Source organism: Momordica charantia (genome assembly GCF_013281855.1).
Source record: "Momordica charantia cultivar OHB3-1 chromosome 11 unlocalized genomic scaffold, Mcharantia_2.0 BLBB01000011.1, whole genome shotgun sequence".
NCBI classification, from domain to species: domain Eukaryota; kingdom Viridiplantae; phylum Streptophyta; class Magnoliopsida; order Cucurbitales; family Cucurbitaceae; genus Momordica; species Momordica charantia.
In genome coordinates this window covers 17,933,730-17,998,394 of record NW_028275159.1, presented here as the reverse complement: position 1 = coordinate 17,998,394, position 64,665 = coordinate 17,933,730, and the positions used below count along the sequence as shown (strand labels likewise).

General features: G+C 36.3%; 4 protein-coding genes across 11 annotated transcripts; 2 read left to right on the top strand and 2 right to left on the bottom strand.

Annotated features, from left to right (window-relative positions):
* Nucleotides 1–7,692: 7,692 nt before the first annotated feature.
* LOC111019646 (polypyrimidine tract-binding protein homolog 3) lies at nt 7,693–29,119 on the top strand. Its single transcript, XM_022296044.2, has 15 exons — nt 7,693–7,842; nt 8,366–8,428; nt 10,870–10,941; nt 11,039–11,115; nt 23,965–24,046; nt 25,862–25,985; nt 26,245–26,309; nt 26,420–26,469; nt 26,555–26,596; nt 26,685–26,736; nt 26,825–26,882; nt 27,020–27,033; nt 27,356–27,463; nt 27,550–27,693; nt 28,245–29,119. Exons 2-15 carry the CDS (start codon nt 8,372–8,374, stop codon nt 28,632–28,634), a joined length of 1,335 nt encoding a protein of 444 aa, XP_022151736.1. The 5' UTR covers nt 7,693–7,842; nt 8,366–8,371; the 3' UTR covers nt 28,635–29,119.
* Nucleotides 29,120–30,314: 1,195 nt separating this feature from the next.
* Nucleotides 30,315–39,833, bottom strand: WDR55 (transducin family protein / WD-40 repeat family protein). 3 transcript variants are annotated; one of them, XR_015788925.1, is made up of 16 exons: nt 39,397–39,833; nt 39,288–39,320; nt 39,125–39,189; nt 38,951–39,038; nt 38,790–38,862; nt 34,562–34,668; nt 34,099–34,141; nt 33,802–33,858; nt 33,049–33,125; nt 32,843–32,891; nt 32,719–32,765; nt 32,565–32,638; nt 32,265–32,320; nt 31,706–31,800; nt 30,924–31,201; nt 30,315–30,748 (listed from the first exon to the last, which is right to left on the bottom strand). XR_015788925.1 is itself a non-coding variant. In XM_022296018.2 (15 exons), exons 1-15 carry the CDS (start codon nt 39,489–39,491, stop codon nt 31,195–31,197), a joined length of 966 nt encoding a protein of 321 aa, XP_022151710.1. In that variant the 5' UTR covers nt 39,492–39,833; the 3' UTR covers nt 30,780–31,194. The 3 variants fall into 3 exon arrangements, 1 of the variants encoding a protein (XP_022151710.1); XR_015788924.1 differs by having other exon boundaries at nt 30,315–30,730; XM_022296018.2 differs by lacking the exon at nt 30,315–30,748 and having other exon boundaries at nt 30,780–31,201.
* Nucleotides 39,834–51,752: 11,919 nt separating this feature from the next.
* Nucleotides 51,753–54,604, top strand: LOC111019638 (small nuclear ribonucleoprotein SmD3b). Of its 4 annotated transcripts, none has more exons than XM_022296039.2 (6): nt 51,753–51,999; nt 52,431–52,598; nt 53,279–53,331; nt 53,447–53,513; nt 53,608–53,664; nt 54,271–54,604. In XM_022296039.2, the coding sequence occupies exons 2-6, from the start codon at nt 52,440–52,442 to the stop codon at nt 54,331–54,333; spliced, it is 399 nt and encodes a 132-aa protein (XP_022151731.1). In that variant the 5' UTR covers nt 51,753–51,999; nt 52,431–52,439; the 3' UTR covers nt 54,334–54,604. The 4 variants fall into 4 exon arrangements, with proteins under 4 accessions (XP_022151731.1, XP_087975676.1, XP_022151729.1 ...); XM_088119550.1 differs by having other exon boundaries at nt 51,754–51,999; nt 52,379–52,598; XM_022296037.2 differs by having other exon boundaries at nt 51,755–51,988.
* A 295-nt stretch (nt 54,605–54,899) lies between these two features.
* LOC111019636 (BTB/POZ domain-containing protein) lies at nt 54,900–62,893 on the bottom strand. Of its 3 annotated transcripts, none has more exons than XM_022296032.2 (15): nt 62,658–62,893; nt 62,522–62,562; nt 61,493–61,561; nt 60,335–61,223; nt 59,648–59,977; nt 58,878–59,108; nt 58,375–58,536; nt 57,488–57,700; nt 57,352–57,399; nt 57,172–57,236; nt 55,987–56,119; nt 55,818–55,892; nt 55,657–55,737; nt 55,391–55,459; nt 54,900–55,301 (listed from the first exon to the last, which is right to left on the bottom strand). In XM_022296032.2, the coding sequence occupies exons 4-15, from the start codon at nt 61,121–61,123 to the stop codon at nt 55,083–55,085; spliced, it is 2,415 nt and encodes an 804-aa protein (XP_022151724.1). In that variant the 5' UTR covers nt 61,124–61,223; nt 61,493–61,561; nt 62,522–62,562; nt 62,658–62,893; the 3' UTR covers nt 54,900–55,082. The 3 variants fall into 3 exon arrangements, with proteins under 3 accessions (XP_022151724.1, XP_022151723.1, XP_087975675.1); XM_022296031.2 differs by having other exon boundaries at nt 61,493–61,552; XM_088119549.1 differs by lacking the exon at nt 62,522–62,562 and having other exon boundaries at nt 61,493–61,552.
* Nucleotides 62,894–64,665: the final 1,772 nt, after the last annotated feature.

The following is a 64,665-nucleotide window of genomic DNA, read 5'->3' as shown; positions in this document are numbered from 1 at the left end:
GTGTGCTGAATTGCTAAGATATCTTGTAAAAGTATTGTTCATCTTGACGTTGTTACTAGATGGAACTCTATATATATAATGCTTGATGCAGCTACAAAGTTTGAAATTTTTTTGATAAACTAGATGATGGAGAACCTGCTTATGTGAGTGAATTACGATTTAGTAAGGAGGATTGAGTGAATGCTAGGATGATGGTTAGGTTTTTAAAAGTCTTTTATAATGTCACTTTGAAAATTTATGGATCTTAGTATACTACATCAAATTTTGCTTTATCATGAGATTAGCACATTTCAAATTTGTATACATCTTAATTAAATGAATCGAGGAAATTCAATTCTTTGTAGTATGGCTACGAGCATGTAGGCTAAATTTTATAAGTATTGGAGAAATAGTGAAAAGACCAATGTTCTGTTGTATGTTGCTATTGTGCTTGAACCACGGTATAAATTGAAATTTTTGTCATATTGTTTCAACAAGTTATGACCATAAATGGCTAAAATCAAAACAGATAATATGAAATACGTTTTCAAGCATCTCTTTGTTGCATATAGTTTGTCTTATAGTAGTGGAAGTAGTATTTATTGGTAATACATCAATTGTTGCTCCATGTTCCAATACTACTAGTATGGACTTGGATATAGATTTTGACGAGGGTTATGATTTGGGGTCTGATTTCTCAATCAAAGAGACTACAACTCTTAATAACGAGTTGGAGATCGATGTGTACTTGTTAGAATCTCTTGCTACAAATGATAGTAATTTTGAGATACTTCATTAGTGAAAGCTGAATGGTTGTCAATTTGAGATTCTTAGCCAAATTAGTAGAGATATTTTGGCAATTTCGATCTCGACTGCAGCATCTGAGTCGGCTTTCAGTACTTGAGGACGTGAGTTAAATTTTCACGTTGTTTATTGGCAACAAAAATAGTTGAAGCTCTTATATGTTCTCAAAATTGATTAAATTATTTCGTGCCGGTAGATGTTGATTTTCACAAATACTTAGATGAAGATTCAATCCTTTAAGAAGGACGTATTGATTCTACTTTTTTTTTCTAAATATTTTTTCTATTCAATCCTAACATTGTTGTCTATTTTTATTTCATCTAACTTTATAGAACTCAAGGTCATTATGGATGAGGAAAGTAATATTGAAGACGTTGAAAATCTTGCAAAGGTTTTGATGTAATAGTTTGTGGAAGACTAAGATTTTAAGCTGTGTAATACTTTTGTTAGTATTTCCATTTTTTAAGTTTGGATTTTGAAATTTTAGTAGTATTAGAACTTGAACTTTGTACTCTGTTTTGAATTTGAATATGGACTTGGACCATTATTGTTTTGAATTTTGATTAGAACTATTTTTTATTTTGTATGGATTTTTTCATTGGAATAGAAATTCAATTAGATTCTATTCTTTATTGGAATTATTTTGAAATTGGACTATTATGAATGTTGAATTTTTTGGATTAAAATTATTTTTGATTTTGTATGAATTTTGCATTGGATAAGAAATTGAACTGGATTATATTTTTTTTTTGTTAAAACTTTAAGTAGGAAAGGATTGAACAAAAAAGGTATATAAAAAAACAAAACACAAAAACTGTAAAAATAAAATAATAGCAAAAAAAATAAAAAATAAAATAAAAGTCGGTTTGTCGAAACCGACCATTTGGTCAGTCGGTTATATATATTATATAAGCAATCAATCGGTTTTCATAACTGATCACATGTCAGTCGACGGCTTTTGGCCTAAAAATCGACCCAACCGAATGATTTACACCCCTAGTAATTATAATGAATGAATATACATAATAGTTGTGTATAAGATAAATAATTTATGCTAGAGATGTATTTATAATATAAATTAATCATCAGGTTTAATTACGTGTATTAAAATTATTGAAAAATTTGAATCCATATTAAATCTAATTATTCGAATACAAGATAAATCACATTAAATTCATTGTAAACCACATTAAATTAATTGGTATCAGTTGACGGCAATTTGGAGAACAAACAATAAAATGTAAATCTAGAAATCTAGATTTGTAAATATTTAAAATAATAGACATTTATGAAATGTTACGTATTTTTTACTCATTATAGACAACTTCTGCAACTTTTACCATTTTTTTCATATCTATTAATGACTTTTTAGAAAACTTTGATTCAACACAAACTTCACATTTGTGTCTATTATCAATGTTAAAATTAGGCAATAGTCTTAAACTTACCATTCTTTATAAATAATGATAATTGACATGTCCCAACCTAGAGTATCATACATCACACAACTCAACAATATAAGCAGAAGAGTTATTATTATTATTATTATTATTATTATTATTATTATTATTATTATTATTATTATTATTATTATTCTTTTTCAGTACATTTAATTTTAACTATGTCATCATTCAGATAGCCATTAGTTAGAATAAACTTATCTGACTTAAATACAAGTTTGAACCCATTTTTATTAAGTAGTGTTCCTGACACAAGATTCTTTCGAATCTCTGGCACATGTCACACATCAGTGAGGGCAAGTATCTTTCTAGAAGTTCATTTCAGCGGGACTTTTCCTCTACCTTCCATTATTGTTGAAGCATTTCCCATGTACAGTTTATGACTTTCATCTAGCTTCTCATAAGTGGTGAACAATAATTTGTCCCCACAAACGTGCTTAGTAGCACCGGTATCAATCCACTAGCCTTTGGTGTCAGGGACCATATTTATCTCATAGATGACAGCAATTAGATTGTCATCTTCCACAATGTTGGCCCGGTTGTTGGAGCATTGTTGTAACGCCCCGCGTTACTCAGGTTAGCTTGCCTCGAGTTCCGGGAAATTTTTATAACAAAATAGATTATTTATTTATTTATTTCATTTTATTTTATTTGATTCATCAGTTATCTTTATTTAATTTAAGTGTGGCATCTCGGTTATTGTGTATTGCTACAGAATTAGTGGTGAGTTAGTCGCGTGTAGTTATTTATTAAATTATGGTTTAGTACGGATTCCGTTATGTGACACTTGTTTTGGGCCATTGAGCCAATTACTAAATTATATTATTGGCTTGTTTTAACAAGGAGGGGTTGGGTAAGTGGGCCTTAAACAAAAGGAAAAGAACCCAAGCCCAAAGGAGTTAAAAGTTTAAAACAAATAATCCTAGCCCTTGTTCTTTTTCCTCTTCTTCTTCCTCCCTTTCCCTCTCTTGTTGAAGCCGCCGGCCACCCCCCACTCGGATTCTTCTTCTCCGGCGAGCAGCTCCGTTCAGGCGACGCGACGAACAGCGACGGCATCGGAGCAGCAGGTGCGGCGTCGGGACAGCAGCAGCGTCGGGCCCTGGCAGCAGCAGGCGGCGGCGCGTGGTCTCGGGCAGCAGTAGGTGCGGCGGCGGCGCGTGGTGGCTGTTCGCGGTGTTTTCCCTCGATCCGACAAACTCCAACGACTTGAATAGCTTAGATCCGGGAAGCCCAGTAATTTTCTTTGACCCACCTTTGTTCGGAGTTAGATTTGGATTACCCACACCTAAACGAAATCGATTTGGAATACCCACACCGCCGTTGGAGGTCGTTTTGGGAGTTTTTCGCTGCTGTAAAAAAACGTGGACAACAGTGTTTTGGGTGGTGTCCGGCGATCATCTTCATCCGTTCGAAGCCCGATTTACGCTACCCATCCCTTTGCAAGCTAGATCTAATTTACCCACACCTACACAAAGTCGTTGTGCGGTAATGAGACCCTTTGAACCCTCTTAGAGTTGTTTTCGAAGGCTGAACAGTATATTTATATTGCTGTATTTTTCCTTTTTTTGTGCTTAGGTGTGAGTTCGACGCAAACTTAAGGACTTGGTTGAGTTGAGTAGGTAGCACCAAGGGGCGAGTGCGTGCGTTATTTAACGTTAACGGAATGGTTTTAATGCTGATTTTTAGTTAAAATAATTTAATTGTGCATGTAGGGATTGTTAGTTTTGATTTGTGAACTTCTAGTGATTTTGTTGCCGTCTTTCTATTATTGAACACTTATGAGGAAACATGCTTTCTATTCTTATTGTTGGAGGTGACTAGTAGATTCTGAATTGTTGTGGTTAAAAGTAACTGGCTCATGACGTTTTGCAAACATGTTGTAAATGAAATGCTCGCGTTGTTAAACTGATAAATAGTTTATATTGTTTTAGTTGTGAGCTGTTGGGTGGTGACTTGTTTATTACAAAGAAAAGCATGCTTGTGAACTGTGCAGTGAATTGGAATGTGTGAAATATACTTGTAGGTGGTCTTGGGAGGGCTAGTGGGAGTGGTGAAGGGTGAAGGGTGAAGGGACGGGTTGGCAGTCCGTTAAACTATGGGTGGTCTGAACTGAAAATGCATATAAATCGCTTGGAGGTTCAAAGCCTTGAGTAGTTGCCTTGGGAATAAATGACAAGGTCGAACGTCCAATTTCTGTAAATGAGTATTGGGATCTTGGGGATAAATGTCAAGGACCAATACGCTGGGAAGTCATCGGTACCTTGGGGATAAACGGCAAGGACCAGTGCACAGTTCAAGCCTTGGGAATAAATGGCAAGGCCGAACATCAAGTTTCTGTAGAGGAGTATTGAGGCCTTAGGGATAAATGTCAAGGGCCAATGCGACTCGAGGAGTTAGGCTTGAAGGACTAAAGTAGAGTGGTGCTTGCGAAGTAGTGGTGCTAGGCCTTGGGAATAAATGGCAAGGTCGAACATCAAGTACTGTAAAAGGAGGGGGGCGGTATCTTGGGAATAAATGTCAAGAGCCGTCATGCCTCGACAAGTTAAACGGGGAGTATCACAGGGGGGTGTAGAGGGAGGTTTAGTACTGTGGGACAAGGGCTAGTGAATCATATGGTTGTAGTCTTGGTAGTTCCGACGCATGATTGTTGTATGTAAATGTCAAGTTATTGTTTTTTTTTAAAGGAATGTAGGTTAATTGTATAAGATACAATTAATATAATGTATATAGATACATTATACTATAAAGTTAATTATGAATGACATTTTCATAATTAAACTATATATTATGACAGTTATATTTGAATAAGATTCAAATAATGATTAATATGAATTAGATTCATATTAATTAAACTATAGATTAAAATTAATGTGAATGAGATTCACATTAAAACTTAGTTTTAAAGAAATATACATTTGAATATAATTCAAATAAAGCTTTAATTAAATATATGATATTTAATTATTATTAATTAATGAGTTAGTTTAATAATTAATTAATGAAATTAAAGTTAAATTGGATAATAACACACTTCTCAATTTATAGAGTGGGAAGATGGTGGGTGGAGAGGTTGCTCCCTCCTTACTCCTCTCCCTCTCTATAAATTGAGAGGTGTGTTATTATTCAATGGTTGAACAATCTATTTCGAAAAGCTCTCTCTCAAAAACTCTCTCACTTTCAAAAGACAGTTCCCACAAATCGTTCCTTGCCAAGAGAATAGAGGGGAAGACTTTTTGGTCGCATTGGTGCGCTCGTTGAAGAACGGTCTTCAAAGGTAGGTTTATCTACTTCTCTCGTTCTTTGCATTGCTTTATTTTCTTAGTAGTTTTTTCTAAAACAAAATTGAATCACAAGCGTTTATGCACTTCCGTTGCAAGATTCGATCTCTTCAGTTATTTGTCTTAGAATGTTGCTTATTGGGATGACGCCTTGAAGCTTCAGCAATGTAAGCATTAGCTTCAAATTTTTGTGGCTCTTTGTCTCCCATCTTGTTGTCCTCTTCAATGCAGAGTCTCACAGTAATATTCTGCATGGACAACTCATTTCACTTGTGTTTGAGATAACATTTGAATTCTCTCCAAGCAGGAGGTAATTTCTCAATCATAGCAACAACTTGGAATGGTTCATTAATGACCAATCATTCACTTTATTAATGACTAATGATAATTTGCAATTCTTCCAACTAGTTGACTACCAACTTGGTATCAACCATTTTATAATCTAAGAATTTTCCAACAAAGAATTTATTAGTTTTAGCTTGTACTTCTTGTCTAATGCCTCCCACAATTGCCTTGAAGTATCAAAAGCATTGTAATAGATATTATATAAGATATCCTCTAGGCAACTCAAAATGTAGTTGCGACAAATAAAATATGAATGTATCATGCTTGTTTGGCAGCTTCAGTTTCAGGAGTAATTGCTTCTAGCGGAGTAGTTGGACATACCTTATTTAGAATGTGAACAAGATTCAAGGTGGTGAGGTAGAAGATCATCTTCTATTGCCATCTTTTGAAGTTTCCTCCCTTGAACTTCTCTAGTTTTTCAGCATGAGATTTGAAAATGGTCGACCTCATCATCGAAGAAGCATTGGTAGAAGTGTTTGCAGCAATCCTTAATTGTCTTCAGATTGTTGGGTAAATATATGATGTATATATAAACTGTGTAATACTGACAAATAGATTACAACGTAACTGGCTACAAACAATACAGATTATGACAACTTTATGAAAACACAAAAACTTGATAAATATAGTCGAGACATGCTTCAATAGCGCTAACTTGAAGACAATTATTTGCTTTGCACAAGTTGCTAGCAGATTACAGCGATCGTCTCAACATAATACAACGACTAACTCAAGTAGAACAACGACTTCGAACTACTCGAATTTGACAGAACTTTTAGATACTTGCTCTCAACACAGATAAGAACAACACCCCAAAAGAAGAGATGATTCTTGTGAGAGGAGGAGGAACTCAAATGAGAAAGTTTGATTTCTCAAATGAGAAAAATTACAACTATATATAGTTGTCCAAACATGTAACATCTCACAAGTAACTTAAACACATATGTTACATGAGTAACTTTAACACAAATGAAGTTGCAAATGTGTAACTTTGTAACTTTAACAAAATACAAAAACAATAACTTAAAATTTAATAAAATAAAGAAACAAAACTACTAAAATAATAAATAAATAATAATATTGACAATGTATATGTGAATAATTTCTTTTAAATTTCACATTCTCTCACATCTTAAAATCCAACCGTAGCCAACATCTCTAATGTGGATTTGGCTGAAAGCCTTGCTGTTGTTGAAGGATTAAATTTGGCTTTGGAGGAAGACATTCACCAGATTCTGTTGGAAACCGACTCTATTCGTATCTTTCACCTACTGAGTAAAGTCATTGACAATAAATAAGAAGTTGGAGCCCTCATTTCTAACTTCAAGCACACCATGGTCAGCCATAAGTCTGGGATAACCTACAGTTCCATCAATAGAAAGGGGAATTTTGTAGCTCACTCGCTCGTGCGACTGGCAATTAATCAAGATCTTCACCGGATTTGGTTAACCACCACTTTGCTGTGTTAAACCTAAAAGATATTCTATTCAATTTATATATATATACCTTTGTTGTCCTTTCGATCTAATTATTGCACGTAATTCCAAGACTTATTTTTATTTTTAATTTGTAAGTTCCAATTATATATTAATAATATCAACTTCATAGTTGGATACATGTGCTTTAACCTACTAAACTATATTCTAGTTGGCAAACTATTTTATTTTCATAAATCATACTTTTTAAAGGTTAGGAACTCACGCACCTATCTTTAATCAAAAAGTTTGTGGGATCGAATCTCACCGCACAAAATTTTTGTTTTTAAATATCCAAGTGTCAGTTATACGTGTTGATGTGGATGTATTAAGGTGGGTCCCAGAGGAAGAAGAAAGTAGGGTGAGGGTGTACGAGAAATCCCGTGGGGATGCGAAGCATAGGGCAGCCGTAGCAGCCGATCTCAGTCTCTGATTCCCTCTTCCATTTTCGCGTAGCTTTGTTTCTCTCTCCTCCCCTTCCCCTTCTCTTCTCTCTCTAAGGTAAAGCTTCTCTCTGATTTTTATCATTTTTCTTCCTACTTTCAACATACTCTCAGCAGAGCAACCAAACCAACTGTTTGTTTTCATCCAATTCCACTTTTTTCTTCTCCTTCTCCGAGCAGATACTCAGTCTAGGGTTTTTTCACCTTTTTCTTGCTTGGTTTTTCATGGAAATTCGCTTTTTTTATTTGTCGAATTATGAGCTCTTGTGGTACTCTAATTTGGAGCTTTAATTTGGATGTTTTGGGCCTCTGGTCTTCGATTGTTCAATTTTTGATATTTTAAGCGTGCATTGCGGCAGAATACGCACTCTTTTTGCTTCAGTTCAATCTCAGTTAAATATTTTCTTTGAAAAATTGGGAATGCCGATCCTCGTTGTCATTCAAGCTTAAATTCTATGGGTTTTTTTTTTCTCCTTGCATTTAGAATGGCAAGAAGTTTTGGACGAGTTGCTCTTTTAAGCCTCTGGAAATGTTGACTTGAATTTTATATATATTTATTTGGTTTATTTTGCTGCAAGCAGTGTAGAATGACAGAACCATCAAAAGTTATCCACGTCCGAAATGTTGGCCATGAAATATCGGAGGTCCATTCTGTCTCTCTCTCAAGCTGAAATTCAATTGATAACTTCGTAACTCAGAATAAACTCTGAAAATGTATATTGGTAGCTGAGCTATTGCCACGAACATGTTATTCTATATGGTTTAAGAATATTTATTTGCATTTTAGTGGGTGAGAGAGTAGTGATAACAAAGGAAATAGCTGGTCCATGCTTCACCTAAAGTTAAGCTACCTTTACCATGTGACAAAATTATGCTGTTGATGTAATTAACATCCATTTTGCCGAGGGACTCAGATTATTAGTCTCCATTTTGTCCAACTATCACCGTATCAACTATTTGATCATTGATAAAAAGACTAACAAATATGTATGATTTGGCTTTCCCTCCATAAGCTCCAAAGAAAAGCTCTGATTAGTTGTACTGAAAAGATTTCTCCCTCCTCCTTAAAAGGGTGCCCCCAGCAACAGAGAATGAAGAAATAAGTTGGGGCTAGTGTGAAGTGGGGTTTGCCAACCAAAAGTTGAGAGAGCCTTGTTCCAAAAACTAGTAGCATATTTGCAGGAGATGAAAGGATGTCCTTGAGTTTCAGCTTCCTTTAAATGAAGATGGTAGCAGCTAGGGGAAAGAGCAATGTGAGGAAGCTTTCTTTGCACCCAGTCTTATGTTAATGGCATCATGACTGAGATCCTAGCAAATTTTTTTTTTTATCTTTTTAGGATATTTATCCTTCCAGATTCTGTCATCTTATCAGTTCTCTCTAACCCCCCAACATACTAGTTATCCATCTTTCATCTCTCGGGGAAGGCAGCCAAAAGAATCGAAAAGATGCTTCTCGACTTTCTCTGGGAAGGCCCAAGCGCAAGAGGTAAGTAGCACCTTGTCATAAGCTTCCCATTCTCGAAGAGGGTCTCGGTATTGGAAATATTTAGAAAAAAATTATGCTTCATTATCCAAGTGGATTTGTAAGTGATTGACCTTAATGGAGCCGTACCTCGAAGAGTAGCCAATGATGAGGCTTTTGTTTTTCCTTGTAAAACCGATGTAGGACATCGGCGATCATGATGAAAAGAAAAGAAAAGTTGTTTAATAGATTTATGGAGGCCAACCTCCTTATCAACTTGCCTATTGTAAATGGTAGGTTTACTTGATCTAACCGAGCAATTTGTTGCAAATTGGACATTCTTACGCTCCAAGGGTTGGGTGGAGTCGTTTGGGAATGTCAGACAATCCCTAGGCCCTAGGATAACTTTGGATCACTAGCTCATTTCTCTAGACTCTGGCCCTGTGAAATGGGGCCCATTTCTGGTCGAACAAGGCAGTTGGATGGGCTAGAGGAGGAGGGGACTCCGAGTGAGGTGTTGAGGGAGGAACATTTTAAGCTGAAAGGGGATTTTGAGGAGCTCATTAGAAGAGAAGACACATGTTGGAGACAAAAACACAAGGTTAAGTCGGTTAAGGAGGGGGACTGTAATACCTCCTTTTCCATAAGGTTGCAAGTGGGAGAAGAAGTAGAAACGTGATAGAGTTTCTTGAGACTGAAAGTGGGAGATTGTGGAAGGAGACAAAGAGGTTGTGGAAGAGATCTTATCCTTCTACTCTTTGTATTCCCCAGTGGTTACAAGGAGACCCACCCTTTTCAAAAGGTGTTGATTGGTGTCCCATTTTGGAGAGGTATAGAAGGGAGATGGAAGCTCCATTCTCTCTTAAAGAAATTAGAGGGGTGGTCTTTGGTTTGGAGAGGGATAAAGCACATGGTCCATATGGTTTCTCTATGGAATATATATATTAATATTTATATTATACTAAACATAAAGAAATAGTTGTTTAGTATATATATATTATATTTATTGTGAGAAACTAGGTTTTGTTAAGAAAGATGAAAGAATACAAAAAGGGCATACAAAAACAACCCAATAAAAGGAGCAAAAAAAAAAGCACTAACTAGCTAACAAAAAGGACCCCAATCAGAATCAAATCTAAAGGATAGTTTCAAAATTCTTTAAAAACAGAGATTTAGCTCCGTCGCTTCAATCGTCCTATATATATATATAATTTATTTTAACAAAGTATCCATTGGAGTATTGGTATGGTTAAAATAGTACCGATACACTTTTGCCGAACACAAATGGCACAAACCCAATTATTCATGGGAAGCTAATGGGAAACTGCTATCTACATTTATCAGCAATGTAGTATTGTTACGACTTAGGATGATTCAAGAATATTTTGTCATTCTTACAAAACAAATGTTCCCTCATTTTTTTTTTTTTGCATCTTTAATTCTTTGACTAGATGGAGTATTTCAACAAATGATATTTATTGGAGGCTGACTTTCTTTTGTGATGTTTGCAGTTCAAGTATTCGACTTTTATTTGTATTATCAACTAGTTAGTTTTTATCTTTGCACGTTCTCTCATCTCCCCTAATTTTTTATAATCTGTATACTTCTTTTACATTATTGCAGAATGATTTGCTTCAGCTATTCCAGCCATTTGGTGTCATAACTAAGCTTGTGATGCTTCGTGCTAAAAATCAGGTTCAATTTTACTATGATACAGTGACTTGTTTAAGGTTGTCCTATACTCGAGCTAAAGTGGAATCTTCACTGTTTTGTCTTTGTATCATGAATTCAGGCTCTTATCCAAATGCAAGATGTTCCCTCAGCAGTTAATGCTTTGCAGTTCTTTGCAAATGTTCAGCCAAGCATTAGGTAATATTATGCTATTAATATTTATCCTTGCATATCTGATTGGTCTTCTTTTTGTAATAGTATCGTAACTTGTAGTGGTATGAAATAATGAAAGTATATAATAGGAAGAGTGGAGGGTGCATCTGTCAACTAGTTTGGATGCTGAAATATGTGTAGCCCATTGTACTTGACAGTGCTCAAGTAATAGTGTGATCTCAATTAGTACTTGGGGAGGGAGACTATAGGAGGGAGAGGAGTTACTAACTTGCAATTACATTCCCTAAATAGGATTTGTTCTATAGGTTGTACTATGGTGTCCTTGAGTTTCAACTTCTAAAGGAGTCAGAGGAGTTGCTTAGCTCGTGAGTTAGGAGAGTGGGGGTGAATCTTTGCTTGGTCGTGCATCTTTCTTGCTTTGGTAAATAATGGAAGTTCGATATTGTGGTAATAGAGTTTACAAGCCCAGGGAATTGCTGTAGTTAATAAATAGAAGCAAGATTAGATGCACTAGAGGAAAAGATAGGAGGTGTACAAGAATCGATGGAAAAGAAGTTTGTGCATGTTTGAGGAATGAATAAGTTGTTTAAAACAAAGAGGTGTTGGCTCATTGTAGGAACAGCGACAGGGTAATAGGGGAAGGCACTTATGTAATTGAAGAGGTGTTGCACTTATGTAGTCTTTCAATTTCATTTTTTCCTCGATGAAAGTTGGGTTTTTCATTAAAATAAGGGGCATGCACTATTTGAAGTTGTGCAAACGAAAATGGTGTACGTGGAATTACCATAATTTTGTTGCCAAATTATGTGCAATTGAAGAAACTTGAGGTGCTTATATTTAAAAGGAATATCTTTAGTATTTGGCTACTCATGAGAATCGAACCAAGGACCTGGAGGCTGGATAGGGCTTACAAGTGCGCCTACACCAACAGAGCTATAAGGATCCATCCATTCTTTGGTAGTTCCATGATGAGAGGGATAGTCTTTAGTAATAAGGAAAGCTCTTGGGAAGTGGTTTGAGACTTGGCTAAGTTCAATGCGTCCCTTTAAGCTTCGACTAAGAAGCACAGACACGGATACGACATGACATGGACACGACGACACGCCAATTTCCAAAAAAGTAGGACACGACACGCTGAGGCACGTTAATTTTTTAATATAAAAAATATATGTGTGTGCATATTCAGTGTTTTAAAAAGCGCTCCTGAGCTTTTCTCTTCCTGCCATGCATCTTTTCTTCTTTTCCTTCAGTTTTTTCTTCTTTTAATGCTCCTATAAATTAGTCTTTTCTACTTCCTCACCTCATCTTTTTCTTCTCCTTTTTATTCCATCTTTTCTTCTTCCCATCTAACTCTTAATGCTTCTACAAAAGATAAGATTTTGTCTTCAGTTTATAATTTTATTCTTATTTCTTCTTTTTATTCTTCTTCTCTGTCAACCATCATGGGTGGCTCATTGGTCCAAAGGAGCTAGGGTAAATAGGAGGGAATGGGTTCAAACCCCATGATGGCCACATGTTGTAGGGTCAGATTGCCCGTGAGATTAGTTGATGTGTGTGTAAGCTGGCCCGGACACTCACGGATAATAATAAAAAAAAATCTTCTTTGTCTTTTATTCTTCTTCAATATTTTTTCTTTTCATCTTCATTTTTCAACTCTCCTTATTCTATTTCATTTATGACTGTTCATCTCCCATCAGACTCTTCCTTGTCCTCCATTTCTTCAATTGATACCTATGGAGGGCTTGACGCCTTGGAGCTCATGAAATTTTTTTATTTTTCTTAATTGCTGTGTCCCCACCGTGTCCCAAACGTGTTCGGTAAATAAAAATAATAATGAAAAATAGGACACTCTAATTAGCGTGTCGGACACGTGTCTGAGCGTGTCGGTGTCCGACACTGACACTTCAAGAATTTTTACATGTCTGTGCTAGCACAGAGCTTCGATCACCCAGTTTCAAACCAAAATTTGCATTTTACACTCTAATAATGGAATTAAGTATTTAAATAAAAATTTTGGTGATTTTTTGATAGAAAAAGTATTATTCATCAGTCTACTTATTGAGATACTCCTCAATATAATGAGATGGCTGAAAGAAAAAAATAGGCATTTACTTGAAATATCACGTGCTATGATGTTTTAGTTAGGATCCCAAATACAAGAACCTAACGAGAACACTATATTGCAAGATCAAAGAGAAATTACAATACCAGTAGCCTTTCGAGAGGGCTATCTCTCCCCCAAAGAACTCTCTCAAGTTCCTCACCAAAATACTATTCTCCAAGATATCCTTCCCCTCACCCTACTACCCTTATTTATAACAACTCACCCTGACTAATTACCATACTACCCATTCATACTAACAAACTAATATTCCCCTGTACTTCCATGCATGTTATGAAATATTTATGGGAGAAAGTCATTCTCATAGCTATGTACCTAATAAATAGGATGCCTAGTAATGTTTTAAATTTCAAAACTCCCCTTGAGTGCTTTATATTTTGATTTAACTCCCAAAGTTGTTAGGTGTACCACATTTTTTTAATATTCGTGAATGTCCAGACTAGTTTGTGCACACATTGACTAATCTCACGGGCAATAACCTGACCCTACTACATTTGGTTGCTAAGGAATATCGTAAGATATTAAATCTTAGGTAAGTGGCCACCATGGTCTAAACCCATTCCCTCTAAACTCTTTGCTATTTACATTGGCCCTTATTGACTATTAGGTCAATCCATGATGGTTTGTTGAATGTACCACATATGTTCACATAACTAGTCAATTTCGGTCCAAACTTCATTTTAGAGTTGTTAAATGTATATTATTAGGTTAGTCTTCAAGTCAAAAGGGTTATAAATGTGTTTTGATCCTTGGACCAAAAACTTTTTGTGAGTATGAATGTGTCTTTTTTAGATAATCAGAGCCATATTTGACCAAAAATTCCATTCAAGGGGAGAAACTAAATTTGAAAGATAATTTTTAGAGATTCATCATGAGGCCGTGATCTGGCCATCCATGTGTGGGGTTGTTCCTCCACCAATTTCAAGGAAGGGATTGAAAGCGTGGTGAGACAAGCCACATGTTTTCGAATTTGAATGGGGTGGGTCCATTTGCTTTTACCAAAATGCAGCAGGGAAGTGGTCTGATGTGGTTCGCTCAAGCCTTTTAGCCAAGGGGTGCCAGAATTTGGTGATGCAGTCGTTGGTGAGGAGGAATCTATCAATGAGAGAGTAAGATCTGTTGTTGGACGAAGTGTGCTTCCCATTACTCAAGGGAATATAGATCAGGGCTGATTCCATAATGAAGCCATTGAAGAGACACATACTTTTTGTGGATGGTCTTCCTTGAGATTTCTCCCAAGACCATCTGGATACATTGTAGTCACGAGCCAAGATCCACTGATTGTTACACAAGTATGATAGATCACAAATGGATTTGGCCTCTTGATGCTGCAAAAAGCTTCTCTACAAAGTCTGTTTTCAGACTTTTGACCTCTCTCAAGAACCATCGCTCATCCACTCTCTACTACAAATTTTGGCGTGGAAAGCTCCCCAAGAAGGTCTAAATTATTTGTTTGGAGCTTAGCCACGATGCTATCAACACACACGACAGAGTCAAAGACGATTAGCTCACATAACTCTCTCCCTCAGTTGCTGCCACCTTTGTCACAAGGCTTCAGAAACATTAGGGCATCTTTTCATTTCATGTGATTTTGCATCCAGATTCTGGGCAAGAATTCTCACAGCTTTTGGGTGCCAGACCGCTCTGCATACTTGCCCAGCTATCTTCCTTGACTACCTTTTGACCAACCACCCTTTTAAGAAAGAAGGCACAAGCTTATGGGCTCAATTCATCCAAGCTTTTCTTTGGAAATTATGGCTAGAAAGGAACAACAGGATGTTCAATGACACATCCCTCCCTTTTGAGATCTTTTTTGATAGAGTTATTGCTCTAGCTCTTGGTTGGTGTAAATGTTTCTACCGATCCTTCAGTAGTTATAGCCTAAACGACCTTGTTTCTAGTTGGAAGGCTTTCTTGTAATTTGCTCTTGCAGCCTTTTTTATATTTCTTACCATTAATGAAATATCGGGTTTCACATCAAGATAAAAAAAAAAGAGAATTTTTAGGATATTTATGTTCCTCTTCCTAGTCCTATTTGTCTTGATTTTACTAGTCCTTTGATGCCCAATGTAGAAACTTCTCATTCAGGGGGAGAAGCACTACATAATGATTATTAGCAGGCACACGCCTTAACCACTTGGCCAAAGTGACATAATGATTCTACCAATCAACTTTCTAAGTTTAAGTTTTACATATACAAGGAAATTCGATCAATGACACGAAGACTAAGATAGTTGATCCTTCACAAGGCTAAATGGGTAGCTAAAGGCTTCACTCAAAACTTATGGGATTGATATTAGGAAAAATTTGCTCCTTGCTAAAATGAACTCTATTGGAGCTATTTTGTCTCATGTAGTTAATTTAGATGGGTCTCTCCATTAGCTTGATGTGAAAAATGCATTTCTTAATGGCAATCTTGAGGAAGATGTTTTTATAAACTTACTACTGGATTTTGAAGAGGAGCTCGGATGGAAAAACAATCTCCAAGAGCTTGGTTTGAGCCATTTGGAAAAATCTATCTAGCTATAGATTTCTTAGAGGCAAGCTAACCATACTGCATTTTATACACAGAGAACAAAAAAATGTCAATTTTTGATTGAGATAATATTATTCTCACTAGTGATTATGAAGCATGTCTAACAGATCTCAAGAAAAGTCTTGCAAGTGAGTTTCTAATTAAGGACTTGGAAACATTGAAATATTTCCTAGTAACGGAATTTGCAAGATCGAAGAAAGGGATCTTTGGTAATCAAAGAAACTATGTTCTTGACTTATTTAGAGAAACAAGACTACTTGGTTGCAGAAACTCCCACCGAACCTTACCTGAAATTACAAGCAGCAAATGCAGAAGAAATAAAAGACGAAACGATACTAGAGACGTGGGAAGATTAATGTAACTATCTCATACATGACCTGAAATTGCAGTTTCTCAAAGTATGGTAAGTCAATTTATGCATGCACTAGGATCAACTCATTTAGAAGCTGATGTAACTACCTAGCATATTTATTATTTAGCTAGCTAGTAGTTGCCAATTAGTTAAAACCCGTAGGCTCCTTCTGACCATGTGTTGGATAGCAAATCCGTGGCGCCCCTTCCCTCCATTCCCTATAAATACCCAACTTGTATTTCTCTTGGTTCATTATTGAAATATATTCTCTCTTCCCATTTCGGTTCCATCAAGATTTGTATCACAGCAACCAAAATCCTTGGGCTCTTGTTATCATGGCAAGCAAGAAAACTTCTTCTCAAGTAGTAGGAGATTCTTCTCTTGCTGGAAAAGAGGTGGAGCAAACCACCGTCCTTTCACCTCATACTACAACTCGACGCTTGCTGTTGAGATACAACAAATGTTGAGTTCGATTACCGAGCAACTTAAAGCTTTGAGTTTACAACAAAACCAACTAAGATTCGGCCAAGGAGAATGAAGAAAGGAGCAAGGAATCAAGATAGGTCAAAATCAGCAAGGACAACAGAATTTTCAATCAAGAATGCTGCAAGAACTAGGTATGTTCAACAAGAACTAAACTGTGAACCTCTAGATCAACATTTTGGCCAACCAAGAATGTTGCAAGAACTAAGGTATGTCCATCAAGAACCAAATCATAACCCACTATTCCAAAGAAGAATTGATTTGCATTCATCTAGTGAGGAAGATGAGATTCCTATGTTGATGGAGGATAGACTTATGGTTAGATATCCTCGACAAATCCGTGAAACAAGTGAGTATAAGATAAAAATCGATTTACCAAATTTAAATGGGAAAATGGGTATTGAATCCTTTCTTGATCGGGAGAAACATGTTGAGAACTTTTTTGGTTACATGAATACTCCTGACCACAAGAAAGTGAAATTAGTTGCTCTTAAACTTAAAAGTGGAGCTCCGGTGGGATCAATTAAAGGTCAATCAACGCGTCATGGGAAACATCCTATATGGATGTGGGAAAAAATGAAAAACCTTATACGTGAAAGATTCCTCCTTGTTAACTATGAACAAATCCTATATGATCAATACTATACTTGTCGACAAGGCTCTCGATCTATCTCGGATTAGGCTATCTAAATGAGGCCATATCAACTGCCCACCACTATAGAAGAACAACAAGAACCTATGATGTAGCCGTATATGGCCTTTGGGATAGCTTGTTAAATCTTAAAAGTTTAGCTTTATAGTTGTATTTCTTTTAAAACTCTTTTACTGTGTAGTAACTACAAGTTACTATTAGTTGCTAGTTTGTTAGTTAGGATCTCTCTATAAATAGAGATCCTTTTCCCATAATAATCAGATTTGAGATATTCTTTCTTTCATTGAGATTACTCTCCACCAAATTGGTATCAGAGCACCGGAAAAAAAAAAATTATGGGCGTTCAAATGGCGGGAAAGAAACCTATCATAGGAGACATTTCTTCCATGACCAACAAAGAAGCGGAGCAATCGGCCGCTCTCTCACCACGAGCATTGACCACACGCTTGCAGTTGGTCGAAGGGGATATCAAGAGTATACATAATGATGTGGATGAGATCAAACAGATCTTGGGTATTATACATCAGCAACTGGAAAATCTGAATCTAAATCACAGTCCAACGGAAGTTCCTCAACAAAATCCATCAAGACTTGATCAAGAAACTAGAAGGGAGAACCATCAGGGAATCCGGATCCAAGAAAGACCAGCAGCCCCTCCAAGAAGACATCAAGAAAGGGGGCAAGAATTCAATCTGGGACCAAGATTTCACCAAGTTCGTCGTCAGCACCTTCAAGATTTCAATGACAACCCCCTATTTCAAAGGCGACAGGATCTTTTTATGGATTATTCCAGCGATGAAGAGGAAGACCTCGAGATGGAAGGTAATAGGCACGGGTATCAAGCTCGTCCAAACAGACAGCAAGATACAAGTGAATACAAACTCAAAATTGACATCCCTACCTTCAGCGGAAAGATGGACATAGAAGGGTTCTTGGATTGGGTACGGAATGTTGAAAATTTCTTTTCATACATGAACACGCCAGAGCATAAAAAGGTACGTTTAGTGGCTTTCAAACTTAAGGGGGGTGCTTCGGCATGGTGGGATCAACTAGAAATTAACCGGCAAAGGTATGGGAAGCAACCAATCCGTCGATGGGAACGTATGAAAAAGCTTATGCGTGAGCGATTCCTACCTGTCAATTTTGAACAGATTTTATATAATCAGTATCAAAATTGCTGACAAGGAACGCGCACGATTGCTGATTACACAGAGGAATTCCATAGACTAGGGGCACGGACAAATCTTGGAGAACATCAACAATATTTGGTGGCCCGGTACATTAGTGGGCTGCGTTCGGATATAAAGGAACAGATAGCATTACAGCCTATTGGGTACTTAAATGAAGCTATATCCACTGCTACAACAATTGAAGAACAAGTGAACAATCGTTACAAGAAGACCTATGTTCGACGAACAACTTGGGATCAAGGTGGCCCTTCCAAAAAAAATTTTGCACCATCAGACAAGTCATCTGTCCCAACAATTGGCAGTTCACCCAAAGGCAAACACGTCGGCAAAGATAATCTTCTTGAAAATAAAACCATGGATGCAACTGTAGGAAAAAAGGTAGCTAACACTTATAACCGTCCAACTTTGGGCAAGTGCTTTCGTTGTGGACAGGTGGGACATCTCTCAAATGAATGCCCTCAAAGAAAGGCCATTACCTTTGTGGAAGATGAGGAGCAACAAGACTACAACGAAGAAGAGCAGCAAGAAAATGAGGTCGAATATCTCAGTCCTGATGAAGGTGATCCTGTCACTTGTGTTATTCAACGCCTTCTTCTCACTCCAAAAGTTGAGCCTGCCTACCAACGGCACGCTTTATTCAAGTCACGATGCACTATTGAGGGTAAGGTTTGTAGTATAATAATTGATAGTGGCAGTACCGAAAACATTGTAGCTAGTAAGCTTGTGACAGCCCTTCGTTTAACACTGCATCCACACCCAAATCCCTATAAAGTTTCGTGGATAAAGAAGGGTGGGGAAGCTCAAGTCACACACACATGTACAGTACCATTGTCTATTGGGGCTAGTTACAAGGATCAAATAGTATGTGATGTGTTGGATATGGATGTGTGCCACATCCTATTAGGGAGACCATGGCAATATGATACACAAGCTGTTCATAAGGGGCGAGAGAACACATGAATTCAGTTGGATGGGGAAAAAGGTTGTTTTACTTCCCATTCCTCCACCAAAGCTTGTACCCTCAAATGATGGTACAACAAAAACAGGTGCTCTATTCACAATGTCGTCGGGAAAACAGCTCCTATTTCATAAGGATATGCCTATTCTTGGGCTGGTGATTAAAAGTTTTGAAACTTTGGAACAATCACAGGTTCTTCCACCGGAAGTGGAACAATTGTTACATGAGTTTCAAACTATTATTGAACCTCCTGCCGGGTTACCTCCTTTACGAGACATTCAACATAATATTGAGTTTTTTCCGGGGGCAACCCTACCGAATCTTGCTCATTATCGGATGAACCCATCCGAATACAAAATCTTACATGATCAAGTCCAAGAATTACTTGACAAAGGGCACATACAACCTAGTTTAAGCCCATGCGCTGTTCCCGCCTTATTAACACCCAAAAAGGATGGAACTTGGCGCATGTGTGTGGACAGCCGAGCAATAAACAAGATTACTATCAAATATCGGTTCCCCATTCCTCGTATTAATGATCTGTTAGATCAATTAGGGGGAGCTACTCTATTTTCTAAGATAGACCTTAAGAGTGGATACCATCAAATACGCATAAGGCCGGGAGATGAATGGAAAACGGCGTTCAAAACAAATGAGGGCTTATTTGAGTGGCTCGTTATGCCCTTTGGGTTGTCCAACGCTCCAAGCACATTCATGAGGCTTATGAATCAGGTATTGCTTCCTTTTATTAATAAATTTGTAGTAGTCTATTTTGATGATATCCTTATCTATAGCCACTGCATGTCTGACCATTTAAATCACCTTCATAAAGTCTTTTCGGTTTTGGCTACTAATCAATTAGTCATTAATATCAAAAAATATCTTTTTACAACTACTGAAATCTCTTTCCTTGGGTTTATAATAGGACATAAAGTATACATGGATCCTATGAAAATAAAAGCTATAGTAGAATGGCCAGAACCTAAAACACTAAAAGATATCCAAAGCTTTCTAGGTCTTGCTTCCTTTTACAGAAAATTCATTAGAAATTTTAGTTCCTTAGTTGCCCCTTTAATAAGTTGTCTAAAAAAGGGACCTTTCGTGTGGGGACAACATCAAACCGAGAGCTTTAGAATCATAAAATCCAAACTAAGCACTAGTCCAGTCCTAGCACTCCCAAACTTTGAACAACCATTCGAAGTCTCTGTAGATGCATCGGGTATTGGGGTGGGGGCTGTCCTTTCTCAAAACAATCACCCAATTGAGTATTTTAGTGAAAAACTAAGTACATCACGGCAAAAATGGAGCACATACGAACAGGAACTTTATGCTCTAGTTAGGGCTTTAAAACAGTGGGAACACTACCTCCTAGGCAAAGAATTTATCCTTCTAACAGACCATTTCTCCTTAAAATTTTTGCATACTCAAAAAACGATAAGTCGCATGCACGCACGTTGGTTATCTTTTTTACAAAGATTTGATTTTGTAATCAAACATACTTCGGGAATAAGTAATAAGGCAGCTGATGCTTTGAGTTGGAAACACAGCCTCCTCACACTACTTAAAGGGGAAATTATAGCTTTTGATCATCTACCCGATACTTATGCTTCAGACGTAGACTTTCGAGTTATTTGGGAACAATGTATGACTCATCTATATACACATGATTACCATATAGTGAATGGCTACTTATTTAAAGGACATGCCCTGTGCATTCCTCATACATCTCTTCGAGAAGCCATTATTAAAGATGTTCATGCAGGCGGGTTGGCTGCTCATTTAGGCCGAGACAAGACGCTTACAATTGTTAACACCCGTTTTTTTTGGCCGCAACTAAAAAAGGATGTTGCCAGTTTTGTTCAAAAATGCTATATTTGCCAGTCCTACAAGGGGACATCACAAAATACAGGGTTATATACACCCTTACCTATACCTAAGGGCATTTGGGAAGACCTTTCGATGGACTTTATACTCGGTCTTCCTAAAACCCAAAGAGGCTTTGACTCCGTGATGGTTGTGGTGGATAGATTCAGTAAGATGGCTCATTTTGTGGCATGTAGGAAAACATCCGATGCTGTTTCTATTGCTACATCGTTTTTTAGGGAGATCATTCGCCTACATGGTATCCCAAAATCAATTGTATCTGATCGTGATGTAAAGTTTCTTAGTCACTTTTGGCGTACTTTATGGAAGAAATTTGACACTACATTAAAGTTTAGCACCACAAGCCATCCGCAAACGGATGGACAAACAGAAGTTACAAATCGTTCGTTGGGAAATCTACTTCGATGTATCAGTGGTGCTCACCCCAGCAATGGGATATGGCTCTTGCCCAAGCCGAATTTGCGTTCAACCACATGAGGAACAAAACAACAGGGAAGTCCCCATTTGAGATTGTATATACTCCGCTCCCTCGGTTAACAATAGATCTTACTAATCTTCCTCATTCTATTGATCTTAGTAGGGAGGCAGAAGAAATGGCAACTAGAATTACTCAGCTACATGATGAAGTTCGTAAACATCTAGAGGAATCCAATGCCAAATACAAGACAGTGGCAGATAAGAAACGGCGATTCAAGGAATTCCAGTTAGGAGACCTTATCATGATTCATTTACGAAAGAGCCGATTCCCAGTTGGAACGTATAACAAACTGAAGAGAAAACTTGGTCCTTTTGCTATACTTGCTCGTTACGGAGAGAATGCCTACAAGATTGACCTCCCAGCCGAGTATAATATCAGTCCCGTCTTCAATATAGCGGACATATATTGATGTCCTGATCAGTTTTTGTTGGCTGACTAACTCGAGGACGAGTTGTTTTTTTGGGAAGGGGAAATTGATGTAGCCGTATATGGCCTTTGGGATAGCTTGTTAAATCTTAAAAGTTTAGCTTTATAGTTGTATTTCTTTTAAAACTCTTTTACTGTGTAGTAACTACAAGTTACTATTAGTTGCTAGTTTGTTAGTTAGGATCTCTCTATAAATAGAGATCCTTTTCCCATAATAATCAGATTTGAGATATTCTTTCCTTCATTGAGATTACTCTCCACCAACCTAGGTACAAGAAACAGTATGCAAGAAGAACTACAGGGGATGGCCAAGCAAGAACCAGCTGCAAAGGAACCTCTTTTTTTGAGAAACAAAGTATGGCCAAAAATCCAGCACCAGCCGCTAAAGGTAAACAATTGGATCAAGATTCATCCAAAGAATTCAAGAAATCGGACACTCCAGATCGCAAGAAGGCTATCAATGCTTATAATCGTCCAACTCTTGGTAAGTGCTTTCGTTGCAGTCAACAAGGACATTTTTCTAATGAATGTCCTCAATGAAAGGCTATTGCAATGGTGGATGAAGATATTCAAAAGGACCTTGAGTCTGATGTTGAATTAGATGATAAACCAATATAACTCGAGGTCAAGTTCTTTTTATAAAGGGAGGGAAACTGATGTAACTACCTAGCATATCTATTATTTAGCTAGTTAATTGGTAGTTGGCCAATTAGTTAAAACCTGTACGCCCCTTCTGTCCGCGTGTTGGATAACAAATCCGCGCCTGCACCTTCCCACCATTCCCTATAAATACCCTACTTATATTCCTCTTAGTTCATTATTGAAATATATTCTCTCTTCCCATTTGGGTTCCATCAGAAGCTGCCTATAGAATCTTGAGATATTTGAAAGGAACTCCTATAGAATCTTGAGATATTTGAAAGGAACTCCTGGAAAAGATATTCTATTTAAAAGGAATAATGACTTCCAAGTAGAAGTTTATATTGATCCAAACTGGGTTGGAAGTGCTACCAATAGAAGATCTATTCTGGTTACTGTTTTTTTTTTTTGTTGGAGGAAATTTGGTTACACGGTGAAGAAAAAACAAAATGTGGTGGCTAAGAGTGGTGAGGTAGAGTTTAGAGTCTTGACTCATGAAATTAAATTTGTGAAGGCATATGGATCAAAAGTATACTTGAAGAATTGAAGTTTCCTCAAGCATCACATATATGGATTTATTGCGACAACAAGGTTGTCATATCTATAGCTCATGACTTAGTTCTACATGTTGGAAGAAAACATATTGAGATTGACAAATATTTTATTAAAGAGAGATTTATACCAGTGCAATATGTATTTCTTATCTTCTAACGACAGAACAAGTTGGTGATATACTAAGGGACTTCGAAAGAAGCAATTCGACAAACTTTTCGATGAGCCTGCTATGAAAGACATCTTTAAACCAACTTGAGAGGAGTGTTGGAATTTTCAATATTTATAAATATTCATTTAAATATTAGTTTTCAATATTTTGTCTTTTTGGTATTTATTTCTTTCTTTATTGTAGTAGATCTTTCTCCTATATTAGAAGACTTAAAGTTGCACATATTTCAGCATATCAAAATAATCTCTCAAAATTAAGACAAACTTTTATCTTCACAATAAGGTGGCTATTTAGGGCAGGATAGTGATAGGCCCTGATTGTGGAAGTACACAGTAGGGGAAGAGGGAAGGGGTGCATCTATTAAGTAGTTAAGGTGCTGACGTATGGGAAGGGGTGCATCAGTTGAATGCTTTTCTGTTTTATCTTTAGGGGAAGGAATGTTTATGTCCAGTTTTCATCACATCAAGAGCTAACTACAGCTGATCAGAATGCCCAAGGACGAGGAGACGAGGTTTGTAACTTTTTACCCGACACAACTGAGGCAGAAATGGACCTCTATAAATATGTAATGAGTAGAATAGTTTTTGTATTGAATGACTTGCACATGCACTGCCATATAAGTTCTGCAGATTTGTTAAAGCATAACGGATTTAAATTTTTCATCCTTCTATCATGCAGAAGAACCTCCCTTGCTTCTGATAGTATGGCATGCTGAATCTATATTAGGACAATGCTTTTGCCTTTTTTCCCTTCCCTACTGTAATTGCATGTTAACGTGTAAGATATGGTGAAGATTTTGTTTAGATGAATGAATTGAGATTTGACTTGCAACACAGCCACTATTTTCTATCATGATCTGAAATATGTGATATTCTAGTGCATTGTTCCTTTTTTTTTTTTTTTTTTGAGACAAACTTTTCATTGTTAGATGAAGAGATGGGAAAATGTTCAAGATACAAGTTCCTAATTAGAGTGAAAACAATCAACCTAATAAATAAAGAAAAGATCTCCAAAAATTACGATAGCTAAAAGATAAATATAACATTTAAGAATCCGAAGGAAATATCTTGCATCTCTGAGAAGAACAACTTGAAAATCCAGCTAGCTAAAACAACAAAAACCACTTCCGCCAAGCACCAAATATTGCTCCAAGCTGACAGCTGAAAAGGAGATCAACTAGAAAACTGCCAAACATGGAACTCCTTTGCAGAACAAGCCATTGGCTTTCCAACCAAAAGCTCTTCAAACACACGCAAGTAGTAGCACACTTCTAAATTAATGCCTCAACCAAACACACAATCATATATGAAGGAACAACCAAACACTCTCCAAACTTTTTGATGAATGAACCTAAGAAAGCTTGGAAATCCCAGTTTATGGACTAAACTGGAATAAGCAGTTCTTGACTGATAATATTTTGCTTGGAACTCCCAGACCTCTTGACATCCATGAGAAGACCTTCATGACTATACACACCAGCCCACCTCAGACTATTAAGATGAAGTGTTCAAGGCATAAGATTCCTTGATTCCTCCTTTGGATTTAATTTCAATTAATTTCAGCTTCTTCGGAAAAATGAAGAGATGCTCCTTTCCATAAAGATTCATAAAAGTGGCCTTTTCTTTGCTGTTATGTGGTATACTTAAAGCTTGACCTTTTGAAGGGATGATGAATTGATTTTCTTTAATAAGAATACGATCATCAATGGCTCCCATGAACTGTTTCTTGCAAGTTCGGTATATTTTTTTATTGTTTAGTTAGTAAGATATTTATGTGCTTATTTTAGGAATAAATGTCAATATGCTTGTTAAAAACTCACTTTTTTCCACTCGATTCTTTTATTGTAAACATCTTTTAGAAGAAAACAAAAAAAAACTTTGAATTAGGAATATCAATTGTTTACCATTGAAATAATGTAAATGATTTTAATTAATCCTAATCAAATATGGTAATAGGGATGAGTGTGTTCTAATTTCAATCTTATGCAGTATTATCTCCTCCTCCCCATGTGAAAATTAATTGTCGACATGTTATGCTAGTTAATGAGCCCTCGTGTGGAATTAGTGGAATAAAGGAATGAATTGATTAAGTTAATTTTAGTTAAACAGCTACAGCTTTTGGTACTAGTGGTAATGTATTTGCTATTACTACTAATCAGTAATCATTACCCAACACCTAGAAGCTCTTCATCTTAGTAAGATTGCTGATAATCTATAATTATAGAAAAACATATATATATAATATTTTTGGATTTTTCTTCTCAATTTATTTCCTTCTCTCTCACCCTTCTCCATGTGCATACACTCTTGGTCACTCTCTGGAGCAGCCAAATCGAATACTCTTAGTCACAATCCATCACATGCTATATCCCATAACAGTGGAAGTGCTGCATCAAGTATTTTTTCCACATGGATTTGTGGAGAAGATCGTCACATTTCAGAAGTCAGCTGGTTAGATTAAGTTCTCTCTTCTTCCCCCTCTCATATCTCTCTTAATGCATGGATTTATTAAAATTCTATTCTATTGGAATTGTTCTTTCTTTCCTTTTCCCCTTAGGTGTTTTTTCGCACAAGCAGGAGTGGGTCCTCAAATAAAAATTGAGCCTTTCATCTAGAACTTGTTGCTAAATCTGTTGTTTTCTACTGGTATTTTTGCTTTTTAAATGAATCTTCAGAGTTGTGCATGAACATATTAATTGCATGTTTGTAGGGTTTCAGGCTCTCATTCAGTATCAATCACGCCAGTGTGCTGTTTCTGCTAGGACTGCACTACAAGTAATACCAGTTTTTTGTTGGACCCGTCATTTCGACTTTGATCCTTTCTTTAAGAGGTTTTCATCTTGGTCTATTTACATAAAGGATGGACACTTCTGCCACTCTTGTAGGGACGCAATATATATGATGGTTGCTGTCAACTAGACATTCAGTTCTCCAAGTAGGTTTCATAACTAATCATGAAATGCTTGTGATTTTTCCATCTTGACTTGATGAATTACAGATTTATCGGTTTTATTGTGCAGTCTTGACGAGTTACAGGTGAACTACAATAACGAACGTTCAAGGTTTGTTGAATAACTTATCCTCACTTAATTTACTTATTTGCATCATGTATTGTATCAATATGGATATTTCCTCTCGATACTGTTTCAGGGATTTCACAAATCCTAGCCTGCCTTCTGAACCAAAAGGCCGGTCGTCCCAAGTATGTACCACCACATTTTAAATTTCTTATAACATTTGTCACTTTCCTTCTGAAATCCCCCTTTTTTTTTGGTCTCGATGTGCAACAGCCTGGCTATGGGGATGCAGGAGGCATGTATGCACTTCAAGCATCTGGTGCAAGACCAGGTGTGGTGGTTTCTATCATATAATGAATATATTTGTTACTTCATACATTGATGCTCAATCAGCATATTCTTAATTTCTTTTCTCCTAAAAAAATCCTATACTTACGATTGTCTTTTTCTTTTTATTTTTGGTTCCAGTTGCATTTCCACAGGTGTGTATTGCTCCTGTCAAATCATGGTTGAGATGAGTGAAGAATATTAGCAACTATTAGATCATTCATTAATTATGAGGGGTTTTTCTTCCCTTTTAGAATAATATTTTAGTCCTACTCTATAATGATTGTACTTCACGTGCAATCCTTTAGCTTTGAGATCTGTGATATTCTTTGAAAGATAAGTTTTACAGGATTTTCATAAGATGAATATGGTTGACCACATCAGGAACTCTGGAATAATTTAAGATCTAAAATTGTGTACAAAATTGGTTGTTACTGTTGATGTCCATTAATGTGTCTTTTTTTACATGATGTTTAGATGGCCAATGCAGCTGCTGTTGCTGCTGCATTTGGTGGAGGTCTGCCACCTGGTGTCAGTGGGACAAACGACAGGTGTACAGTCCTTGTTTCCAATCTGGATCCTGATGTGAGTTATATTTTATTCTTCTTCGTTAGAGTCCTCCTGCTCAAGCTTTTGTTTTGCTGGTTGACACCACCGTTAATTTGTTACAGAGAATAGATGAAGACAAGCTTTTTAACCTTTTCTCCATCTACGGTAACATTGTAAGAATTAAGCTTCTCCGAAATAAACCCGATCATGCACTAGTTCAGATGGGAGATGGATTCCAGGCAGAATTAGCTGTGCACTTTTTGAAGGTTTGTTGATTTAAATTTCTTTCTCATGCATGGGGTTTTATTTTCTACCAGTTGTACGAGTTGTTTAACAAAAATAATTATAACAATGTTTAAATTCTTATATTCAGTTATGATTTCTTTTGCAAAAAGTATTTGGATTAAGAGAAACAAATGTGTCTTTGAAGGTGTTGAGAGGCATTAGGAGAAGGTTAGGTCTTTTATCAGGTTTAATGTCTCTCTTTGGGAATTTCGTTGGAATTTTGTAATTACCCTCTGGACTTTGTTTTTTTTTTTTTAATGAAGAAATAAAGGTTAGTATGTATATTCAGTGATGAGGCCTTTAGCTTAATTGACAAGCGGAAATAGGTGTTGGAATTGCATTTTTATTATTGTATTGTTAAATTTTCAACTTCCTGACGGAAGATATTTCTGGCTCCAGATTTCCATTAAAATCTCATTATTTGTCTAAAAGGCCTAACTTCATGTATTGAAGTCTATTGAAGCTTTAACTTTGTTAAAAGTTTCGGTTTCATGGGTATCGATGCCTCACATTACTTTTGAATTTTGTATAGGGAGCGATGTTGTTTGGCAAGAGATTGGAGGTCAACTTCTCAAAGCATCCTAATATTACACAAGGGGCTGATACTCATGAATATGCTAACTCAAATCTTAATCGTTTTAACCGAAATGCTGCAAAAAACTACCGCTACTGCTGCTCCCCGACAAAAATGATCCACATTTCATCTCTATCCCAGGAAGTAACTGAAGAAGAAATTGCAACTGTCCTAGAGGAACATGGGCCAATTGTCAACACCAAGCTCTTTGAGATGAACGGGAAGAAGCAAGCACTCGTCATGTTTGACACCGAGGAGCAGGCCACCGAAGCTCTTGTTTGCAAGCATGCTAGTTCGCTTGGTGGGTCGATCATTCGAATTTCGTTTTCCCAGTTGCAGACAATATGAAGTTAACAAGGGCGTTAAACAAGTAAGAAGTGATGGATTCTTAATGCTTGATTGGGGTTGAGGATTCATATTTTACAAGGATTTTTAAAAATGGAGATGATGGCGCATACTGTCCTAATTCTTGTAACAATTATTTCTCTCTTTGGATTTCTCTCGTGGGATTGTACTTCTGCTTAGTGTTGTCTCAAATCTTCTCGTCTTCTCTTCTCGTATCTTCTCTTCTCTTCTCTTCTCTTATATTTTCTCCTCTTCGTGCTTATCGAAATCATTCGCAAGACTTGTCGACTGAGTTAGATTTTCTTTCATGTTATCAGTTTTGAAGAATAGGAAGAAAGAAGAAAAGCTAACTTTTTTCTTTTCTTTTTTGAGGGTCTCTTTGTTAGGTAGTTTGTACATGTCTTGTAATTTGAAGCTAATGGGCCATTGGCTGTTGTAATTTCAGTTCATAATGCTCAACTCTCTTCTACCTCATTTATTGATGAACATATCTTTTGGCAAAATTTCTCCTTAGCCTCCACAGATGAAAGAATAGCTGTTAAATTTATGCATTCTCTCTCTCCTCTCTCTCTCCTTAGCCTTGACAAAGGAAAGAATAGCTGTTAAATGTATGTACTCTCTCTCTCCTTAGCCTTGACAAATGAAAGATTAGCTGTTAAATGTATGTTCTCTCCCTCCCTCCATGTACTCTCTCCTCTCTCTGCTTATCCTTCCTCTACCTCATCATCTTCCTCTCTCCTGCTTTTCCTTTGTAGCTCTCTTTCTTCCTGTATATGATATGCTAATATGTTTAAGGATTGAACTATATAAATTTGGTCTGAGTCGAGGTTTTAACTTCGAAAATTTTCAATTACTTTTTCGTGTATTACCTAAACTTAGTATCGTGATCTTGCGTGGTTTGCTATTAAATGATGATATGGAAGATCAAGATCTCTTGGACGAATATTGATTAGTTTGTCGCAATGACAGTATGGCGATAGAGAGTGGGAAATTCATGCTTAGTACTTTCAAAACAATGTAAATTTTTATTGGACTCTTATTTTGACAAGTTTTCTACTTTACTATTAGGATTTATTCAGCTAAATCGAAAGCTAAAAAGAACCAAACAATTCAACTTTAAACCTTAGGTTAGACGAATTTTTGGTTTTCAAGAATCAAATCAAGAATCAAAATTTCAATTCGGTTCTCAGGTTAGTTTAACAAAACTGAAATAATATAGAAATAAAAATGTTTTTTGATACTATTATCGTAATAATGGGAAGTATTTTAATGTAGCCAATTCATTTTCTTATGGTTCAAAAGAAGAAAAATCTTCAATGATTATAGTATTCATAGACTTTTCGGACACCACGCCTATGCATTGCCTCAAATCTCAAAATTAGAGTTGGATAAAGGAATCCATCAACTTTGCTATAGTCATCAATTTGCAGTGAGAGCTCTCCACATTTTGAGCAGGATCTTGGTCTGTTGCTATGTAGATGTCAGAGCTTGCATGAGCACCGAAACCGGTCTATAGCTCCAGCACCATCGCTGCCACGCTCGTCTTCAACACCACCTTCATCACCTCGCACCAGTTTCTTTTTGGAGCAGTAATTTTATGCCACGATACATTTCTTTTCAAAATAGCAAGTTGACTTCTTGTTATTGTTTAGTTTTCAAGTCCTTTTTCAAAAAGGAAAAAAGTGAAGAATTCCCGCTTTCATAAGAATGTGTTTCTGTATTTACATTTGTGGTAATTACTGCACTAATACTTATTTATTACATAGCTTTGATAGGTAGAAGTCCAGTAAATGAGTCTATTTTGAATAAACAAACTTAAGCCCATTACGTGAAACGATGAGAACAAAGTTACGCTTCCCATTCTTTAAATTACGCACATATTAGTTTATGCATATATAGCTATATATATTTTACTCCTCCGTGCCCAAGGCACCTACACCCGCCCCCAGGCCAGAACCTAAGACACATCAATGATTCAGATTCGAACTTGAGATCTAAAGTCCTTGCCACCCAAGCTGACCAATAGGCAATTTATGCCTATATTATTCATATTGGTCCATTTCACAAAGAAAAAGTCAACTTAGCCCACAACTCCATCCCTGAATCCAAGGAACAATCTGACGTCACACATAAGAAAGAATAAGAAAATGAAAAACCAAGCACATTCAAAATTTAAATTCTGAATCAACAGTTTCAATCCAACATATGAATATGAATATCCAATATCTAAGTACAACAAAAAATAAAGCAAAAATAAAATAATAAAAAAGATATTGGTCGAAGCAAACACACCTAACCTTCCTACTACTCTCTTCAACAGGTACTTGGAGAAAATCAGCAATAACTCATTGGCACCACAGCAAAAAATGCAGCATCGAAATAAATCATATGCACTTTCAGATCATATAAATACTTGTTCCTAAATCAGAATCTAGCAGAAACTTGTAATGAAAACTCGAGAGTTCAACCTGTGAAGGGGGTAGAGCCAACATCATCCTATGTATAGTATACGTTCAAAAATTGTTCAAACTATTTGTTTGGTCCTTTGCTAGTGTTCTCTCTTCTAGTCCCTGCAAAGAACAAAAGATAGTAGTTAAAACATACATGGTTATCACACTCACACGGCCTAATATGATTCCCGAGACGTTTAGCAAAATGGCACAAAATGTTAAGGATATGTATAGCACTTGAAAACATAAACCAAAAAGAAAATAAATATGACGGGAAAACTAAGTCATCACATACTAATCTTCTAATCTTTAGGATAACTCCTAGAAGATCATTTTAGATGCAACAAAATCACCCGAATTTTACATCTCATCTTTTAGTTGTGGTGTGGAGTGGATCCCACTTTGTTGCTTCACCGTGTCTTTAATTATGTCACCCACTTTAAACCAGCAGTGGACAAACAATACAGCAGTATATTCATTAATAGTATAATGTTAACAATTCATTTCTTGGAAAAGAAACTATAACCTCTTTTGCTACTAAAATCACTGAAAATTGCAGAAAGAGTGTGGAGCTAGGATGACACCTCTCCGACATCCAGAACAAAGAGAGATAGTGGGGCTTACATGAAAGTAAATAGATTGTCACTGACAGGGGCATCTACCGTAGTCTGACCATTTGAACTGTTTCCAGAACTTTGCAATAAATCCATATCCCATAACTGTACATACAATAGTAGTCGTCTTGAGAATTCATAAACATTAATGAGAAAAACAAAGAGGAACAGAACAGTTACATTAAAGGCTTGGCATGTAAAACCACGTGTGGACAACAAAAATATGGAATAAGCATTCCAACATATTCCTTAGGCCTAAATCGATTGAAATGACAAAAAGATACTGTTTCTGAACTTCTATTCACCAGGCAGAGATTTTAACCAAGACAAACAAAAACCTATTATAATTTGAACGAGAAAATTTTCTTTAAAAATTCAACCACTTGACTTAGTACAATATTTGGCATTTCATAGAAATATAGAAGTCAACCTCAGATAATATGTTACATGCAAGTCCAAGAATATAGAATAAAAAATTGGGTAAAATACATAGAAACTTGTTGAATTGACAAACGATTAAAAGTTGGTTTTCTATCAAATATATATCAAAGAGAGAGAGAGACGCTTACCTTCAACATATAATCATGTGAAATACTGCCAAGAAACTTTCTGTCATGGGAGAAAGCTACAAGACAAGACAAAACTGTTAAAATGCTATACTAAGAATTCCTCTATATTTAAGTAATAATACGATTGAGTGCAAAAAGATGAAAAGAGAAACAAACAAAGCACATTATTGAGTGTTGCCAGACCAGACCACAAAACATAAATCATATGTGAGTTGACAGTCAAGAAACTCAAGTTAATTAATCCGTTCCCAAAATGAATATGGGTTACTTAATATCAGCCAAAACAGAAGAATATCTTACCAAGCCGCTCCACAGGATAGTCAGAGTGTTCTGCAATTGGTTGGATTACTCTGTTGGGTAAAATGCCTACCAGACTAATGAAAATAACACGTGATTAAGTGAACATCTAATATGTGGACCGAAATACGATGCCTCTCTACATCAAAGTTCTCACCTGATGAGTCCACTCTCGGATGCAGCAACGACCCGATCTTCATCAAGCTAACAGGAAGGAAAGAACCGCCACTTTAATTTAAAGACTCCTTGACAATATTACTCGAAGTTACACAAATGCTTACCTTGAGCAATGCGTTCACAGGATTTTGAGAGAGATCAACAAAGCGATCACTGAAGTTAAGACAATGAAACGAATAATGAATCAATAAAGGGAAAGGATATTGGTAGCATAAAAATTAATACATTTTATCACAAGGAATTCCTAATCTCATTCCAATGATCATAACAATGCATTATGCATATTTCAACAAAAACTATATATGTACACCTGCAATCCTTGAAGCAGCCCCATGAATATAATAATAGAGTTCCAGTTTGCGACCCACATATAACTTTACGTCCATTCTGACCACAAAAGTAAAAAAGAAATAAAAGAAATAAGCAGAACTGAGAAAGCTAAAATTACATGTTTATATATGTAATGGATAATAAATGCTTATTTGCACTCACTCATGTATTAACTTGCTACAAAATAAAAATAGAGGCAGTTCAGATACTTTCCCAGCACAGTAATTTTAAAAAATTATCTATTATTTCCTTCCTCCCTTGCTATGACCTCCTAAGGAAAAATGCCGAGCAGCACTGAGGGAGTGTGAGAAAATGACAACTTCAACATAAGTACGGCTGAATAGCCCAATGTTTGTGGACCATGAGAGATAAAACAAATATCAAAGTATACTCTCAGATATAATTCTATGAAATTCTTTATCTTTGCATTAGAAAAAAAAAAATTGGGGGGGTTATGGAGATTTCGGTCCATATAGAAAAAGGTGAAAGAAAGTTCAAAACATTTTTGAGCCAAGTGAGAACTTGTATTGTTTTTTGTGGCTTCTAAATAAAAAGGAGGCAGTGAATGAAAAACTCATTAATTTTTTTTTAAATGCAAATCTGTAGGTGGTAGTTTAGAGTTTCGAGCCTGGTAAATATTGACAGGCCAGAGTACTATTAGGTGGGACAAAAATATTTTCAAAAGCAAATATACGTGACTGAAATATGATTGATACTTCACATGTAAAGCTACCTTCATTATAACAACAGACAGCAGCTCAACTTCCGAAAACTCAGATCGAGCATGGACCTGCATTAAAATAGGACTAATCAACGAAACCGAAAGAAAATGTTAAATTAACTTCAGAAAACTCAAATCAAGCTTAAATTGCATCAAAACAGCTCCTAGAAATGAAAATAGTCAATGATATGGTTAACAGCACATTGTAGTCACACCTTGTAGTCAATGTAAAAATTCATGTTTCGGTTAAAAACTCATACACACATTGTAGCCACACAAATTAGTTATTAATAACTTGGAGGGACTAACCTTGTTTCTCCGAAGATTGCAAACAGATAAAGTCCCATCGCCACTTTAAAACAAAAGACGAAAAATGCATGAGGAAAGGCAATCAAATGAAAGAAGTAAAGTTCTAGCAAACTTATTACCTAATTTATTAACATAATTCACCATGCATTCAATTTCTCAATTAATTCTATAAACTAAAGAAGAGAGGAGTATCTAAAAGACGACAAATAGGAATTCATGAAGTTGTTTCTTAACTCTTATTTTTTACCAGAAAAATAAGAAACAGCCTTATTTTGTTTCTTAATAAATGATCTCAAACCTGTATAAATTAGAAATGATAAATTTCAGCAAGAGATGACAATATCAAAATATTGTCATACCTCAGTCTACCTAAAAGAATCCCATGGTTCAATAAACTTGAGAAATCTTCCAAGCATTTAAGATAATAGAACTAGAGTGAAACAGTAGTTACAGCAAGGATTACCTTGTCGCCAAAAGCTTCATGGAATCTGATGAAAAGGTCATATCTGAAATATAATCTTCATGAGCTTCAAAAGTATTGCAGCAAGAACGCTGTCTGGTATCCCATACCTTGAAGAATACATCAACCAGTCAAAAACATTGGAACATCAAAGTAAACCACAACATTTTAACATGGAGAAGGTGCAAAACGAAAAGACCAGTGTGATGAAATGAAACTCATCATCAGATCTCCCACTGAGTAACTGTTTGTTATTTTTATTATAAGCACCAAGTAACTTTTTTCTTTTTTTTGGGGTAAGAAACATGTACCTCATTGATGATATAAAATAAACAAAAGCCTCAATGGGTAGGATTACAAAAGGGCCTCCCAATTGGAGACTAGATCATTGAGAGTGTAGCTATTGAAAGGAGGATAAGAGCATTTACACCATCCAAGAGCTAACACTGTAACTCTATCAAAAAAGACATTAAAAGGGAGAGATGTACCATTGAAGATCATATTGTTCCTTTCCATCCAAATGCTCCATAGGAAGGCCCTAACCATGTGGGTCCATAGAATTTCTCCCTCTTTCTTGAAGGGATGACCAATCAGCAGAGAATTAAGGAAGATGCTGGAATTGTTGTGCATAGTTGTTTGCCAACCATAGATCTTCATAATCGCAAGAAATGAAAAGGTGGCCCTGTGTTTCTGCCTTCTTAAAACAAAGATGGAAGTAGCTTGGAGAGAGCAATATACGACATCCTTATTTGCATTCAACCTTGAGTGTTAATGGTGTTGTGGCTAAGTTCTGTGATAGTTTGGAATAGTATAAGTATATTAGTTAGAGGCATTATGCTAATTAGATAGGGGTGAGTTGGTCATAAATGGAGGAAGTAGGGAGAGAAAAGGGATTAAGGGAGGAATAGTTTAAGATGAGGAACTTGGCATAGTTCTCGGGAAAGAGATAGCCCTCTTGAAAGGCTATCGATATTGTAAGTCTCTTTGATATTGCAATATAGTTATCTTGTTACTTCCCCATGATCGGGAACCTAACACAAATTTACTGCTACTTGAGGCTTGAGACAAGGAGATCCGTCGTCTCCTTTTCTCTTCATCTTGGTCACAAATGTCCTTAGTCTGTTGATAACTCTGAGAGGAAACAGAGGCCTCATCACAGGTTATATCTTGAATTGTGGCTCCATAGAGGTCAACCATTAGCCATTTGCTTTTTGCTAATGACACTATTGTTTTTTACAAAGGACCCATATAGCATAAAAAAATCTCTACAGGATCATCAAAGCCTCTAAGATGGCGTCGAGCCTCAACATCAACTACAACAAATCTGAATTTTTGGGCTTTTTTTTTTTGAAGGATGGACACTCAGAAAATGACAGCAATTGTCAAAGCTTGGGGTTGTAAAATGGGCTCTTGGCCTTCTCCCCTCGCCTCTCGCCAAAGGCGAGCTCCTTGGGTCGCCTTGAAAACACTGGCTAGTAGGAGCCAAAAGTTTGCCAACCCTTGGTATTGCAAACGGAGTCAGCCTGTTTGCTATCTTTGCATCTGAGCAAGGCTCTATTGGCTTGGAATTGGTAGATGGAGCAAAATTCACTTGCAGGGGCTTGAATGGTCTGAAGGATAGACTATCAATAATCATGAAGGGATTGACATTGTACAATGATCCATCAATTCCAAGCGAGGACTTAAGGGAAAAGAGGGGATTTCTTTGAAGCTAGATTAATGGCACAGGTTTTGTTGCTAGTTTGGTGGTCCTTCTTTAATACATTCTAGTGAGACAGTAATGGTGGGTGCAGCAGCCACGGTATAAAAGGTGAGAGCTTCCTTAATCATCAAGCGATTAGTGTATTGATCCTTCATCCCCGATTTTTTCTTAGTATCTAGGTAGCCGTCGAGGGGGCTTGAAAAGCTTTTCAACAATTTTCTTATCGATACTCAATGGGAGCATAAGTCTATTTTTTTCCCCATTGTTGTCCAGCTAGTTGACTTCCACCAGAAAACCTCTTTTGTTGTTGAGTTTTTCAACCCAGATGACATAATCATCGCAACGATGTTCTTTGAAAAACTTATGGTTAAGGGGGTAACCGATGAGGAGCAAAAGATGGAGAAGAGCCAAGAATCAAAAGCCCACATGGTCGAGAGGGAGAAGTTAAGTCCTTGCCTTTTTCTCTTTATCCTAGCTTTGCTTCCTTTGAAGAGTTCATCCACCTCAATAGTGAAAATTTTTCGATCTATAGTTGTTTTTTGTATGGGGTAATTCCAACTTTTCATACTGAAACAGATGGCTTAAAGGAGGGGAGATCAGAAGGAGGGTTGGCCATGGTGAGGACGATCAAGGTAAGAATGTAATGATTGAGGAAATCTGCAGGGGAAAATCAACAAAGGAGAGCTTCCAGTTGGGTCTGGTGGTTGGGGTTAGGGATTGCCTCTCTGCCCTTGGTTTTACATTTAAAAGTGGAGAAGCTCTTCAGGTGATGGCACACACCGGTAGGGATAAGTTGGTTGCCAATCCTAGGGGAAGATGCTCCTCACATGCCAAGCATTCCTTATGCTATAAATATGCTCAATTAGTTTGCCTTCGCTCTAAAGACTCCCATGAATGTAGGCTTAGAAACAGTTATTGAGATATTTAAAGAGTTCTATACTAGCTCTTTGCTTTGGAGCCATCGGGTAATTTCTCTACCAGCTCTCTGCTTCGTAATTTGATTCAAAATTCGAGGAATGACGACAACTCCCCCATTTATAAAATAATCTGGAGCGATCATTATCCATCAAAGGTGAAGTTCTTCTTATAGGAGGTTAGCATAAAAGCTATCAACAGTCATGACAAATTCCAAAGGAGAATGCCTTATACGAATATTTTCCCCCACTGGTGTGTTCTTTTGGGTTCTTTGTAAAAACAGCAGTGAGTCCCAAGGCCACATCTTTAACAAATGCACATTTACAGCAAGCTTATGGAGCAAAATTCTCTTTGTGTTTGGCTGGTTCACCCCTCTCCCTTTCGAAGCTCATCATCTCTTGGTTTATACTCAGGCACCCCTTCAAAAAGGAGAAAAAGATCCTTTGGTTGCACTTTGTTCAAGCGATTTTCTAGGCTATTTGGTTAGAAATGAATCATAGGGTTTCAAAGACAGAGAGCAACCTTTTGATCGTTTATTTGAATATGTAGTCTATCTAGTTGTGTCATGGTGTAAAGTTTACCCTCTCTTTCATCACTTTAGTATTTCTTTCATGGCTTCCAATTGGGGAGGTTTTTTGTAACTCCTTTGAAGTGGTTTTTCTCCCTTTTGTACCTCTAATTTCACATCATCAATGAAATTGTTTCATCTCAAAAAAATTATATATATATATAAACAGTTCTATAACTCAGGATTTGCGAGTTACTCTTGACTCCCTATGTATGTAAAAAAGACTGGTGATCCTCAAAATCATAGGTCCATTAGTCGTTACTATGTGTGCAGTGTGTTCTATTATACAATCATTTCATTGCACTCCAAAAAATAAACAGAGGCATAGTAGTCTTTAGTTGGGTCAGAAAAAGAGCTTCAACTATAAGGAAAATAAAGTTAATGTGACTACAGACCATGTTGTCCACATTAAGTGCTTCTTTTAAAGGGACTGCAATATAGTCTACTGTATACATCAGAGCAAGTTCATTGGTTACCAATCCAATAATTCATTCTTGCATTAAGCACATGAAGTTGGACAGCCTCTATCTCATGCATTAGAAAATTGTTATAGTCCTTCAGAGTTTCAAATAATAAACAAAAGGACTAGGGCACTTATTACTTATGACTGTTACCTCTGTCCCTGCTTAAGGGCTTTTTCTCCAACTTAGCCTGCCTCAACAGCTAAGACACTTGGCACTCCTTGTTACAAACAAATTTACTGAAATCAACAGCTAAGACACTTTGGCAATCCTTGTTCCTAACAGATTTACTGAAATCATTTGTAGTAGTAGTAGTAGCTAATTTTATTAAGAAAAAATCAACAGTAGTAGAATGTCAGAGCTGTTCATTAATCATTACTCATACTCATTGTCACTTACATATAGGTTATAATAATATTCTACAGTTCAGTGACTTTAAGAAATGGAATGTTTTTCATCATGCTCACACTCTCTCTCTCTCTCGACTTTTTTCACTTTTCCAGGTCAGTTAGGTCTTCAAAGAATTGAGAAAACGTAATACTAGGAAACAGAGAAGAGAATGACAAAAAGGACAAGAAAAGGAACCTTGATGCACCCATTGTCATCTCCTGAAGCAATGGTTTCCGAGGTTAAGTTAATCAATCTATTGACCGCATCACTGCAGAATTGAGTAGACTACTCCATGTTATATTGCATTAACTTGTATAAAGAAGGACAGCATAAGACCAATAGGAAAGGATCCTTACTCGTGTGCATCTTCAAGACGAGCAATAACAGACCCAGTCTCCACATCCGTAGCAAGAATGGAATGGTCTGGAGAGCCCGTCAAAATTGCTGATTTACAAACCATAAACCAATCATTTGTGGGTAAAAGAAAAACACCGATAATTTGCCAAAACAGTACAAAATCAAAGCAATACCACGTCCGTCATTGATGAACCGAACGGCTCTGCAAGATTCACTGTGTGCACGAACTTTCAAGAGCCTGAGATAGACGGTAAAATTTGAACAAGTATGATGAATAGACTACTCGTACTGCAGGAAGAGCAGTTCAATTAAATTGATATGACGAGATTTTCATACCTTTGGGGTAAAGCATTAGCATTATAACGATATCTGCAAAGACGAACGTGGAAATTGAGAAGCGATGGAGGAAAAACAAAAGAAATAGAAGGCATGAGAGACGAAATACAGGAGAAGATTGCCGTCGATGAGACCAGCTGCAACCAACTGCTCGGATGGATGGAAGTCCAAGTCGAAGGGAATGCCGCCCAGGTTAACTTCCATGCCTTGAAACGCGTTTTTTCTGAGACTTCGGTCGTATCAACGCCAAAGAAAAATCTACAAAGTTCAGCTGCGGCCGCGAAAAGCCGCCGCCGGTACTGGTGTTGCCGAAGCTAAGGGAGAGTCGTGGGTCCGCCGCTGTAGAGGGAAAGCGTCGGCGTCGGAGGTTCGTGGGCTGCGGGTTGTCGCCGCCGCTCGCTCGTCGATTGAAGAAGAAAGATTCTGACGGAGGCCGGGGCTGAACCTACGGCGAGAGAGGGACACATAAAATAAAGGGAGTAGGGCAATTTTCCCTTCTTTTGAGTGATACGATGAGACTTGAGACAGTGTGAGGGGGTAGTGGTGGGTAAGACGAGGGGAATGCGGTTAGTGTAAAAAAAGTTTCTTTTATCCCATATCTTTTAGTACAGTAGCAAGAATAGAATGGAATATAGTCTCGATTAGACATATATGTCAATTGTCGTTTTGACAATTAAAATTTTCTTTTACATGTTCATAATGAATTAAAATAGAAATACAACAGTTTACTTGCAGAATATTATATTATTAATAATATAATATAATATTTTAATATTGAGTAGTAATTTCAATCCAAAAATAGAAAGTTAAAAAATACCTTCGATCTTTATATTTTATACTTTTGTGAAAGTGATTTAGTCCATCACTTTAAAATTGGCTTGTACAAATTAGAAGGTGGCATGTGCAAAATTATAGGTTGGTTCAACGAGATCGATGCAGGGCTTTAAAAAAAAGATGAGAAAATGAGTTAGAAATTTGGGTTTTTGGACCAAGTAGCCATCTTTTCAAGACATCGTTGATTTACCTTTCTTCTAAAAATATAAGTTTTCTATACATTTACTCATGTGAAATTATATTTTTACCCTTCTTCTCAAATCACTCATTTTCCTTTTTTCTTCCCTTTTTCATCTTCTCCCCTCCCTCTCTTTAAAGGTTTTTTATCCTTATTTCCCTTCTCTCTCTCATTCATTTCTTATTCTAATTTTTTGCTATTCTTCCTCTCTCATTCTCCCTCTTGATTTTTTTCCTTCAACCTCGTCTTTGTGACTCCATTGTTGGATCTCAAAATTCAAACAACACCAAGAAAAACCTCTCTCTTTTTTCCTACTATCTCTCTTACTCCTCTCTCATGCATTAATGGACTTTAAAATTTTAAAAAAATCAAATAGCCATAAAAAAGAGAATAAGTCAAGTAGGAATTCAAGTCAAGTTCCACCCAAAAGAGATAATAGGATACAACCACATAAATTCTCAAATTGGATGATGTGATCATAGTCGGGCAACCCAAGAATCAACCCACAACAGTGAAGAGGAAGATAAAGACGGGAAGCCCCCTGAAAGAAGGATGAATTTCAAGGAGGATCCAAGAAAATAACTACGATCGGAGAGCAAGCACACACAATGACTACACGGCGCACCCAACCATCATTGGCTAACCTCATAAGGTGACGCCCTTCGCATGCTCGACATTGCCTCTTGCCGCAAGCGTCATCGTGCACCCATACACGACAGCGCCCGCGTGCACGCTCACCGCGCGCATGCCCCAACACATGTGCCAACCACCTAGTCGCTCGCTCTGCACGCGTCCCTCTAGATGCCAGCACACACCGTTGCACGCCCACCTGCCTGCGCGCTCACCACCCGCCTACCATGCAAGTTCCCGCACACTCCCGCTGTACTAACCTCACAAGAGGCTAGCGCCTCCGCCAGCACGCGCCCCGGCCAGATGTCCATCGCTCGGCTCCCGCACGCCTCTGCCGCTTGCCTATGCGGTGCCACCCGCACGCCCATGCGCATCGCCCTACATGTTCGCGCGCCTCACACCCTTGCACACCCATCAGCACCCGCACCATTGCCCATGCGCGCGCCCACCAGCGCTAGCTTCCTTGCGCGCGCACCATACCTCCCATGGGCACCTCCACCATTGATGTTGCCACCCCCTATGGGTGTCCCCAACTTGCCTTGCCACCCACTCCATTCTTTTAAGGAAAAGATTTCCTTTGGCCTTGGCCTATATATAGGCATGTACCCCTTCCTTTGTGAGGCACATATCTTTCGAATATTGAATCACATTGAGTTTAGTGTTTCTCTCATTGTCTTGTACAAACACCTTCTCAAATTTCGAATCCCTTAGGCTTTCGTATTTGAACCCCTAGGAGCATGCTTGTTTGATTGGTTATGAAACTCGTCATAGTGAGTCATCTGTCTACTCAAGGTAATGACTACACAGGTAATCTCTCTAACCCTTAGTCTTTCGGGTTGAACCAACTCTACGATTGGATTCAAGTGGATACGCTTGAGTTGTTGCATATCATTGCAAAAAAAAAATGTAGTTGTGGTTTGTTTAGAAACATGGGAGAGGAGGATGAACATCGACTACGTTGGAGAGAGGATATTGAGGCGGCGGCTCTAGAAGGTCACACGACTGAACCACGTCTTCAACGAATTGTCCAAATCTGAAATCTATTTTCACTTGAATCTATTTGGATTTCAGATCTGTTTTCGCCCAAATCTATCAGATCTATCTCGCTCTCATTTCCTCCAAAATCTCTTAGATCTTTCTCGTTCTCTCTCTCTCGCTCTAGCTCTAACTCTCGTTCTTGTTCTCGCTCTCTCTCTCGTTCTCACTAAAATCTTTCAGATCTCTCTCACTTTTGCTCTCTCGCTCTTGATCTCACTCTCTCACTCTAGATCTCTTGCTCTCGATTGGATTGTCCGTACCGGATCCGGCAATGGTGATGGTGGCAAGATTATGCAGCAGCCGATCTTGGTGGAGCGTGTGATGAAGGCGCAGAGGAAGGACATGGATTACAATGGACAGGGGGCAGCTGGTAGGGTTTTTACTTTTTTAGAGAGAACCAAGAAAGTAACCCTATTTTTAGTAGAGAGAGAGGATCTAGTAGGTGGTTGTTTTTTAATTAATTTTATAGAGAGATAGGGGTTTTCGATAGGTTAAGAAAGAAAGATGAAAAAACATACTTCTTTTTCCTTCTTTTATAATTTTACCAAAGGAGAAGAATTTTTGTTTTAGTAAAATTACGTAAATCGAAGGAGGTGGAGATGAAAAAAAAAAATTTTAGGAAGAGGGAGAAAATATGAAGTGCAGAGAGAGAATAATAAATGATTTGAGAAAGAATGAATATTTGAAAAAGGTAAATACATAATTTCACAAAAAAATGACATCATCAAACATGTAGAAATCTTAAATTTTCAAAAAAGGGATAAAAATCAATTCTATCTTGGAAAGAAGCCTACTTTTGTTGATATCCCGAGAAATTTCATCAATCCACTCGACGAATCTGTAGTAATGTCGGGAAACTCCAGCGAATGCATATAAAGGGGTTCTTCTTTTATTTCTCTCTCCTAATTTTGAATTTATGTTGCAGATAAGACACCAACAACATTAGATCGAATCTCATAGAAAATGGTGTTGCAACTAGTTTTATTTAAAAATGGGATCACCATTGAACAAACACCACCCACTGCAAAAAAAAATAAAAAAATAAAAAAATCTCATCCACGATCTTCCCTCCAATGGCAATGGTTACGATTGGCTAAAAGAGCTCAAAGCTTTCGACAAATCCAAATTGGGAGTAAAGGGTTTAGTCGATTCAGGCCTCACCAAAATCCCAAAAATATTCATCCACCACGTTCCCATGTCTTCCATTGAATTAGCGGCGGCAGTGGCAGCTACAGCGGCAAAATCTGTCTCCAGCAACTCCAATTATAGATATGGAATCAAAGGCCCAAAACCCCCAATTGCGATGGACGTTTGCGAAAATTAAGGGTTCTTTTAGATCATCAACCATGAGATTTCGTTGAATGTCAGGGTGGATATTGGATAAATAATTTTGTCACCTCTTCATCCATTCTCAATTAAACTTATTCTTGCTATAGGATCAATGTCTATTTCACTCCTCGTAATTTCATTATCCACTCCCGCAAATAATCTCTCATCTAGATCAAAATTCTTTAAAAAATTATGTATAATGCAACACGCTATAACTTTGTCAGTTTTTCTCTCGAAACTATAATGTGGCAGCTCAGTCCCACCAGCTATGATGGAAAACCTCTTATTTAATACTTTAAATGTTCTTTCAATTGAATTTCTTAAAGATGCATGTTTGTGATTAAATAACTTTTCTGGAGATAGGGGTGCATATGTTGAATACTCTTTTGTATGATATCTTATCTCACGATAAGGCATGAAAAACCCCATATTACACATAAACCCTACACGAACAAGATAATATTTTTCTATAAATAAGATAATATTCAAGAATCTGAAGTAGATCCTTCCCACCTAGGTAACACATAAATGAACTTTAAATTAAAGGTGCATGCTGCTAAAACATTATGTGTCGGCAAATCTTTTCGTCCCCTAAATCTTGATACATTTGTGTTCCATCAATGACCCCAACACAATCCTATATGATACATATTATCTAACGATTACTATGAATTATGATTTTTTTTTAAATTGAGATATTTAGTATAGAGTATTTACCTTGAAATATGGAAAAATAATCTTGTGCTATTTTGAATTTCAAGAGGAATTTAAGACCCATTTGGTTCAACTAGATATTATTCTTTCAAGCATATAACTGCCTTTAAGATTTGATGAAAATGTCGACTCATTATCTCAATTGATCAACGAAAGAAAAGTCAATTGTTTTGTTTGTCCCATTATGAGCTAAAATATACAAAAACTTGACTACTTGTTCTTCTATAGAACTATATTGATTATCTTTATATTGTATCTTAAGTATGTCAACTAATCTTCTAAATGCTAATCGGACCATTCGTAAGATATCTTTACTTTGTTCCTCATTAGAAAAAAATCTCATTAATAAATATCTTACTCATTTTCTTTCTAGTCCAGGCTCTGATGGAGATTTTATAATGTAATTTTATGTTTTGATAATTTTTTAATAATGCAACAACATAACCAATAAAAACTGTTGTTGTACCAACTGTAATTCATTTATTTTATGCCAAATTTCTCATGATATTATCTCTACTCATGCTTTCTCAAATGAAATATTAAATAATAAATACAATTATGAATATATCATTTTTCATTAAATTAAAATAGAGAGAAACATATTTATTATAGTAAAAGACAAAAAATAGAATTTACAACCCAAAAGCAAAAAACTCAGCTCAAAAAATAATCAAACATCCCACAGAAGAACTAAAAAAAGGAACCATTACTAGGGGTGTTCAAAAAACCTGGTGACCCGAGCAACTCGGACAACCCATACGGTTTGGGTTGGGTTAGAAAAAATTTCTGTTTGGGTTGGGTTGAATTTTTTTAAAATCGAAATTTCGGTTCGGTTCACGGGTTGGAAGATTATTTTCTCGATTCAACCGAACCGAACCGAACCACCATTAAATTAAAAAAAATATATACATATATATTAACAATTAGGGTTTTCTTTTTTGGTAGCCGCCTCCTCCCACGTTCATCTTCTTCCCCCCTCTCTCATCTTCTTCCCTCTCTCTCATCTTCTCACTCCCTCCCTCGTCTCCCTCCCTTCATCTCTACTCCTCTTTTTCCCTTCCTTCCCCTCTCTTTTGTCGATTCCCTCATCTTCTTCATCTTGTTGATTTCTGGGTTTTTGATTTTGGGATTTCAATTTCTCTCTAGTGATGTAGGCTTCGATTTGATCTCTAAGTCGCCAGAGAGGTCGTCGTCGGAGGCAAGAAGGAGTTGGAGGAGGGCCAACTTCCTTCGCATTTGATGATAACGGAGAGTGTCAGCGTCTGAATCGGTGTTGGTAGTGACGGTGAAGGGGTGCCATTGGGCTTGGAGATTGTGGGGATGTTGATGAACATGGTGCTCGTTGGATTTCTGGGTTTTGGGATCCCATCTCCCAACTTCCTCCCCTTTGGTCTCCCATCTCCCATCTCTGCACAAAATTTCTTATCAACCTGAGAACCCGACCTGACCCAACCCAAAAATATAAGGGTTGGGTTGTAGACTATGTTCGGGTCTTTCGGGTTACATATTTGATCGACTCGAAAATTTGGGTAACTCCGTGAAAACAGGGTGCAAGTGTACACCAAAAGCCTATTATAGTAATGAAAACAAGGTCATATCATATTTAAACTCAACAATTAGTTTAGAAATAATAAACCCACACTAAAATAAAAGTTTTGAATTAAAGAGCAATTACAAAACTTAAAAGACGAGTTTTACCTTAATTGAGCCGAAGTAATTTAATATGAGCAAGAGTAGCAATACTGTGAAAAAGAACAATATACGACAAAACAAAGGATAAACAATAAGCAAGAATAAATTGCAGGGGCAAGGGATACAGTCGCAAGATTAAACTTAGTAATGGAAAACACAGGGGAAGTTATTGTACTTTTGTCTAGCGAGAATAACTGCTGCTCTAGCATAGACATACACTACTGCTAAAAAAGCGTAGCTTCCTTATTGAATACCCAAAATAACGATTATTCACAACTTTTGTAACTACAACCGTGCTTTCTAAACAGTTTATAAACAAGACTAAGTGAACCTCATTCCCAAGTATACATGATCGAATTCAAAATATAGACTAACCTCAAGTAAAGTCAACCATGCTTTCATACATTCTTCCAAATTATATATAAACAAACTGTTCCAAATGATGACCAATCGTTTAGAACAATAAACAATGAAATAGAACTTTACTTAGCAATGAATAAGGTCAAGCTACAATAACCGAGAGTCTCAATTAAAGCTTACATCCTCCCTCGTATATGAGGTTTAGCTCATAATGGAGGAGAAAATGAAAATTCAATAAAGTTACAACCCATTAAATGGGGAAGTGTGATAGCAACAAATCGAGCCGCTTCAATCCAAAAGTTGTCAGAAAAATTACTGTAGATGATCGGTAGCTCCACTTCCAAATGGGTATATTATTCTCCTTTCTTTTTGTAGTCTTTTCGAGAAATTCCTCCTTGGCATTGATGCTAACGATCGCTGAATGAGGGGCTTTTAAAGTGTCCCCCAATTTCAGGGTAATAGACATCAAATGTACGAACAACCTTTAAAACCCTTATAAAAATTAAATCTACTGTGCTGTCTAGAAAATGACTATGGTCTGATGCTTCAATAGCGGATGTCCTAGCATTGCAATCCTTCCCTTGGGGTTTATCTAATAACAAAAAAAATCTGAAGTGAGACCTATTTATTCATTTTTATCATATGATTGAAACTCAATTTCAAACAAAAATAAGTATTTTCCTCTATGATAATGGGACTGGATATTTTAATGACTCTTTGGGATTTTTGAAAGATAAAGGTATTTTTCATCAATCTACTCGTCGTGACACTTTGTTGCGTCCACACAACTGTGTTGACAACACGTGCAAGTATACACGAATCGCCTGTTATAGTACGTAACGAGGTCATATCCACAGAGATTTTTGGTTTATATTTTAAAGATAAAAGTATATACCAACAAATAAAAATGTACAAAGTTTAAGTATGTATATTATCTAGGAGAAATAAAAGAAAGTAATAACAGGACGACATAAACTTGCAAGGGACGACAGTATTGAAGCTGTCAACACAAGAAAGCAGTAGCACAGAAAGCGATAATGGGTGAATAGTAGATATGGAAAAGGCGGGGGAGATTTAGTATGCTTTCACAAGTTATCGACCTACCCTCTAGCGTAGCTAACATTTATTAGTGTCCAGCTCGACTTGGTTCCCTTCCGAGACACCCAAAACATGAATAAGTACAACTCTCGTTGCTAAATACCCAAGCTATATGCATGATTAGGGGACCCATTCTTGAGTATCCCTATAGTTATAGAAAATTGCTAACCATAAACAAAACAAATCAGCACCCATAAGCCCTTCCGGGTCAATACAGAGGCTAGCAAACACGAAACAGCGACCAACAGTAACGCGAAGATTAAGAGATAAAATCATATTTGCTTAAAAATAAATGTAGCAGCTAGAAGTTCGGTCTCAAGTTAGTTACAGCATAAAACCTCCCCCAAAATGGGGTTTAGCTCATAATGGGTAAAAAAAACAAAATGAAAGAAGAAGAAATACAACCCATAGTAGAAAAATAGCTAAATGACAGAGAAGAAGAAGAAGCCAGCTCGTTCTAGCAGGTGAACTTCTCTTTTCTGGCGTCAGCTTTTTTCCCTAAAATGGGTATATTCCGTTCCTTGGTCTTTTCAGCTCTCAATTTCTGGCTCTCTTGGGTTCTGCGTGTCTGTCGGCTAGGGCAACATTCCCTTTAAATATTGAGTCCCATTTTTAAGGCACCCGACTGGAGATTGTACGGACATAAGTGAATCCCGTGTTTTTGAATTAACTGTACGGACACTCATGCTCTGGCATCGCTATGCTCCAGCTTTTATATGTTCTGTCTTGAAAATGCCTTGACTTCTCTGCTTTGGTTCAACACTTCCTTCTCTTCTTAGCTCTTCTTTAAAAACCTGTGCAAATGAACCACAAATACGAGAGTTTATGTTGTTTTTGGCAAAAGTTCTCAAGACTAAGGATATTTAGCTAAGAATTTGCAATTGAACACTATTAATCATAATTATGACCTAAAACCGACATACTTTGTCATTCTAATGCACAATTTCACCCAAATAAACACCCGAATAACTCTTTTTTGGAGAGTTATCACACTCTCCAACGAAATGGTATTGCAGAACAAAAAAATAGACACTTACTTGAAGTCTCTCCTGCCATTATATTTTCAATGCATGTTCCACAATATCTGTGGAGAGAAGCAATTCTCACAGCTGCAAATCTAGTAAATCAAATGTCTTCTAAAACTTTGAACTTCAAAACTCCCTTGAATTGTCTAATAGAATGTTTTCCCATTGTTCGTCTTTTCTCTGACCTACTGAAAAAAGTTTTTGGGTGCACTACTTATGTTCATATCCCTAGTCTTTTTCAGTCCAAACTTGATCATCGAGCAGTCAAATGCATTTTGGTGGGCTATGCCTCAACATAGAAGAATTATAAGCGTTTTCATCCTACAACCAAGAAAAATTTATGTAAGTATGGATGTGTCTTTTTTAGAAAAAAAACCATTTTTTACCAAAATTCCTTTCAGGGGAGGAATCTAGTTATGAAGGTAATTTTTGGGATATCTCTACTCCTATTCCTAATATCATTTGTCCTGATGGTCTTGATGTCCCTAGTTCCTCAATGCCAAGTGTAGAAAATTCTTATTTAGGGGGAGAAACATTACAAAATGACCATAGTGATCAAAATCTTGAGCTTCAAGTTTATACTAGAAGGCGACCAAATCAAAAGAAAGAAGATGAGAGAGTTGAATTGTCACCAAACCAGTCTAATACTCCTAGGAATGATACTGAAAAATGCTGGTAACGAATCTCCTATTCCTACTTCATCTCCCATTCAAAACATCTTACCTAATGTGTCTGATCTTGATGTTCTCATCGCTCTTAGAAAAGGTATTCGTAGGTGCACTAAATATCCTATTGCTAATTATCTTTCATATGAAAACTTTTTAGATAGTCATAGAGCTTTCACTTCTAGGATAAATAGCATGGTTATTCCAAGGAACATTCAGGAGGCCCTAAATGATTCGAATTGGAAATTAGCAGTTATGGAGGAGATGAATGCTCTAAAACTGAATTGCACATGGGACATTGTAGATTTCCCAAGAGAGAAGAAAACTGTAAGATGCAAATGAGTTTTCACTATAAAATGCAATGTTGTTGATATCATTGAGAGATACAAAACAAGGTTGGTAGCTAAAGGCTTTACTCAAACCTATGAGATTGATTATCAGGAAACATTTGCCCCCGTTGCTAAGATTAACTCCATTAGAGTTCTTTTGTCTTTTGCTGTTAACTTAGATTGACCTCTTTACTAATTGGATGTCAAAAATGTCTTTCTCAATGGATATTGGAAATAATAAAGTGTGCAAATTAAAGAAATCTCTCTATGGTCTAAAACCATCCCCTCGAGCATGGTTTGAACGTTTTGAAAAAGCAGTCACTAGCTATGGATTCCTTCAAAGTCAAGCAGATCACAATATCTTTTATAAGCATAGTGGAAATGATAAAATGGTTGTGTTGATTGTATATGTTGATGATATTATCCTCACAGGCAATGATGTAGATGGATTGGCCTGTCTGAAGAAAAGACTTGCTAGTGAATTTCAAATTAAAAATTTGGGAACTTTGAAATATTTCTTAGGGATGAAATTTGCTAGATCAAAAGGGGATCTTTGTTAATCAAAGAAAATACATTATTGACTTACTTGAAGAAACATGTTTACTTAGGTGCAGGGTAGCTGAAACTTCTGTAGAATTGAATTTAAAGTTACAAGCTGCGAAAGACGATGAAGTTAAAGATAAGGAGAAATATCAAAGACTTGTGGGTAGACTCATTTATTTGTCTCACACTCGTCCCGATATTGCCTTTGTTGTAAGTGTGGTAAGCCAATTCATGCACGCCCCTGGTGCAGTTCACTTTAAAGCTGTTCATAGGAACTTAAGATACCTTAAAGAAACTCAAGGCAAATGTATACTATTTAGAATGCATGGTCATTTACAGGTTGAAGTTTATATTGGTGCCGGTTGGGCTAGTAGTACTGTTGACAGACGATCCACATCTGGCTACTGTTCCTTTGTTGAAGGTAACTTAGTTACTTGGCGTAGCAAAAAATAGAATGTAATGGCAAGAAGTAGTGATGAAGTAGAGTTTAGGGCATTAGCTCACGATATCTGTGAGGGTATATGCATAAAAATGCTACTAGAAGAATTGAATTTTTCTTAGAAGGCACCTATTCGTGTTTATTGTGGCAACAAGGCCGCCATTTCCACAGCTCACAATCTAGTCCTACATGATAAGACAAAACATATTGAGGTTGACAAACATTTCATTAAGGAGAAGATCATTGCATAGAGGTCATATGTGCTTCTTACCTGCCAACAACAAAGCAAATCACTGATGTGTTGACTAAAGATCTTCCGAAAATGCAATTCCATAAGTTGATGGACAAGCTTTAAATGAGCTTAAGGGGGAGTGTTGGTTTTATGGTGTTTTTAGTAAATAATTACTATAAATATTTATTAATTGTTTTTCTTTTATTATTTGTAATTAGTAGACTATTGTGATAGATTCCTTATTTATGTTTGTTTCTCACCTCTACTTAGAGGGATTTAGGGTTTTATTATTCAATATGAAAAATAATTATTTTTTCTCTCAAATTTGAGAATTTGGTAGCAGATATGAAAAAGAAAATCCAAGGTGTTTTGTAATATATTTGTAACTCATTCGTTATATGCTAAATATTTAGTTTAATCTAAAATATTATTAATTAATTAATTAATATAAATATTATAAATTTTGTTAAAATTAGTATTTTACATTATATATTATATTTTACATGTTTTATTTTAACAAACATAAATTAAGTTTATAAGAAATATAATGATGTATTTTAATGTTTTGGATTCAAAATCTGAAACATTATGGATATTTAGATTACATAATCTAAAAATAGTTTTTATAAATAACCATAACAATATTCATTTATAAAAAACAAAATCCAAATTCTCTGCCAAACCACCTTTATTGTGTGAAGTCATAATCTTTTGAGGTGTCATATTTTATATACTTTTACCTCGATAAATTATTTGCAACACTAAAACATAGGTTACAGAAGTCAGATTATTATGTTAATTAATAATTATAGCAATAAGTTAAAATGAATCGCGACACGAAAACAATACGATAAGTTTTGAGTTGCAAACTTTATTAGCTATAACAACTCATCGTAGTACTAAAAAAACAAAAAGAAAAAACTTATTATAGCTCTAAAACTAATGCTATAATAGATTTTTAAATAAGATATATTATTATAGATTAAGTATTATGACTGACTTTCAAAAAATACCATAAAATGTCCCATAAAAGGTCTATTATAGCATCTCTCCTTAAAGTTAATTGCTTCTACCCGCACCTTCTCTTTATTACCCTGACTGTGAGTTCTATGGTCATCGCTAGCCCACAGGCCCGACTACCTCTCCATCGCTACAAAGTTTCCGTCACATTATGAATTTATAATGCCATTCTTTTTTTCTTTGCATCATTTTTTTAATTATTTCTGTAATAATCACATATATAATATTTATTATCCGACTCATTTTTTGTTCATTTTTTAATAAAATAAAATTAGAAAATATTTGTAGATTTAAAAAAGAATTATATTAAAAAAAGTATTGGCATTTGAAATTTAAATTTCCCACCTTCTCTCTCCTCATTTAGAAACCCTAGCCTTCATTCTTCTTCCCCTCTCTCATCTCATCCAGCCGCACCTCTTTTCATCATCTTCTCTCTCTAAAATCACCACTGCCACCACCCCCTTTTCTTCCTCCCTCACGCCACCTCCTTCATCTTCCTTCTCCGATCGGCGGCGGCGGAACACGGCAGGGACGACTTCCATCACTCCGGTGATTAACCGACGTATGAGAGTAAGGTGAGCAAATCGTAAGATCTCTGATCTTGAAATCTTTATTTGGACGGCTTCTTCTCGTGTATTTGGACTATCTATTGTTCTGAAGTTTTGTAGATATTTGGACTATTTATTATTCTTGAATCTTTGAATATTTTGACTGTTTCTTGGGTATTTGGTCTGTTTATTTATGAAATTTGGACTATTGTGGTTCTATTTTTTTTTTTTTTTTTGGGTTTTTGACTGTATTAGTTCTTATTCTCGGAGACTGTTTTTTAAGTTTTAGACAATGGAAATTCGGATTGGATTTTTGCTTTCTGTTTCGTATTATTTTATGTGTTTTTTATTACATTGTCATCTTAGAATTTATATGACACCAACTAACATTTATTCAATTATGTTTATTTATTATAGGAACATTTATTCAAATCTCTGTCTAAAACATTGAGGGATTTGAGATTTGTAGGGAGGAGCCATGAGCAGGAGCTTGGGAATTCCAGTGAAGCTACTCCATGAGGCCGCGGGCCACGTTGTGTCGGTGGAGCTTAAAAGTGGCGAGCTTTATAGAGGAAGTATGATCGAGTGCGAGGATAACTGGAACTGCCAGCTCGAAAACATCACCTACACTGCTAAGGTACCCTTCTTTTTTTATGCTTTTTGTTGTTCGTAAGATTATGGTTTTCTTTCCCTTTTAATTTTTGTTTGTTTGTCAATCTTTAGGTTTTTTGGGTTTTGGGTTTAGTTCATTTCGTTCCTTCTGCTTTCTTATCTTAAAAGATGCCCATTTTGATGTCTAGTGCATGTAATTTTTCAACACTGTATGAGCCCTAATTTGGTGTAGTTTCCAAGAATTTCCAACTTTGAATGTCGTGATCTTGTATGCGAAGTTGCAAGGAAGAAACCAAAAGTTGTAAGTGGTAACTAAGTCAAGATGCTTGATTTTCTGAGGATTGGTAATTGTGATTCCTCTTCCTCTAGAGTCGAGTGCGCTGTTTTATTGTAACTTACGAGCTAGGAGCTATGCAATTCACATATTTCAGATAGAATATAATAAATTCGCATTATCATAGATTTATAATGGTGAATTGGAAGGGAAACCCTTTCTGTTAAATTTATTGAATCCTTTCAGGTTTACTTGTTTTCTCTGTTACAGTATGTTAAATTACGACTTTATTGAGCTGGATCTGTTCAACAGTGCCCTTTGAGTTCTTAAGTTTAGCTTATGTCATATTATTATTATTCAATGTATGTAAGGTTATCATTTTCTAGTTGATAGATACGTTCTTGGTTCACTTTATATGTTTTCTTTGATAGGATGGGAAGGTCTCACAGCTTGAGCATGTTTTCATCCGAGGTAGCAAAGTCAGGTATCTATTCCATCACTTGTATTATAGATAGATTATCCAATCACTTCTTAGTTCTTACTCATGGCGGTTCTTTTGGGATTTAATTGGCATGTTGACATCTGTTTATGTATGATAGGTTTATGGTCATACCAGACATGCTGAAGAATGCTCCAATGTTCAAGCGTCTTGATGCTAGAATTAAGGTTTTTTAACTTAATTCTAATCCTATGGATTTAAACTCTGATGAAATGCTTGCTTTGATTTTTTTTACTAAGCCATGCTTTCTGGATCTTGAAGGGTAAGGGCGCCTCACTTGGTGTTGGCAGGGGCAGGGCTGTTGCTATGCGAGCTAAAGTAAGCCCCCATTGGACCCTTATTTTAGTATTCTCATAATTTATTTCTTGAAATATGTAGAAAAATACAACGCACATGCCTCTTGTGCACTTTTGCATGCACGAGAGGACTGTTGTCTGTGTGAAAATATAGGGTTTACTTTAGTTAACAGGTTTTTGTATCATCAACCGAGAATATGTTAGGAAAATTTTAAATGGTACTATATACGTTGAAACTCTATCTTGAAAGAATCTAGAATTTAGGTTCAATTCACACAGCATGCAAGAACTCGTCGAGAGAGGAGGGGTAGTGGTTGGGAAATATCACTATTAGTATATTTTGAAAAATAATCTTAATGCTAGCAGATAGATTAGAAAAATAGTAATGACCAGTGAGGATTTATCTTACGAGGGACACTATTAAATGTTTGACAACTCAGGTAATACAAAATCAGAGATACTTTTTTCCATTTTTTTTAAATAATGAGTAGTTGTCTATGATGGTCAGCATGAATATAAGTCCTCACAACTAATTAGGACCTAAGTATTTTTCGATAGATTAAGTGGGGCAAACAAGTATTGTGCTTCAAGAAACAATAGCTAATTCGGGTATCATTTCTTTCTTCAGGCTCAAGCTGCTGGCCGTGGGAGTGCAACTGGTCGGGGTGCCATGCCATCTGCCCGAAGGTGATGAAACCATGAATATAGTTTGTTATGCCCTCCCTGTGTTCAAGCCTCAATAGACATTAGATAATTGACCATCTGGTTTTGTTAGTTTCGGTATCGACATCCTCGACGTTGAAGGCTATGGGTTGTTCCATCTTGTTGAAAGTGGGCGATTGACCACAATTTTTATCTTCAACTTGATAAGCTACTTTTTACTTGAGCCCATTTTATGTTGAGATTGAACTGTACGTTACCCATGTTCATCTTTGTTATGTATCTATCTTACGTTCTTTGCATCTTTTCTATATTTACCATCGGAGTATTGTCTGTGTCATTTATTCTTCTCTAACCATTTTCAATATATTCAAATTGTGAATCACGTCATGTTTGGTTTGAATTTACATGTTTGTCCATGATTTAATTACCCTCCATTTGTTGGTAATTCCAAATACATCTCAAATATTGCACCATTTTGAGATGTTTGGAGATGCACTGATACTAGTACGTGTGATGAAATAACTGGACCAATCGATTTGATTTTCAACTTGATGCCTAAATAGCTTGAAGAACAAAGAAAAAAAAAAAAAGAAAAATCCAAACACACCCAAAAATCTTTATTCCAAAATATCCGAGATTAAAAAGTTCTTAGACAATCCTTACAAGCAACTCAACCTTTAAATTACAGTGAAACGGTGTGATGTAGCCGCACAATTTACAGCTCAAGAACAAGAAATGGGCGTAGAAGGAAATGGTGTATAATACAGGTATAGCAAGCTAGAGGAAGTAGCCATACAATTCCAAAAAGCAAATGCACAAGTTCCATGGATTTGAAGCATCAGTAGTTGGAGCTGTAAGAAGAACACGAAAGAATCTAAATGGAAGCAGAGTGTTTGGTCCAGTTACTGGCCATGATGCAAACTGCCCCGGCTTGCACACCGTCTTATCATTCTCATGTACTCGCAAGTTCGTCCAAGTTTTCCCATCAAATGATCCCTAAACAAATGCACAGAATGGCATTTTTCTAAATATGAGAGAAGAATGTCATTTGCCTAAATATGAGAGTGAGAGAGAGAGAGGTTTACCTGGAGATTCCAGTATCTGACGAATGCCCTTGACCCATCTTGTCTCAATGTATAGTAATTGCACATCAGCTGCATCCAAAAACAAGGATTATAAATGTGTTGTCTGAAAAAGGAGAGCTTTTGACTGACTTTAGCCCAAAGGCAATGGGATGGCTCAAAAGTATTCACTATTCAATTCATTTTGATGGCAAGAAGCTCTCATCCATCCATGTATATCAACATGAATTTAATACCATTTTGTATGTTCTACGAGAATAGACAAAAACCTGATGATCTTTGCCAATATCAACCATCCACCATGAATAAGTCTGCCCATCTTCAAGGCGAGGGCCGGCAAAGGAAGTTCCCTAACAAGACAAATCAACCAGTTAATAGAGAGCTCTCCGCCGCTGTAGTCGTTCGACACAAAAGTTTCATCCATCATTACCTGGTATGTTCTTGAAGCCACAACCTTTGAATCTGTGTACCTTGAGGGTGGACTGCTTGCAGTAATAGTAATTTTCTGAAAAGTGATAACAGAAAGATTTCAGTGACATTTACCTATTCTGAGAAAAAAGGGTAGGGATCGACAAGGTCGAGAAGCTTGAGAACTCTACCTTTGAAAGAATGGGATTGACCCACTGGTGCTCTCCATATGAGGTGCCAGCAAAGAATAGAACTCCATTGCTGTCCCCATCACAGATGTATAGCAGCTCTTTATAACTAGACCGTCTATGTTGAAATCTCACACTGCAGAATAGTACATCAAGAAAATTTAAAACAATCCCTTTCCCCATGCCAATTACAGTAATGTTCTGGACTAAAGCACAGTTTGAGTTATGTATTTCTATTCTCGTAATGTTTTGGTTCTTGCAACTTCTTTTTGTTACAATCTAGTTCTTCTGCATGTAAAACTTGAGTCCTTCTCGGCATATGAATGGGTAGATAATCTTTGTTGGGATTTGAGGTTTTTTATTAATTTAATTTTCAGTTTTTTATCTTTTAAGTTTCTTTCTTAAAATGTTTGATTTAATCTTATGTTTTTTATCTTCTAAATTTCAATTTTATAACTGCCAAGTTTATAGCTTTTAAATATTCTTTTAAGTTTATGGAGGTTATTAAATAGGGTTAAGCTTTGTACCTGTATAAGGGTGAACTTCCATGAGAAGTTCGTACCACCATATTCTTTACCAACATAGTATCTGTAACTCCACATATTTGGTCCCATCACATTTTGTAACATACTTCTTGTATCACCAACATTTGTACTATCCATTTGCTTAATTCATGAATTTTGTATCACTTCAAATTGAAGTTGATTTTTCATCTATTGATTTCTACTCTCTCATATTTCATATTTTCACATTGTTCATCAAACATTGAAAATTTTATTATTTCTTCCACATTATTTTTTATCATTTTTATTTTCACGATTGTTGTATGAATGTCTTAACGAGAGATAGATTCATTCACCAGATAAAATACTCTGAGTCTTACAATGAAAAAATATGAAATCATAAACTCAAAAATAGAATGAGTGATAGTCGCCAAGGGACAGCTTGGTCAGTAAGGGCATGGGATCTTTGAGTATCACATGCTTAGGGATCCTACATTTGAACCTTTGGATAAACTTAATACAAAAACCCTTGACGTCTCTTGGGTTCGGGTCTTGGGGCAGGCACATGTGCCCTTGATTATAGGGAAGTATACTAAAAGCTACACAACTTCGATTTCTAGGTTATCAAAAGAAAAAAAGAAAAGAAAAGAAGAAATGAACCATAAAAAATGAAAGGGCATATTACTTGTTCTTTTTCTTGTCCTCTAGCCTTGATGGTTCAAGTTTCACAAAGTCGATACCCTCCTGTATCTGATAAAGCAAAATAGAAGAAAATGGACCATTTTAAATGGTTAAGTTTTAAAGGATTGCATTCTATCTTCTCTTTTATTATTTAAATTTACAGCAAACGAAATGATTTTCTCACAAGATTCTTGAAGCTATGAATCTTCCTGCTAATGCTGCTCTTGTCCAACTGCATGATTATTATATGAAAAGCCATGTGACAAAGTTTTCATTTTAATTACAAGCCAGAAAATCAATTTAATTGCAAACGTGCATACCTTCTCCAATAAGGTATACGGGAGTAACGGAAATCGCACAAGAGGAAGCAAATCCTGGACTGATTGAAATCTCTTGCCAAAAAGGATATCGGGGTCTGAATATGTCATTAGCTCATCTACCGTGGTCCACCCACATAATTCACTAGCTTCTAAACCCCACATTAAGATTGCATTGAGTACTTTTTCCTCAGATGTCACAGTCAAATCAGGACACTGCAAGAAGTAGAACCACTTCACCTAACAATTGACGACTAAAACATCTAAATAGACATAAAAGTATTTCACAGGTTTTACTTTCTTACTCATATTATGTTTTCATTAAGAGGGTAAATAAGCTTCTGAGAAGACAACTATCAATTATAAGTCTTGTTGGGCCTCCCAGACCACCGGGTTCAAGTAATAACATATTTTAAAGCAGGGGAAGTATGGGGATAACAATCTGACTTGAGATTTTATGATTTCATTTCATTACTAATTCTAGATAGTGAAGAGTTCAGTTGAAGTAGCACTTCTGTAGATCTAATTGCCACGATTGGAGTAAAGCTCCCACCAATTATCCTATTAAACAACTCATTACCCAGTAATTTTTAATTGTTTTTTATATCCGTGAGTGTCCAGGTGAGCTTGAATGCACCTCGACTAATTTCACGGACAACTACCCGACCTTACTATATTTGGTTGCCAAGTAAGTCGTGGGATATTAAACCCTAGATAAGTGATCACCCTGGTTTGAACTCATTTCCTCCAAACACTTCACTATTTACATTGGCTCCTAGCAGTTACACTGTTGGAGGGACCTAGAGCTGTTTATGATATTAACACTCGGTCCTAAGATTCTTAACCATTAATATCTGCACCAGAAAGCATTAGAACAAGTGAGCACATACCTGAAGGATTTTGCGAAAAGTTGTCTCATCCAATACGACAAATTCAATGTTTGCAGTTGTACAATAATCGAAGTGCATTGAAAACTTCCTCTCACAAGTTTCTTCAATGAGTTTACAACATGGAATTGATGAAACAACTTGAAGGATGGAACATACTGAATCCTGCAACAAAGTTCAACAGTTAGCTTCGGAAGCAAAGTCTTACAACTTTCCCAAAACTATCTGCTTCCTCGTCCATTAAACTTGTGCATAAACAAAAAATCTTGATGTATGACCATCTTCCACTAGGAGACTCCATCCCTGCATATAATATGTACGATATCAATACTTCTATAATTCATTATCATAAAATGAATCTCTTCTTTTGTTCTCAGAACTCCCTGCATGACGCTCCTCCCCTTATCTTCCAGTCACACAAGTAAAATAACAAATAACAAATCCAAGTAAAAATTAACAAATCAATTAATCTTAACAAGCATACGAGATAAGGGTTTCCACACTACCTCTGAAAGACATTCTAAAAGTATTTTACAGCATTCTTGATGGAGAAGAGTGACACCAAATTGATCGGCTAAAAGCAGTAGTTGAAGTAACAAGAAGTCAGACTCCATCGTAACATCTTTACTGAGTTCTCCACTATACATGAATTTGAGCATGGTTTGAAAAGCCTCTGGTGATACATCCCTGATATAAACCTCAGAGGACATTGTTTCACTCATTCCATTTGTGAACATCTGTTCATGTACAACCATACAATTTTTACACAAAATGATGAAAAAAAATATATATACAAGCTTACCTAAGAAACAAAAAATTGTACGAGGCCAGTTCAAGTTGATTTTCCTCACAAAAATTGCGGCAAAAAAAGAATTACCCTGACCCATATAGGTTAGACTAGGGAGTTTCAAACTATGTGAAACATAGTAACACGATGCCACGACAACAGAAGAGGTATTTTCAAACCCAAAAAAATATTACAAAGTGTCTCCAATTTACTGCTTTCTAGTTGTATTTTAATTGGTGATGCTTACTCCTTCCCAATAAAAAATGAAGGATGTCATGATCACAAAAAGTTTTCTTTTATCTTATAGCATCGCCAATGATGTCTATGGAAATGAGAAAACAAACTGAAGAAAGATATACATATATGACCAAGAAGAAACCTATACACGCAAGTTACCTCCAATAATTTTGCTGTAAACATTTTTTTAACCAGAAGAAACATTGTGCTCAACATTTGATGAGATGAGATGCGGTAATAACAATTGCTCACCCTTTCAAATGGCATGCTCCATAAGCTAAGAATGATTTTGTGCACATGGGCAACAAATCCGTGACCTTGTATATATATGCATACATCACTGAACTCGCCAGAACATTGTAATTGTTTGAGCCTCTGCACATTTACTAGAAGCCCGGAGGGAAAGACTGTACTACAACCTGGTTGAATCTTTGGATATGATATTTCCACCCTTTTATCCGAGTCAAACAACTTTTTGTTCAGTTTAAATTGTTCCATAATGTCATCGCACTGGTTCACTAAGGCTGTCACTTCAAATTGTGAGGCTAGATCCCTCAAGGAACCAAGTTGAGACTCTAGAATCTGTAGCATGTAAGAGGCAAAAATAATTTTTGTATCAGACCAAATATTAATTTAGTTGTATCTGTGTTGAGATTCAAACAGCCTATTTGGTGCAGCTCAGCATACACCGGATATCGAAATAAAATCAATTCAAGTCAAGCACATTAAGCGAAAAGGGAATGGCAAAGATACAATTTATAAAGGGGAAGAAAGAGGCAACGATGGAAATTTTTCATGTCTAACTCACTTGTATAATGTCAAAAGACGACTGGCATGGTCATAATTCGATAAAAATGCATTTAACCAAATCTCGACAGAAGTAAAATAAAAAGTAGCATAGAGGAAATGTAGAAAAAACATGTGATTGGAGAAAAGTACCTCAGTTTGACCTGTGTAGATATATTGAAGAAGAGCATGAAGAACTGGATATTCTACTCCATGTAGCTGCACAACATCTTCCAACAAATTCAAGGGAAAGTTGCCCGAAGCAGCTAAGATAGCCTTGTGAGCAGGTACAAGTGTTTCTCCGGAATCTACACTAAAAAGCACATCAGATAAATCCCAACTTTCTAGAAAATGTTCAAGGCCCCAGTTTTTGTAATCCATGTATTCATCTTCTAACTCCAGTTCCTTGTCTGCCTCGCCTTCATTACCATTATCCACATGCTTCCACAACGAAATATGGTCCTGCGTTGGCGGCAAAACATTAACATTTCTATATCCCACATGTTTATCCCAGCTACTAAGTCCAATATATCGAACGCTACAGTTTGGATTTGTATCAAGCCATTGGAAGACCAGATTTTGAAAAGGGTATCTCCCCTTCCCAATGCTGATCAAACCATCATAGACACTGATCCAATAGCTCTGAAATGCAGAACTGCAAAGAGCAACACCCTCCACATCAACAACAGTTTTCCCATCAGCAATAATCCTTAGACGTCGATTTCGATGACTACCTAATATGACTGTATAATGAGGATTGCTGTCTCGTTTATAATGGTAATGTTGACTTCCCACATTCTCCCGGAACACCAACGTGACATCGTTATGAGCGGAAGCTTCGAAAACCACACAACCCCGTCCTGCTTCCCTGAATCTTAAATCCTTGAGCCAAGCACACTCAAAAGGTGCCACCGTGAGGAAATTTTTCTCCTTCTTATCCATCGCACTCCTCAACAATATTCTAATATCCAAACTGGCAGGACACCAAGAAGATTGAATTGATAGGAACCTCAAATAATTATATGGATGGCACCTTGTCTACCTGGTAAAAAAAAAATACTACTGCAGTTTGAGTAAACGACAAGAACAAGAAATGAAGATGTGGGATTAAGCAACTGTGTAAAAGCACTCCTAGTAAGAAGAAGGAAAATATGCTCCAATCGGTAAATAAGAAAGTACTGCCCAGTGTAATCAATGGAGACGAATTACGAACCAGATTCTATTCTACACTAGAAGCAAAATCAATTGCAAATATCATATCCAGAATCGAGATCAAATAACAAGAAATGGAAATCTAAATCACGCATTTACATGGTCCTTCCTGTCAATTCTCTTCCATCCCATCACCATACCCATGAGTTACATTGTTACCTGCAAAATCTGTAAAGGGTTAGTACGTAAATACTCAGTAAGTAGCCTCTACTTGACGGTAAATACATAAACAACATGTGATAACACAATACAACATTCAATAAAACATGATTTCTCGATAACATGCTCAACATACTTTAAAATAGAATACTCAATGCATATGCTCGACTAAACATGCATCCTACATACCATCCCTAAGCCTCACATCACAAACTCCGTTGGAGTCTCTAACTCTTTCAAACCTATTCAAGTTTCTTATTAATTGTTTCCTATTTCTCCAAAACTTACTCTTTCGAGTCATATCGATCTCTGACCATTTCTACCCAAAGTCTCGACAATTCTCTGCACAACTTAGCATTCGACCCTTAGCCATTTTTACCCAAGGCCTCAAACTATTGCATCGACCGTCGACCATTTTAACTAAGGCCTCGATGATTTTACAATGTAATGACCCTTGACAATTTTTACCAAATGGCTAATACTTGCCTCCCAGTTTAGACTCATAGCATCGACCCTTGACATTTTTACCCGAGGTCTAAGCACTCATCCTATTCAAGATTGGCGTATTACCATTTTTACCCAAAGCCTCGATGCCCAATAGTAACATATCATCCTCCGGCCTAATCCAATATGCTACATACACAAAACATACATGCTTCAGACAGATTCGTGCCAACATACCAATCCACCAAAATCTCAGAATGCTTTTATCAATCAAGCATAATATCCATACATCATGCTTTGCCCCTAATTTATCAAACAACACCCAGTATATGATATCTAAGCAATTATAATCAAACCAGCAGTAACTCATCCACGATGCCAAATAGCAGATCAGAATCATCTAACCAATATTCATAATGATATAATCAAAATCATAAAATTAATAAACACAAACATATAAGGACAAACAGGCACATAATACACACTGATCACCCAACAAAATCGCCCAAGTAAATAACTACTTACAGAAGTGTGTCCTAAAGCTCCTAAGGTTTGTGGAAAGATTCCTAATCAAAAGAGATATGAACTCGAGGTTAAGACTTGGTCTGAAACACTTAAATCGAACTGATAAGAAAATTCAAGCATCGTTGAAGGTCCTTGCCAGCCGTTGTCGTTGTCGTCGCCGTGCGCCGTCGTTCGTGGAGCAATGTAACGTGGGTCGCCGGATTTCGTGTCTGCAGAGGGAGCCCTGCCGCCGTTCGTAGGAATTTGTTGCCGCTGGAGTTCCGTCGTGCGCCGCCGTGAGTCGTCGCCGGTGAGGGAGGGGGCTGGGTCGAATGAAAACACTAGAGAGATGGGAAGAAGAGAGAGGAAGAGAACCTTGATTTTTACAAAGAAAAAAAAAACACTAGCGATTAATGACCTCATAAATAAGGGTTAAAAATACTCATCTTTTTCGAAAATTAAAAATCAAAATAAACTTTTAAAAGAATTTGAGAAATGATTTGAAAGATAATTAATTGATTTACAAACTACGGACAAAATCTAAAACGAAAAATTATATTTCTAAAAACTTACATTTAAGACCTTTCCAAAATTCAAAACGTTTAATTTCATTAATAATGTTTTATTTTGTTGTTAATTTTATTAAGAAATATAAATTTTTTTGCTATATATGTTTTTTGTTTTTTATTTTTTATTTTATTTTATTTTAAAATATAAATAAAGATATAATTTTTGAATCAACAAAGGTGAGGACTCATACAATTCTATTTTGAAGAATATTAGGCTCTTTATCATTAAAAACTAAATATATTTTTTATAGTACAACATATAAGACCAAGATTCGAACTTTCAACCTCATAATTTGATGCATGTACCTTAACCTGTTGATAAAGGGAAAATATTATTATAGTTGAATACGTGTACTTTAATCTATTGAGTTATGTTCTAGTTGACAAAACGAAAACGTTATTAGATAAATACATGTATGTTAATCTAAGAGCTATATTCTAATTGTCAAAACGAAAACGTTATCGGGATTTTATCAAACAAATTTTAAATAAATGAAAAGTAGAACTGTAAAAAAAGAAAATTCGAGAATCCAAATGATTAGGACAGGAGAGCTGAGTGTGTGTAAGCATTATCTAAACGCAAAAGGAGGGCCATTACTTAATCTAGATATTTGCACAACTTGATGACGTGGACGGCTTGGTTGGATGATGAAATCCAAACAAGGGATATACTTTGGTCACTTTCATCTCTTTTGTTTTCTATCCGGATGATTTGAAATGGCACAATTTTCCTTGTGACGTCACAAAATATCTTCAAACACGTGTGGCTTCTTAAATTTATCTGATATTTCATTTGGTAATTATATTTTACTTTATTATCTTTCTTCCATTTTGGGTCGAATATAAATATAAACTGTAATTGACATGTATTCATTCTTTTGAGTTCGATGTTTGATCTACCATTTGTCTAAATTATTGTATAAAAAAATTTATTTTTAGAGTTAGATAAAGCAAAATGTATGTTTAAATTAATAAGCAACATTTTTGTCCCTTTGTGTTATATCAATAATTTTTTTTTTGACTAAATTCATTTTTCTTCCTTTACTCAAATAAAACATTTTTTAATTAAAAACTAAAATAAAATATTGTTGGGAGTGGGATCTTTCACATCTCCGTATGATATTGTCGGTTTTGGTGTAACCTTCACAACTTTACTTTTGGTTTCACCCGATAGATCTCATACCAATGTTGTCCCTCACATATATATACTTATGTTCTTTTTCTTAACTAGCCAATGTAGGACTTTGTTTGCACCGTACAAACCCAACAAATATTTCTAATTGATTTAGCCAAATTTTAAAAATATTAAATTAAATAATCAATACATATATTTTTGTTTTTTTTTCTAGATTTGATTAATTAATATCATTAAAATTTGCTATTTGAGTTTTAATAATAAAAAAAAGTTGTAAAAAATATTTAGATTAACAAATAATAAGCCTTTCACCCTTTCTAAATAAGTAAACAATGATTAATATTAATATTGTATATGAATTAGTGATATTTTGTTTATATTTTTCATATTTTGTCGATTTTTTTGCAATATTATGAAATTATCGATTTACCGTTTATATTGATGTCTAACTTAGGAATACA

Coding starts and splice junctions, on each gene's coding strand:
- LOC111019646 (XM_022296044.2), top strand. CDS start 8,372: ATGACAGAACCATCAAAAGTTATCCACGTCCGAAATGTTGGCCATGAA. Junction 26,470..26,554: donor CTAGACATTCAGTTCTCCAA/GTAGGTTTCATA, acceptor TTTATTGTGCAG/TCTTGACGAGTTACAGGTGA. Junction 27,694..28,244: donor TAGCTGTGCACTTTTTGAAG/GTTTGTTGATTT, acceptor AATTTTGTATAG/GGAGCGATGTTGTTTGGCAA.
- WDR55 (XM_022296018.2), bottom strand. CDS start 39,491: ATGGAAGTTAACCTGGGCGGCATTCCCTTCGACTTGGACTTCCATCCA. Junction 32,892..33,048: donor GGCTGCTTCAAGGATTGCAG/GTGTACATATAT, acceptor TCTTAACTTCAG/TGATCGCTTTGTTGATCTCT. Junction 31,801..32,264: donor CACATGATTATATGTTGAAG/GTAAGCGTCTCT, acceptor TTGTATGTACAG/TTATGGGATATGGATTTATT.
- LOC111019638 (XM_022296039.2), top strand. CDS start 52,440: ATGAGCAGGAGCTTGGGAATTCCAGTGAAGCTACTCCATGAGGCCGCG. Junction 53,332..53,446: donor ATCCGAGGTAGCAAAGTCAG/GTATCTATTCCA, acceptor TATGTATGATAG/GTTTATGGTCATACCAGACA. Junction 53,665..54,270: donor CTGTTGCTATGCGAGCTAAA/GTAAGCCCCCAT, acceptor TTCTTTCTTCAG/GCTCAAGCTGCTGGCCGTGG.
- LOC111019636 (XM_022296032.2), bottom strand. CDS start 61,123: ATGGATAAGAAGGAGAAAAATTTCCTCACGGTGGCACCTTTTGAGTGT. Junction 58,537..58,877: donor TTTTAGAATGTCTTTCAGAG/GTAGTGTGGAAA, acceptor ACTTTGTTGCAG/GATTCAGTATGTTCCATCCT. Junction 57,701..58,374: donor CTTTTCGCAAAATCCTTCAG/GTATGTGCTCAC, acceptor TACTTCTTGCAG/TGTCCTGATTTGACTGTGAC.